At 35.0% G+C, this 72,089-nt stretch overlaps 1 protein-coding gene across 1 annotated transcript; it reads left to right on the top strand.

Moving 5' to 3' along the window:
• Nucleotides 1–20,146: 20,146 nt before the first annotated feature.
• LOC131054700 (nucleolin 2) lies at nucleotides 20,147–40,182 on the top strand. The gene is made up of 3 exons (XM_057989260.2): nucleotides 20,147–21,246; nucleotides 39,275–39,321; nucleotides 39,438–40,182. The coding sequence occupies exons 1-3, from the start codon at nucleotides 20,299–20,301 to the stop codon at nucleotides 39,787–39,789; spliced, it is 1,347 nt and encodes a 448-aa protein (XP_057845243.2). The 5' UTR covers nucleotides 20,147–20,298; the 3' UTR covers nucleotides 39,790–40,182.
• The last annotated feature ends 31,907 nt before the right edge of the window (nucleotides 40,183–72,089 follow it).

The following is a 72,089-nucleotide window of genomic DNA, read 5'->3' as shown; positions in this document are numbered from 1 at the left end:
GGGATCAGGCAAGGTGCTGGAAAAATACAGTTTTTGATGTCGTGGACAAGTTTTGGGGTCTCCATTCAGGTTCAGTGCTGCATCGCCATCGTGCAGACCCAAATGTAGTTGAAATTGCAAGTGTCACAATTTTAGGATGCTACATTTAGCCCCCACTTTAGTGGGAGTATTGGCGTACGCTCATACTTCCGGTAAAGTACAAGGAAACAACATTGAAAGGCTTTCACCACGTCAAGGAGGCAAGACACACCAAGCCCCCAGTGGACTAAGGATCTTACGACTTCGATTGACAAAGTAAAAGGGAAGATCACGAGGGAGAACCATGACTGTTAGTAGTAAGGTTCCCTCACTATGAGTCATGCAAGAGAAATACCAAAAATTTTCAAGGCAAAGCTAAGTTTGCCAAGAAATTTTCAAGTATCTTGAAGAGATAGACGGGGTGTATGCCCCCCTACGTTAAAGCGATCACACACGCCTCAACGGGGGTGATTGCCTTAATGTAGTGATACACATAAGAAATGAGAAGGGAAAGGAGCACGTTATCGCAAAGATTTAGCCCCCAAGTGTGAGATAAACCCAAGGATAATAGACACAAAACACAAAGCACAAGGTGACTTTGCTTTCCTCGGGGTCAGTATGTTGTATGATAATTCATGTATATATATCATATGTATGTATGCATAATTGTTCTTCATTCCCCAATCAAGGAAGGTCACCTAGAAGAAGGGAACACATGTGTCTTTTGAGTCAACATGAGAGAGACCAAAAGAGATCTCAATGCTTTGCATCGTCCTCAAGTAGACAACACTAAGGACAACAAATAGAAGAATGAGAATAACACATAGAGGAAGTAACAAAAGAAAGAGAGGAGGAGAGAATCTGCTATGCTAATGTAACTATTCTAGCACGTCATCTACCTCCCGATCTTGCTGATCAATGTTTCGGGAAGGCAGGGAACACGCTAGAGGAGGAACATCCAACACAGCAGATGGAGCTATCACAAGATCCAAACAAGGGCTATGTTCATGTCTAGGAGCTAGGATAAGTGCTTTAGAAAATTCGTTAGATAAATGGTTATCAACATCAACAAGTTCATATTCACTATCAGAAGCAAGAGAAGTAACATTTTCATCATGAATAACATTTTCATCTATAGCATCATCAAGATTTATAAAAATAGGATCTTTAACTCGCACAGGATCAAGACCATCATGCATCTTATGTTTAGGAGATTTTGGGGAAAATGGAATAATGCTTGTTGAAGGTGTTTTTGGAGATTGTAGAGTTTGAGAGGCAGCTGCCTGAGCTCTAAGACGACGCTTTCATCGGCGTTCACGTGCAGAACGATTTCGTCTAGTCTTAGTAGGAAGTGGAGAAGATTGAGGAGGAGGAATGTTCTCATCCTTATCACTTGGGTGTTTAGGTTGTGGTCTCTTAGGTTGGATAATAGGAGAAGAGGAAGGTCTCTTCTCTCTATAGAAGGACAGAGGAGGAACTGCTCCATATAAAGGAGGAATATTTGGTTTAGGAAGGAGACCAAGTCCATCATGACGAGGAGGTATAGGTCTACTTTTAGAAAGTTTATTAGACATAGACATAGTCACATCCATAGGAATGGGTTGGGAATCTTCTTGAGGAAAGACATTAGTTTTATCTTTCAAAGGAAGAACTTCCTTCTCAAGAATGATAGGAATGTCAAGTTTGGGTGTTCTAGGTTCACTTAGAGATAGGATCATATCTGTTTTCCACTTTTGATAAGATTTGAAAAGATGATCACTTCGCGGAGGAAGAGATTGGAATTGTTTAGGCCAAAAGTAATCAATAGGAACACTAGAAGTTCTTTCAGCTGGTTTAAAGAGACTATGATTGATAGTAACAACTTCACCATTATGGGGAAATTTCAAACATTTATGAATAGGAGAAGCGATAGCTTTCATGGAAGATAGTCAAGGATAGCCAAGCTTCACACGAAATTGTTCGGATGAAGGAATAATAGCAAAGTTCACATCAAGGGATTTGTTATGGACCTCAATAGGTAATGTAATAGAACCAATTGCAGGAGAAGAAAATGCATCAAATAATTTCACAATCACATATGTTTTGTCATAGATCACTTGATTCAATTGCAAAGTAAAAAGAAATTCTTTGGTAATAACATTAACCATGCACGAAGGATCAATAAGCACTCCACGACAAGGTGTATTCTTGACTTTTGCAACTATGTATAAAGGACCATCAGGTGCCCTGATGGTTTCACTAGAATCAAATGTGATGGAAGGTTCTTTAGGGTTTTCTTGCTGCTCTACAAAGTTGATCACATTCGGAGTCATAGACACAAGACCATCAGATGAGAAAGAGGAATCATTAGCCTCAATCGCATTAGAGGTATGAGAAGGTAATGGATCAGTAAAAATCTAAAGATTTTGGTTAGGAGGAGCTACAGATGTATTGCCTTTATCATTCACTCCAGAAACAGAGATAGTATTATTATCAATCAAATCTTGAATTTTACCCTTTAAAGCAAAACATTTTTTAGTAGCATGCCCAGGTTGACGATGAAATTGACAAAAAGATTTGTTATCAAAATATGGTGAATTAATCTTTGCGGGATCTATTTGCCTTATAGGAGGAAGAGTAAGCACATTTTGTTCCAATAACTTATTCATAATACTATGCAATGATTCATTCAAAGGAGTATACTTTCTTTCTTTCTTGAAAAACTTAGAAATAGGAGGCACACCTGATGCTGCATTCACATTGTTGTTGATGATGTTTTCATTGAATTTGATGGAATCTCTATTCGGTTTAAACTTTCCAAATGGTTGTTGACTGCTATCACCCTTATCACTCGGAGCCATAGGATGTGATTGTTCCATTTGACTCACAGTCAGTTGATAATTGTGAAGAGTTGCACACAACTGTTGGAAAGAAGTAAACTCAGAAAACAGAAGTTTATCTCAGATATCTTTTTGTAAATTAGAAATAAAGATTCTTTGAATATCATTGTCAGGCACTGGAAAAGAAATTTGAGCATACAAATGCTTATATCTACCAATGAAATCAGTCACTTTTTCTTTAACACCTTGTTTACAATGCATTAAATCAATCAAAGTAACTTTAGGACTTATATTGTTTTGAAATTATTGAATGAAAGCATTTGCAAGTTGTTCGAAAGAAGTAGTAGAATAAGAAGGCAACGAGCAATACCATTGTAGGGCTTTATCTCTTAATGTTCTAGTAAACAGTTTTGCAAGCAACCTTTGGTCATAAGCAAAATCAGTACATATTGTTTGAAAAGTCTTAACATGTGTTAGAGGATCACCTTTACCATTATAAAGCTCCAAATGCGGGATTTCAACATGTTTAGGAGGGATAGCTCGAACAATGTCAAGAGAAAGTGGGCTCGCAACATCAAATGTGGGCACACTAAACTTAGATTGATTCATAGAGGCAATTTGTTGCTGTAAAGAAGAGACAGTTTGTGCAAGATTGTTAATGGTCACTTCAGTCGAAGAATTCATATTAGATGTGTTAGATTGAGATGGAGGTGTTATGTTATTGAAAGAAGGTAAAGAGTAAGGTGGTGGGACACTATGATAGTTAATCATAGGAGAGGATTGGAAAGGAGGAACACTACAAGGAGGAATGGAATGGTTGAATGAATTGCCCCCTTGCGTCATGTTCATTTGTGGAGATGTAATAGGGACACTCATTGAAGGAATGAATGAAGAAGTTGGATTAAATGAAGGAAGAGGATTAATTGAAGAGGAAGGATTGCCCCCATGACTGGTGATCATAGGAGGAATGTCTTGTATAGAAGTAGTCATTATGTTTGATGTAAAGGTAGGTATGCTAGCAATAGAAGTTGTCAAAGGAATAGAATGATTGACTTGAGTGGGAGGTTGTGTATAACCTAAATTTTCAGCACAACTCTTCATAGGCATCACATTCGAATCCACAATGTGTGCAATACCACGCAAAATATCAATTCCATTCTTATCACTTTGAAGCATATGTTTTAGACCCTCAATTAAAGGAAGAGCTTGACTATCGGGGTATTCTTGAGACATCCATTGTCGAAAATCGTCAAATTGGTTATCCAATTTCGCAAGTTGTTCTACAGAAACCTCATGGAGAGCTTCTTCATCATTAGGAGGATTAGAGGAATTACCCATGTCCTCGTTAAAAAGGCTATTCAAATTAGGTTCCATCCCCTCGATAATTAAACCTTGGAAAGACTTAATTCTACGGCTTCGTCTAACGGGGATAATGTAAGTAGGGCTTATTGTTGTAAAACTCATGCACTAGAGAGGGAGAGAAGATTTTGAATTTTAGAGGTAGCAAATTTCAGTAAAATCAGCCAATCTTCTAGATTTAAGCTGTTAAATGCAATCACGACAATCTCCCGAAATTTCGAAAAAAACGTCAGGGACCGTGGCGCTCGGAGTGCACACGGTCCTCGCAACTTTTTTCGAAATTTGCAGGGATGAAAGTTATGATGATTTTAAGGCTAATCTGAAAAAATTGAGTGATTTTACGATTTGTAGATAGGCCAAATTAAAGTTGCAATCTCAAAATTGAACCCTACCCAGATTGTCGAAAAATGCAAAATTTGAATTTTGAAAAAGAGAGGGAAACTGAAATTTTGAATTTTATGATTTTAGAGGGAATACCAAAAGCAATGCAAGTTTTGAAATTTAAAAGTTGACTCAATTTCACGCAAAATTTCATTTTGAAAGCGGAAATCAAAGTTGTTGTAATTAAACACTTAATTTCAAAAGTCACAAATTGCAAGAATTTGAATAAAGTACTGAAATTTCGAACGAATGCAAACACACTTTTCAGATTTAGGACAGTAAGAACACAATTTTGACACAAAATTTCAATTTGAACAATTTTTGAATGATTAGGAGCCTTAATCCAAGCAATCACAAGACCAACTTTGACTTTAATTTTGAAAGTGTTGTAATTGATAAAATCAGCCAAAATTCTGGATTTTAGCAGAAAACTACAGTAAGATCTAGCTCCCGAAATTTCGGAAAAAATGTCGGGGACGATGGCGCTCGGAGTGCACACGGTCCTCGCAACTTTTTTCCAAATTTTCAGGGATGAAAGATATTGTGATTTTGTTGCGGAATCCAAAGTTACAGCTAATTTGGAGATGTTTTGATCAGTGAAATTGTTGGACAAAGGTTGAATCAAGAGGGTTTCAAAAATTAGGGTTTTGACACTTAACCACTTAATTTTCAGAATTAAAGCACAAATATGAATTGATAATTTGTAATAGAAGGGTAGATCTGAAACAAGCATTAACAATTAAACATTTCGCAAGCTTAATTACTAAAAAGAAAATTTAGGGTTTTCATGCAATTAACCTCTAAATTCTTGCAAAAGATCAAACATGGAAATGTAATCAAGGAATCCAATTTTCAAATCTAACCATGAATAATCAGAAAGGATGTTCACGTCGGGTTCACCAAAATGTAAAGCGGAAAATCGAACCCTAATCGCTCTCCCCTCTTCCAACTCCAAGGAGAGAGAAGGGAGGTTACTAGGATTGACGGTTTTCACTTAGGGGAGACTTTACATTCAAAAGAGGGGTTGAAACCCACAAGATCCAATCCCACGCAATGCAAGATTGGATTCTAAATGAGTTTCAAGGGTTAAGACAGCAAGGCTACCCTCTTTTGTAAAGAATGTAGATAGAAGGATCAAGCTAGGAATGCATAGAAAGTGAGAAAGATTCGCTTATAAACAGAGATAGGGATATAGGATGAAGCTGCGGACCTGGAATTAGCAGTAAAATGTCGAGACGGCGCTGTCCTGCAAATTTGAGCAAAAGTTGACGGGACGATGGCGCCCGGCGTGCACATGGTCCTCCGAAAAATCCGCGAAACGAAGGGGGATCTGTTCGTCTCTGCACAAGGATTCCAGATCTTCAATTTCAGCCGCGTACTTGCAACCTACACACAGAAAAGCGAAGACGATTGGGGGGTTAGGGATTAGGGGTTTGCCCTTAGGTCAAACCCCGGTTTTGGAATTAACCAAGAAATGAGAAATGCTGTAAATGTAAATGATTGTAATGTAAAACAAGTACTAGTACCTTGTTGTGAGAATGTTTGTATTCTTACATGCGAAGGTGTAGATGTTGTTGTATGTTGTAGTATGTGATCTCCTCTTCAATGGTTGAATCCTTGTCTTGAATGCAACACTTAGCCTTGAATGGAGACTTAGAATGATCAATTGCTTGAAGGAATGCTTGAATGCTTGAATGCTTGAATGCTTGAATGTTCGAATATTTGAGTATCGTTTCCACGCCCTTTTCTGTCTCCTTTAAAATGAGAGAGGAAAAGTAGTTTATATACTTGCCAATTAGGGTTGATAGACTGATTTTTCCGACCTTGGGCCGACAAGGAAAGAGTATTTTCCAATTTGCAAACAAAAAGACCCGAAGCCCCATAGGAGACCGGGCCCAAAATAGGACCAGGGACCAGGGCGCTGGGCGCTCTGGTCCCACCTCCCGAGACAACAGAGTGCAAGGAGGGATCAGGCAGGGTGCTAGAAAAATGCAGTTTTTGATGTCGTGGACAAGTTTCGGGGTCTCCATTCAGGTTCGGTGCTGCATCGCCATCGTGCAGACCCAAATGCGGTTGAAATTGCAAGTGTCGCAATTTTAGGACGCTACACTAAAGTATTCATAATATAAGCTTTCAGTATCATCATTTTTTACATGAGTCATCACAAAAAAAATATCACTAGGTTAAACATATTAACTTTAACAAAAAAATAGGTATATTATCCATATTGTTTTTCAAAATCACTTGTAAGAGTTTTAGTGGGTGTTGAAATGTTGGTAGGAGAGGATTCACTCTTACTTTCAACTAGGTTGAAGTCTAAATAGACCCAATCATCATCAAGACATCTGTTAGAAGAAGAATTTGTAATAAATTTAGAAGAATCTCGAACAAAGGAAACAATAGGGTCTTTTGAGGATTTACTCTTAAATTCAAAAACTTTATACTCTCCACAAAAGTTGGGCATAAAGTCTAAAGGACCCACATTACGAATAAGATATTGAGTTGTAGAAAGAACCACAATGTTAATAGAAGATATACATCCTACTCATTTTTCAGCATCACTATAAAATCTTGTATCACCTTTTAGTGTGTACATCTCATTGTTGTGAATGAACTTGAGTGATTCATGAAGAATAAAAGGGACCGCTTGCATAGCATGAAGCCATGGTCTACCTAGAAGAAGGTTATGTGTGAGAGCATCAAACATGACACAGATAGGTATGGTAAAATCACAAGACCTATTTTAATAAGCAATGCAATTGTACCTAATGATTGTTCAACAACATTACCAAAGCCACAAATACAAATAGAATTTAGTTGAATGAGGGAGGTATCCACTTTGATCTTATGTAATAAGTCAATCATACAAACATAAAGACGTAAGCCATTGTCAACTAAGGTATGCCTTATTGCATTACCATTTATGAGCATAATAATCATGAGGATATCGTATTGATTTTGAACTTCCACAGGAGGTAACTTGTGTTGCTTGAACATAATATTCGGCTTTATTTCGTGCATATGATCAAGCAAGGTTGCTACATCATTTTGTCTAGGAGAAGTTGAGACAACTATCTTCTGTAAGGATTCTTGGAGCATCTCATGATATATAGGTGAAGTTCGAATCAAATCATAAAGGGATATCTTAGCTGGAGTAGCATGAAGTTGCATGACAAGATCATACTCCTTACCAACATTTTGTGAAAGATGAGGTGGTGGAGGAATAAAAGGTTGATAAGTAGGAAGATCATTGGAATCTTTCTTGTTGTTTCAAGTGTTATATATGTGTGAGCTACTACATGGTAATCTGGTTGTTTGACATTTTTTAAAACAAGCACAATTTTGTTTTGAGGTAGAGGGGCATCATGACGAATAAGAACAACAATTTTAGGCTTCACATAACTAGGAATATGAATGGAATTGACTTCACTGACCTATTTTTTTCCAAGGATTTGTCTCTAAAGGGGATAAAAACAAGAAAAGTGCTAATGATATCATCCTCTTGTTCCAAGGTATCCTTATGAGTAAGACAAACTTTAGGAGAGGGGCTAGCAAATATCCATTGATGCTTCATCTATAGAATAAATATCATGTATGGAAGGTAAAGTGACATTAAGGAAGGTTTTTTATGATATCATCCTCTTGCAATAAAATATCCTCATGGGGAAGGTACATTTTAGGAGAAGGATCAACATCATTTTGTAAAGCTTCATCCCTAAGAGGGAGATTTTTGAAAGAAGTGTTAATAATATCTTGTTTCACCAAAATGTCCTTATGGGTGGGACCAATTTTGGGAGAGGGAAAAGCATAGCTATGGATGGAAGGAAGAGCTAAGTTATCATCATATGCATAAAATGGAATGTCATGATTGCATTGGATAAAACTTGAAATTGAACTATCATAAGAAGATAACAAATCCATTTATCAAATGCACTATGATTATACAATATACTCATATGTCATATTAATCAATAATGATGTAACCAAAGAAAAGTTCAACCAATGTACATATAATGAATTTTAAAAAATTTCATACAAAAAATTAGATGTGAAACTAAATATTAGAAGTTATACAAGTGTGAGATTAGGTGAGTTACCAAAATGTAATGTAGGAAAATAGGATCTAAGCCTAGAATTCAAACTAGAGACTTTTCCATTCACCATTTCCAATATTCATTGAGGAATAATTAACTAGGCACAACTTCATTCCTCTAGGAGAGATGAGAACTATGGTTAATTATTTCATTTTTTATTATTGATGATTGGATAATGATTTAGATATGAAAATGCAAGAACTAGGTTAAATCATTCAAATTTGGCAATAATTAACATAAATAGATATATATAGAACACAAAACTAACACATGAGTATTGATCTAGAAATGCGATATTGAAAGGAACCTGTTATTGAAATCTAAGCTTGAAAGTGACAAACGCTAGAGCCAAGTGCCATAATCCAACATGTGCAAAAATCATAGGAGATGTTAAGATCTAGTATCAAAAGCCTTCAATCAACTTTTCCTCTGAATTTCAAGTTAAACTAGTAGGACTACGGTTCTAATTAATATAGTCTAAGGTTTTTTCCTATTTTGAATCTAAAACTATGTATCCCTATATACAATTTTTGGACCTACAACTCTCTATCGTTGGATCTATCACCTATACACATAAAAAAGAGGAAAAGTGTTGAGTTGTATAGGGGCTTGCCTAAGTCAAACCCCAAGTAGGTTTTAAGATCCACTACAACAATGATGATTAGAAAGAGAGATTACCCTTAGCAGGGTAGAGGCTAAATTTGAAGGAAATGTTGAATTGAAGTGTTGAAATAACATGGTTATACCTTTGGTTGGCAATTTAATTCACTTTAGATAAGTCATCCAAATGTTGATGCAATAACATAATAAATAATAACAAAATCCATCATGCATTTATATACTCGAAGACAACTTGTTATAACTTGATGATCCTTGTATTCATATCTACTCTTGGTAGAAGAATGTTTGCTCTTGAATTGGAATGATAGCCCATGTAAGCATGAGGTTATTACAATTAATTACAAATGATGTCTTATATAGGGTTCTCAAGATATTTTTTCATTTAGGTTGACTTACATTGGTTATTTACACAAACTGACACCAGTGGCATTATTTCGTTGAGTTAACTAGTTGGTCCCATGCATGGGGAGTGGTTTTGAACTCTAAACACATTGAATATGTGTGGAAGTGGTTGTTCTTGAGCACTAATATTTTAAAAATAAAATAGAGTCGTCATAGCTTTGGGCCTAGCAACTTGCTACTCAATATGAAACTGTATTGGAAAGCATTAAAAAATGATCATGTAAAATAGAGGCTCAATTGATAAATAATAAAATTTGACAAAATAAAAAGAAGATTCACTTTTCCACATTACATGATCTAGGTGTTTAAATACTTTGTCAAGCCCATCTCTTGTATTATTCCATATGTGCCACATCATATGATTCTTGCAGTGACTAAGATAAAGATAAGAATACTCAATTTACTATGCATATATCACAATGTTTAAAGAGGGATTTTTATACTTTAAGATAAATGGAAAAACCATCAATTAAATCAAACTATATACTTTTAACCAATGTTCTAAGAATGGAGTAACTAAAAAGAATAGCTGAAATTTCTTTATGCTAAAAGACAACTTTGTAACTAAATAATAGGAGCAATGGAAATGAAAAACACTAAAATATGTCAGATTGGAGATAAATAAAAAATTAAAGAATACAATAATCGAAAGTATAGACAAAAAGGAACCTCAAACCAGATGTAGAGATCCTTGACTTCAAACACCAATTCGTAGCATGGACTATAACATGTCTATGTTGTCATCTTGACACATTTAGCCAGAAACTTCTTAGAATGCTCATTTCTAATATCTAAAGCATCTCACCTCGCACATAGAGAAAGGCAATAAAAATGTTTGGGGTTGTTTAGGGGCTTTCATTAGTCAAACCCCCATTTTGGTCTTTCGACCTCCATTAATAACCAAATTAGATTGAATAAAAGATAAAAGACAAACGATTTTTCTTAAGTCCTAGTGATATTAGGAACTAAAAAAATAATGATAGAAGATTAAACAAACATATGGAACAAACCTTTGTCTACATGGAAAGGCACCATTAGATTAGATACATTTTGATAAAAGATAAAATATATGACAATAATAAAAAATCAAATTCTACTATTGCAAAATAGTAAGCAAATAAAAGAAAGTGTGACCAAAACCTTGGCCATCCTCTCATAAGATGAATAATGGATTTGATAATGAAATCTAACCAGGGAAGCTTGGATGGCTGTCAACACTATTATATAGTGATATCTCGAGTTCTTTGTGTGAAAGAGCTTCAATAATTAAATGTGTTATGATAGATATTTCTTAACTAGAGAACCAACACTTTTTTCTTACTTGAGAGAGTGCAAATCTATTGCATGGAATGGGAAAGAGGAGTTTTTCTTGGCCAATTGGGTAGGAATAGTCATTACTTTTTCATATAGGTATTATGATAAACATCGTAAATAAGCCATGAGAAGTATGTACTTTTGAATCTAAAAAATTCTTGGGACACTAGCGTGTCGTATGCATGTTCACACATAGCATTGTACTCTAGAGGAATTTTTTTGATTTTCAAACCATGGGTTGATAACACTTTATCAATCATAGAATCAAAATTTTCAAAATCAAGATATAAGTGTTAGAAATAAATTTGAGGGATGTAGATTGGAGTTTTGTACCCTAAGTATTTCTAGTGTTGTGGTCTTTAAAACCTAGACTCAATTCTATTAAGGCAACAAAGAATTACATCTAGATAAAAGGTTAGTTCTTAATCAATATTAGAATATGAACAACATATACATATTAAGACTTAAAAATCATTTATATTTATTCCTATCAATAAATATCTCATTACATGTCCTTGCACATTCTTATATTTATATATACAATCCTTTACATATCATTATTCATTAATATCTTATTTCTATTCTTCACTGTTACATTCACTATTATATAGGTGAATGGATCTTACAATATACTTATATCCAATACTTGAGATGCAAACCTTTAATGTATCCCTGATCTACTTCCTACGTTCCAAGTCTTATCTTCTACATACATCATGTGATGAGATATGACGAGGTTTCTAGATCTATCTTTGCATCTATTTCCTTACCAACATTATCTTCTCTTAGAAACTTTGAGTTGTACTAAAGTCAAATTGGTTTGACCAAAATGATGTCTTTATAAATATCTTGGAGGGTCTCAAAATTGTCATCCCATTGTGTCTCCACCAACTACAACTAATTGATGTGGACCTAGAGTTGCACCATCTAATTCTCGGCTTCCAAAATGGTTGTTGGTATTTAAATATTTTGCGAAAACTATTGGGCTTCTTGTAGGACTTTGGTAAAGTGAGCTAATCTCAAATTGAATTTAAATTAATTGAGTTGATGGAACCTCTTTCGGATCTTTAGGTAAACTTATTAGACTTGCTTCATAAGATTCTATTTTTCCATATAATACCTCATATGGTAGTGGGGGTATACATGAAATTCAGGGCTCTATTGCATCCATGATTATGAAGTCCTTGTCTACTTGAAAAACAAATGTATCCAAATATTTTTGGACCATAGCATTTGAAATTCTCCATAGGTCCTTCATTTTCCTTTGAAAAGCTTCAAAGTACCTAACAAATACTTGTGTCTCAGCATTGGGGTCCAAGAAGTTCCTAACATACTTTTGTATCTGTGTTGCTATGGGTCTACTTATGTCCCACACCTCTCAAACAAGGTTAAGGTATTTCATTCATTAAATATAAAGCAAGGTGAATTAGTAGGATGTCATACCAAAAAATTGTAACTGGTTGTTTTTGTCCGAGCCACATTCTCTAATAAATTCTTTTTGAGAACTTCACATAGGTCAAAATATTTACCCTCAATGACCATCTAATATGTTGCATGTATTGCAATAGCTATGGTAGAACCTTCATGGTTGGTAAAATAAAATTTATAAGTGATCACCTTTGTTGCATATTGCACTACTAGGTTTGTAATGTTATTGATGCCTAAGCTCCTCCCATCAAAGGTGGCTCCAATCAACTTCACTGCTATATTTTTTATGCCCATCTTTGGAAAATTTGTCCCTTGTGTGAGTCATTTGGTAATGACCTAGATGGCCTCCTTTGTGATGTGTGGGGTTTTTCTATGTAAAAATATTCATCATACATCCCACTGAATACCAAAAAGATCAATTCCTCTTCAATGGTGAAATCCAAAAAAATATTTCCATGTACGTCTAGTTTCTTCTTTCGTCTAGTTTCCTCTTTCCAATCCAGGCATACTCAAGTGAGTAGAGGTTAGTACCCAATTGAAAAAGTGTTCTTCTCAACTCCTCAAATTTAGTATGTTCAATATCCACCATAGGTGAGTGGATGTGTTTCCTTACAACCTTTGTGTATATTATGTCAATTGGAACCCTTGAGAATGCGCCTACTAGATCTATGGCCATCACTTTGAAAGGAAATCATTTATATTTTGGTCAAGGCTTATCTATAACAACTACAAGAATAGGGACATCCATGGTGATGAGTTACGATAATAAACTAGGGTAGAAAAGATAGGTTTTTTGTAGAAAGCTAAGTTTATGAGAGCAAAATGGTCATGATAGCATGAGTGAACTAAGATAAGAAAGTGAGTGTTAGGATGCTGACAAGGAGTACTTGTAGCCTTGTCTAGGATGAATTCATTTATTGTTGTAGCCATTTTTAGTCTTTTCCCATCATTTGTTGCATATTATATTTTCTATGGCTGGCCTTTTCTAGCCTTTATTTCCATCTACCTACTTTATAATAGACTAGAATACAACTATTTGCATGGGAATATGCTTATGCCATGTATGGTTTATCATACTTTTCTCTATGCCATGTTAGTTATGTTTAGGGTTGGCAATCAATATTAGGGTTTTCCTGGTTTGGATTCCAGTTTCTTTAAGGAACAATTTTCTTATATTATCTTGTTGATATGTTGTATAAGAACCCTTATGGCCATCTTAGGGGTTATCCAAAATCTCCAAAAGATCTAGTTGGTATTTTCCTTAAAACTCTGTAGGTGTATTTAGATTTCAACTTATGTTGTTTTCAACTATTTTTATTTGAGTTAGTGTGCTTTACTTTGTGTTGTAGAGTTAAAGGGGTTTTATTGTGTATCAATAATGTTCTCTGAAATCTATAAACTCCCTAGAATGTTAATTTTGGTTCACCTTGCATCCAAATTTTCAAGAACATCATAACTATTAGTACTATCATTCTCACTATCTTGTTCAATTTCTCCATAACTATTAGGATTTTCTTCTTCTTCACTGCCTTGTGTTATTTCCTCCATGTATGATCTATCTTTTAATTCTCCAAGAATGATATGAATCACTATGTTATCATCTACAAATGATATTTCCTCCTTCCAGGAGTCAAAAATGCCATTAGAATTAATAAACCATCTCAAGCCTAGTGAGGCTCTAAAGTATTAAAGGGTTCCTTCATTCAAACAACTTCAAAACCAACAAACTACTTTATTCCCTTCACATTAACTTCCATATTCTTCCAAGTTCGAAGGATCTCCATTTTTTAACTATCTGCCAAATTGGTATTCATCGAAGCTTTCACTAGTTTTGGTTTTCCCAAATTTTTCCATGTGATTGATAGAATAATTTTCAAGTATTCTCTAAGTTCAACCATGACATACTTCATCTTCTAGTCATTTAGATGGATGTTGATCAATAAGGGATCATTCTTCCAATTCTAATCTTTTGATAGTTGATTTACTTACTTTTGCTTATTGGACAATATTTACCCCATTATTTTAATTTGACCACTAAATCCTTTTGTTGTGCTAGAGATGTTAGGTCTTTCAACATTTTGACTTCCTCTTATGTGAAACATGCAACCTCATCTTGTTATTTTTTGTATAATCTATTGTTTATCGTAGTCAACAACCTTTTCATGTTGGTTCTTGGTGGGCCAAAAATATTATAGTTTTGCTTCTTCTCATGAGCTATACTCCTCATCTTCTTCCACAATCTTCTTATTCTTACCAATGTCTATACCTTATCTTGTTAGTACATTAACTTTCCTCTTGCTTCCAATTTTATTTTATTTTTTATTTTCTATTATTAACTCCTCTTCAAAATTTTCTTTAGTAGAAGTGTTCAAAACCAAACATCCATTTTGTGGCAACCCCTTCTCCATTGTGAAGGTAATCTCCTTATTACTCATGCTCCTCTTTGCAATTCATCACTTTGGGATGGTTGGTTAGCATTTTGTAAAAAATGTTGAGCATTCTCATATTTGTAAATATTATGTGTTTCTTTTCCACAAAATCCACATTTCTTCTTCTTCTCAGTCCAACATTCAGTAGCATAATGTCCTACTTTCCCACAGTTAAAACAAGTTGCATCATTTTGTCTCCTAATGTTCCTTCCTCTTCCTTGTCCTCTTCCTCCTCTATAGTTTGAGTGTCTATCATAATCTAGGTACTCCTATTGTTGATTGTTATGCATTACACATGCATTCCAATTGTCTCCCCATGGTGGGTGGCAATAAATGACATCATTTCTCTCATTTGCACTACAAATATGACTATAGCAATTTTGATTGCATTGGTTCCCTCCACTCCAGATTGGAGATTTGTTATTTGGATAGCCCTCAATAAAATGAATATCCCATTCCTTACATATTGCATAGTACCTGAAATTTGGTTTCGCTACTTTAATTATGACAATTGTTATTTTTTATTGAGCTTTATGGTAATAATTTTGAATGTTGCCTTCTTTGGTCAAGTATGTACGCCAAATCTCCTTTGGCTTCTTAGGTTCTTTGACCAAAATTTCTTGCCAAACTACTAATTTATATACCTCTAATTATAGATCCTCAAGTGCTTCTGCATCGTTTTCCTTCTTTGGCCTTCTCTAAGGTTGTGCCTTTATCCAATAGGCCATAGTGATCGTCAATGTAGGAATCAAAAACTCGTCCACCTAAGTCGATTTTAATTTCTTTTTGTAGTCCAGATGTAAACCACTCTATCTTTTACTTTTTGAACAAGGGCTCCTCTAGTTTTCTACATACTTCCTTGAACCTTTTATCACAATTTTTCACGGAGGCATTCTTTTCTTGGACCAAATTTCTCATTTTATTCACACTCTTCTAGAGTGGCAGAATTGACTAAAAATTCCTTCTTGACTTTCTCCTAGGTACTTTCATGTTGCAGATAATGTTTCATGTACCAGTCAAGTTCCTCTTTCCTTAATGATGCTTAAAAATCTAATAATTCATCCCTATCTTCTTCTTTTCCTATTACTTTCTATAATTATTCCAAGAAGAATACAATATTTGGTGCTTCTATAGCATCTTGTCCAAATATAGTCACAACTTCCATCTTGCTTGATTTTTGTTATAGTTTTGGAATTTGTTCCGATTTAGGTTTATGTTCCAATTTCTACTCTGGTTTTGGTGTTGTTAGTTTTGTATCCTTCTTTGCCTTAACCTAGGGTTTTGTTTCTCTCCCTTTATCTCTTCCTAGTTTTATGTTAAAGTATTCTTTTCCCAATATCTCACTCCATGGTATATCCTGCTTTGTTTTCTCTTCTTTCTTTTCTTGCTTCTCTTGTTTCTCTTGTTTTCTTTTTTTTCTTTTTTTCTTTTTTTCTTTTTTTCTTTTTTGTTGTGGTAATGCTTCTACCAAAACTCATCTACTTTTAGATTGCAACGGGGATGGGTTATTGTTTGAGGGTTGTGACTCTTCCAAACATTGTTTCAATCTTTAATTTGTAAATAACATTTGATTTGTTAATGACTTGATTGCTTTGCTCATCTTTGAACTAACTTCTTCCTCTAAGTTATTTTCTTCTTCCTTGATTTGCTTAAATACATCTATTAATCACTTTTTTCTAGATAGGCATCACTTAGGGATATGACCTTATTTGAAGTATGTAGAAATCCTTTAAACCTACCATCTAACTTAATTGTGATATTAAATAGGTTCAATTTTTGTTTAAGGTTTGTAGAAGGTTCTGACAAGGTAGGAGCCTTTATGCTACTACTTTCCCTTGTTGGCAAGCTTTTGGGTTCTTGATTATTGATAATATTTTTGAAGCTACTTGATAATCTCCTCGTTCCTTTCAAAAAATAAACTCATCTTCTTTGGGGTCTTCTCCTTCTTCTTTCTACTTTCTTTTCCTCTTTTTCTGACAACACCCACGTTAGTGCGCTCACCAACACCCCCATTGGTGCACTTTAATCTCAATTTTGTTGCCATTTCCATCCTTTTTTATGTCTTTCTTCTATATTTTTACTTGTCTCTATCTTCTCTCTTCTTCATTTGGGCTAGCCATTCTTCCTTTTCTTTCTAGGTCAACTTGCTCTTTGATTTCTCTTGAATTCCTCTTGTCTCCTTTGGCCATGGATATTTTTTATTTTGGTTTGCATTACTCCTTTGTCATTCCCCATGGTTGTTATCTTGTAATTTTCTTAATAGTCACATCTTTCATGTCCCTTTGGACCTCTTCTCCCTTTCCATTCCCAATCCCCTTGGCACCTAACCCTCTCTCACAAAGTAGACATCAAGAGGACAAAATTATAGTTTATCATTTCACCTTCATCATCTCCTTTCCTTCTTGATCCGATATAAGTTTTTGAATTTAAAAATTTTCTTTGTAAACCTCAACAAAACCTATCTAGAGTCTCAACAATGGAACCAATATTAGAAACAAATCTACAGGATGTAGACCAAAGTTCTTTACCCTAATAATTTATAATGTTATAGTCTTTAAAACCAAAATTCAATCCTATTGAGGCAACAAGTAATTGTATCTTGATAAAAGGTTAGTTGTTAATCAAAATCAGAACATGCACAACATATACACATTAATACTTCAAAACTATTTATATTTATTATGCATTACATATCCTTATAACTCCTTATATTTACATATACAATCCCTTGCATATCATTCTTCATTAATATCTTATCTTTGTTCTTCATTTTTACATTCATAGTTACATTCTCTGTTATACTAGTGAATGGATCTTACAATATACTTATATCTAACACATGAGATGTGACCCTTAGATGGTATCCCTGGTCTACTTCCTACATTCCAAGTCTTGTTTTCCATGAACATCATGTGGTGAGAAGTGGCAAGCTTTTTGGATCTTGTGGAATTGCAATCATGTGCATTTTTTAACATTACACAATGCCTCTCTTTTACCAACTATCTAATGCATAGGTAATGCCCCACATTTATCATAAGCCATGTTTATCATATCAAAGTCCCCACACATAATCTGATTAGTGGTTGGCATTGAATTGGCAATCCATCTCTAAAGGGTAGAACTCTCAACAACATCAAAATGCACAAAACATTAATAATTCTATTGGAATGATTATTAATGTCAAAAAGAGACCACAATGATTGGTCAATGGGGTCATATCCTTGGTCAACTAAGTGTTGCTATTGATATGTAGGAGAGAGAAAGATGACAACACCACCCCATCCTATTTCATGATTGCTAAAAAAATGACTAAAAGACAAAATAAAATGGCAAGTTGAAAAAAGCAAGAAAGTAGAAATCTTAACCTCTTGTTGACATTGAATTAGCAACCTTGGAATATGGAGTTGAGTATCATGAATGAAGTACTTCCTTGGGAGGCCTATTAAACCTTAAACATTCTAGACATAAAATTTATAAATGATTATCTAGAGTTGCTTCCTTGACATCCAACTCATTAAGAGCATAACAACTATTATGAAGAATATTTTTGCTTAAATCAAAACTTTCTATCCAAAAGTGAAACTAGTTTAGATGATATTATTTAATAAAAATTCTCCCTCTTCAAGATGTCCTAGTGGGCTATGAGAACTTTGTTGTGCAACTAGAGGAGGGGAAGCAAATCAGGTAGAAGAGTTTGTCAAGTGAAACAATGAAGAAGCTCTAGTAAAACTCAAACATATGTCATCACCATATTACCTTGGTTCAAAAGGTTTTTAAACCGCCTTAGCACTGAACTAGAAGAAGGCTCGGGGGAAAAATTGTTATTTCTAGAGTTCTTGGTTGTAAAACTAGCAATTGCAGACCACCTTTGTCTTTTTTGCAAAAGGTGTTGACCTAGAAGTTAGCAACATGGAAGGTTTGGGACAAGGAGAAACCAGAGGGCAATCTCAAATCTTGCACTTAGAGGACTCACACCAATAACAATTATTTAGTAAATTTAGGTAAAGAATGTATGGAGCATATCTCATTTGTCCAATCTAAATAGTTTATTTAAGGTCTTTTAATAAGTCCACCTCAACATAGACACATTGTAGAGGATGAGCCAAATATAATTGTCCAGGTCCAACACAAACCATAATGCCTAAAGAGGAGACACTTTGGCTTCAAAAGTTCTAGTATGACATAGGTAACCTTAAAAACTCAACCTAAACTGGAACCTTAAGGGACTTTTTATCAAAGACAACAAAATCTTATGTCCAAGGTTTGAACACAAAAAATGAGTATTAGACAAGCCAAGGGCCACAATTAAAAAGACCAACAACATGATTGGATTCAACAAAACAAAAGAGGAAAAAGACCTTGGACAATATCTATGGGGATCCCATGCAAAGCCCAAGCCTTAGTGATCCAATCTTTGAGCATGCTTTTAAGGGGGACCCTACCCACAAAATATCCTATCAAAGAACAACATCCTATCAAAGAACAACATCCATGGGTGTTTAGGGGATGTACTTTGTGAAACACCTTGAGAACAAACTTCTAAAGTTGCTTGAGTAGGGGTGTCATTATTTATTGGTGATGATCTTCAACTCCAATAGTAACAACTACAAATGAACTGAAGACTGAGACTATTTAAAGGGGCAAAAATCATTTACATTTAGAGAAATTTCTAAACTCCATCTTAGAAAAATTTCAACTCCACCTTATTAGGAACAAAAGGATTCTATTTTTTCGTATAATCGAGAACTCGGACAACTACTTCTTCCCACTACTCTACTCCCCCTCACTCCCCAGGGATATAATTGGTGAGGTAATCTATATACGTGAATTTGTTCTATGATAGTTCAGAAGACTTGAGGCAAAACTATGTTTGTGCACTTGACTGGCTTATCTAGTTGACAACAAAGTTTAGACGCCAATTAGTGTGACCTTCGACATAGCCAAAACATTCTGGCTCCAAAACCGTAGTACAGAGTCAATAACACGAAGATTAATGCATGTTTTACACCATTGATTTTGCAAACAACTAATATGATTTTTTCACTTGTCAATAACATGATGTACAAAATGAACCGTTGATTTTGCAAACAACGAATACAATTTTTTTACTTGTCAATAACATGATGTACGAAATGACGGTTTTGGAGGCAGAATAGCTAAGTCTACCAAAACACTGGTTAATTTCTCACCCTCTAAACAAGTTTTTCTCCTAGATTTAAAAAAACAGTGAATTAGTGACATATAAATAGTCTTATAAACCTAGGGCAGGTTCGGAAGACTTTTATACGCAGGATTTAGTATTTATAGGCAGGCTTTAGGTTTCGAAAACTACGTTTTCTAGGGTTTATGTTTTCAATTATATAAATCCTGGGTTTAGGGTTTAAGTTCTATTCTGCGCCACAAGACCAAATTTTTGCAGCAGCGATCTGAATAATGGGCAAGCAAAATAAGCGAGTTAAAGTAGAAGCCGAGGATGATGTTATCCTCAGTCAGGAGCTAAAAAATAAGAAGCAGAAGAAAGAGAAACAAGCAGCTGTTGGAGATCCTTACGATAAAGTTAAAAATGAACGAATTGAAGTAAAAGTTGAAGGTGGTGTTACCCCCAATACGGAGCAGAAGAAGAAGCAGCAACAGCGAGTTGAAGGTGATGCTACCCCCAATACGGAGCAGAAGAAGAAGCAGCAGCAGCAGCGAGTTGAAGGTGATGCTACCCCCAATACGGAGCAGAAGAAGAAGCAGCAACAGCGAGTTGAAGGTGATGCTACCCCCAATACGGAGCAGAAGAAGCAGCAGCAGCAGCAGCGAGTTGAAGGTGATGCTACCCCCAATACGGAACAACAGAAGAAGAAGAAGAAGAAGCAGAAGAAGAAGAAGCAGCAGAAGAATGAGAAACAACAAGCTGTTGGAGGTATTCACAATGAAGTTAAAACTGAAGCGAACTCAACTGTTGCAAATGTCTCCAATGGCCCTGTAAGCGAATCAGATAATGCTTCCAAGGGGAGTCTGAAGAAGAAAAAAGAGAAGACGCAGGATAAAAAGAAAGAATTAGCTAAGGAAAATGTACAAGAACATGCTGTTGAACTTGCTTCCAATGGGGCTGGGAAGAAGAAAAGGAAGCATGAGAAATCGCAAGAAGTAGCTGATGAAAATGTTAAAACCAATGTTGTTGAAAATTTCTTAAGTGGGACTGGGGATAAAATAAGAGAAGGTTTCGAAGCTGCAACTGATAGTAAGACAATTGCTGTCAGTGGATTGCCCATTGATATGAAGGAAAAGACAATATTCGACCATTTCAGGAGTTGTGGTTTTATAACTCAGATCAGCGTGTCCACCTTGTCAGCGGAGGATAAATTCTCTGGGCTTGCTTTTATCGAATTTGAGGTTAGAACTCAACTTTTTTTTTAATCTTGTTTCATTTATTAGTAGTTTCAGGTAGATTTTTATGTCTGTCTCTATATCTGTTATTTACCAATATTGCGTTTTAATATTTTCGCTAAATCCTAGATTAAAAAATGGTATACAAATTATCCCATAACATTCAGATGGCATTCTATAGAATTGCCAATTTTCCATTTACCAGAAACACATTATAGTATATGTAAACCAATAAGGATTAAAGTTCAGGTTGACTGGGTCAAGACTAAAGGGGAACTTTCTAAAAAACAAGTAGGGCTTGTTGTGCCTTAAGTGATTGCAGGGCTGGGGTGATTCTACTTGTGATTTGGAGAAATCCCCAAGTTGCCAGCATCGGTTTGAATGGCCACCGCATTCTGCCTGCTACATATTTTTCTGGAAAGTGGGAACTTAGCTTCCATCTCTGGTAATAATTTTGGATGAGCTTATATCCTTGTGGTTTGCACTTCAGCTCCGAGTGCCACTAGATCCAATACAGAAATTCAGTTCTTAATTGCATAGGAACATATAAACTCAAGATTGAGATGAAATGTAGACCATAAAGTACAATAAGATATATTGAGATTGCTGTCCTTGAAATGCATCCCCTGCTGTCCCACCATCCCTGTCCCTGAAACACCATAGAACATATTATGATACTGCAACTCCTTCCTGCGCGAGGCCTACCTTTCTATTCTATGAGGAGCACTTAAGCTTGATTGCTCGTGCTTTTCAAGCATATGAAGTGGTAGACATAATTAGAATAAAATTGAATAAATAAATTTAATGTGAACTGATATAAACTAGATGAACCAAAACTGATAATCCCAGGCAGACAACTCTTCTCACATATCATTTCCAACCATCAAACATCAGCATATGAAGTTTTATTTCTGATACTACAAAGAGAGAAGCAGTGATTTTGAAATCTGTGGAGAGCGGAAAACAGATTTCAGCCAATCAAATGGAGCAAGACAGGCACCACTGATCTGACAGTTTCTGATTCTGCAGGAATTCCTTTCACTTTGCCTGTGCCAGAGAAAAAACCAAAAATAATTGAAGGGGTAAATGAAGGATGAGAGATTTAAAGAGGGAAGCCACCATCTATCAGATTAATCTTTCTGAAATATCAGATTAATCTTTCTGAAAAAGACAGAAGGCAGCAGATGGCATTACCCAGCATTCAGAGTTCATGGCTGCCATAGTTATCACAAATCTAACTCTGATATGTTAGAAAGAGGGAGGGAGGGGCAGGTCTATAGTCTCCATTTGATTATTAGTTCTGATCCCTATATGAAGATTTCAAGCCATAAAGGGATTCTCATTACTATCTTCAAAGATATCACCATCCCTAGCAGGTCTAGGATTTTCTTTAGCCACCCCATTAAAATTTAGTTTAATATTAGTTAGTGGTGGAGTTGCCAGATACTTTACTTTGATATCCAGATACACATATGTGCATATCTGGTATGAAATATGAATATGCAATTTAGTAAAATTTGATTGGATATGATACAATACCATATCCAGGTTTATCCAAAGATGAGCCCATATTTGAGTGCTTATCCATAGATGAGCCCAATATGTTTGGAGTTGGCACTACACTGTCTAGTGCTGAATCTGGTCTTTTCTTATTGAAAAGATACCAAAAAACTGCAACAAAGACCATTTAAAAAGTTTTTCATGTGGATAAACTCAGTTCCATGATATATGTGCATAAATATTTACGTAGGTATTCATGTAGATATTTAACTCTCTAAAGATATAAACATAATATAACAAAATAACATAGTGAACTAAAAATATGTGCATAAATATTTCTTTTCACTTTTTTTTTTGATTGGTAACCCTACCATTGCCAGTGCACAAGCTGGGGCCTGAACCCTGAGCACATCAATATGCACTTTTTCCATCCAGAGAGCAAGAGCATATTGATTAGGGCATGAACACCCTGGAGCTAATGCTTAGTGGTGCTTGATTTTTAATCTTGGGTCTTTTTTTTTGGTAATGCTCCATTTACCACTCAAGTACACTTGCTGGAATATAAAATTGAATATATGTATATTGATAATAGACATTGTATTTCCACTGCCCATATAAATGAATTTGAGTGCTTCTTGTTGAAATCTTGAGTGATTTTAGTCAGTGTTTTCGATCACACTCCATGATCCATTATCAGGAGAGCAAATTTGTTTACATGTATATTTTTATAATTACCCTATCCAGTCATATTTATAACAGGGGGTCATGAATTCAAGTGAATCTGTATCTGATACCATATCAATTTCTAAGAAATTATTTCCAGTGATCCCTTTCTTAGGGAAAGAGGACAATTTATTCTCCACCTCTTATGTGCCTCAAGCTCATAAATCATACTTGTTTTTATTTAATTGGCACACTTTCCCTAATTTCAAAATGAATACCTTGATTTTAACTCCATATTCCAAGCTCTTTACTAATTTATCTTTGGAATTTTTGCAATCCCTTTTCAATAAATATAATTATAACATTACAACTCAACCCTTGTAATTACACCAGATTTTCCTTATGAACCTTCACTAAAATCTTTTGGCAAGGGCAATGCAGAAGTAGATAATCAATGTGACAATATGATAAGCTAAGTCACCAAGTTTGAATTTGAATTCGAAGTTCGATAGTTTTGAAATTCGAATGAAGTTCGATGAGGAAAAAATTCGAATTGTATAAAATTCGAATTAAATTCGCCATATGTAATTTTTTTTTTTTATAATTAATATATGTAATATATCTATAAAATTGCCTAAATAGTTTAACATTGATAAATAGATTTGAAATCATTACAAAAGATGACACATTTATAAAATATAAACCATAGGAAACATATGCTTTCACGATTGGAAAGATGTTCTTTTGTCAAAAAGGTACAATAATAGTCAAAGACTTTAGAACTTTAAAATAACTCTAAGTCATCAAGAGCACTTGGCTGGGATGCCAAATCATCATCATCTGTATCACTACTCAGTTCATCATCTGCAAAGATGCAAGCTCATTTGCATTTGGCATTGCTATGCTTTCAAGAGTTTGTTCTAAAGAAGTGTTCTTTGCTGATTTGTTCATCAGCAATTTCAAATTGCTGCAAACAAAGACAAGATCTCCCAACTTTCTAGTCAACAATTTGTTCCTCTTTTTGGAATGGATGTGGTCAAAGCAACTCCAGTTCCTCTCACAAGCTGATGAACTTGCTCCCTGACTCAAAATTCGAATAGCAAACTCTTGCAGTTCAGGAGTTGATGATCCATAAGCAATCCATTATCTATATCCAAGCATACGTGGTGAGTCATATTTGGCTTCTGCACCTCCAAACATCCCTTCTCCTCTCTTGTATTGCCAACTGTGATCTCTGATTAGTGCTGTAATTTCTAGATCTGGTACATACCTACTAATGGCTTGATAAAGCCCTGCCATGATTTCATTATCACCCCTTCTATCAATAGCAAACAACTTAGGCTCCAAAAAGCAAGCTGCTGCATGTAAAGGTGTGTGCATCATTTTCCATCTACAATCAATTGTCTCCCATATCTGCATATATTTTGCTTCTTCATTATTTAGTGCTTTTTGAATAGATTCCTTACACCGGTCCATGCTTTCATAAAGCATGCCAAGGCAAGGAGTGTCACCATCAACCATACAAAGCACTTCAACAATTGGTTCACATACAAGCAAAATTTTTGCTGCACTTTCCCAGAAATTGCTGTTTAGGATGATTTGCTCTATATTCTTTAGGGCCTTTAGAAAGCACTGAACTTTCCCATTGATTGGAACAAATAACAGATCTCAAAGCTGCTTTTTCTTTAACCACTCTTTTCAAAGTGATATAATATGAAGCAAATCTTGTTTTACAAGGCCTCAACAATTCCTTTGATGCATGTTGCCTATAAATACTCAATGTGAGATTCCGTATGAAATTTGCAATTGCTCTCCCTCTATGAATAGCTTTATTTACCCATGGGAATTTAGCCAAGTCATGAAGCAACAAATCGAGACAATGGGTTGCACATGGGCTCCAATATATCTGTGGGTACTTCTCTACAATCAGCCTCCTAGCTCTGACACAATTTGCTGCACTATCAGTTACCACTTGAACCACTTTTTCCACCCCTACTTCAAGAATGGCTTCCATTAATATTTGAAAAATATACTCTGAAGTTTTCTTGTGGTTCATGGTGTTAATGACTTTAAAAAACACAACACCTTCAGGACAAGACACCAAAACATTAATCAATGGCCTTTGACACATATTTGACCATCCATCACTCAATATAGTGCAACCTGTTTCCTTCCAAGTGGCTTTGACATCAACTAATTTCTCACAAAAGAGTTGTCCTGATAGCCTTTGAACCTGGGGTGTGTACCCCTTGCCGAACTCTGCAATTTTGTGAACTGCATTAGGAAAATGTGGATTTCTTGCAACATTGACTGGATTAGCACTTGTGTAAAACAAATCAGCAATTGCATCATCCACCTGCTGTTTCTCTACTGGTTTCCAAAAGTTGTTTAATGTTCCACTCTCTTTTGATATGCTCACTGGTTTGGATTGCACAAAAGAGGAAAACATGATAGATGTGAATCTAGATATATCTCCTTCAATTCTTTGTTTCTTGTGCCTTCTTCATTTTGCCTACCATTGAAGCAGCCAACTCTTTCCCTAGAATAGCTTTAAGTTTTGGAGTCGCATCTTTACATGCTTGAACACGTCCACCTGGAGCCCCTCTATTAGCAAGGAAGTGGTCCCTAAGCCTTGTTAAAGTTCCAATTATAGTTCCCTCACATAGGTTACATTTGATGTGAGTTCCATTTTGGGTCACATGCTTCCATGCCTCAGAAGTTGATTTAGAAGGAGCCATTAAATGAAAATCTGCATGTTAGGAAAGAAAAATTAAAAAACAAAATAAACACTAAATTTATTTCAACCTTTCAAAATAGAAATACTTTTAAGTTTTAACAATTTCCAAATGACCTCTTAAAAACGAAGTATAAAATTTATTTGGCTTGAACCTTTCAAAAACAAAATAAATACTATTCTTGTTTAATAAACATAAAAACAAAATTTTTATACATTTTTAGTTTTAAATTAAAAAACAAAATAAACATTACATTTATTTCAAAAGTTCAAAATAAAAATACTAAAGTTTAATAAAACGTTTATTAATAATTTAATATATTCATTTTTTAACCAAAAAAAAAAAAATACTAGTTTTCATTTTTGGTTATTAAACTTTATAAAATTACTACACTACCATTTAAAAAAAATAAATATAAAAATGTTATTTTTTTTATAATTTTACCAAACAAATAAAAAACTAAAATCAAATAATATAATATCAAACAATATAATAAAAAACTATTAATATAAATTATATAATATTAAACAACATTATTTTACATTGTGTACTAAATTAAAAACTAAAAACTAAACATTATAAATACACGACAAGCCTATTTTGTGTATTAAATTACAAACTAAGAAATAAACATTATAAATACACGAGAAGCCTATTATGTGTATTTTAAACATTATAAATAAACATTGTGTATTATGTGTATTTTATAATATTATATTGTATAATAATATATTATGTAATATGAAACATTGAAACCTAAAAAAAAATAAAAAAAAATACACGAGATGCCTACCTGTGCAGGTCGGGAGGACGGACTGATGGCAGAGGCAGAGGCGACAATTCGAGCTTTTAATGGAAGCTTCCGGAGCTTCTGCAATGGCGGTCGAAGGTCGGTCCAAGTCTGCAATGGCGGTCCAAGGTTGGGCGACTAGAAGTTGGAACTGATGTGTCCGCGACTGATCAAGCAAATTGACCTAAAATTTGCTATGTTTGCTGCCGTGGCCCGTATTTATTAAAAAAACTCGATGAAACTCTAGAAAACACAAGGAAAAAAAACTTTTCGGCAAACACGTCATCCCTAATTTTTGGTACGAATTTGACCGAATTTTTGACGAATTTTATAAACTGTTAGAAGTTTGGCGAATTTCGAACTTCAAGGTTGAAATTCGGCCGAACCTGGTGACTTAGATGATAAGTATGTGGTCATATAGAAAGACCTTGAAAGCCACTTGTTTAAAAAAGTGTGGTATGTCAACAGTCTTTGGTATTCCAATGGTAGCTAGCCAAAGAATAGAATTTGCTTAAGCAGCTCCTTGTTTATCCTCATGTTGTTTGAGGGAAGCTGTGCCCCAGTTGTAATACTGCGCTCACAGGCCAATATATAATTTGTAAGCAGGGTTTAGTGATCTCCAGAGATCTCACATTTCAGGATGAATTCTCTTTTTGAGATGTTGTAAGTAGTGGGATAGGGGAAAGCTTTAGCTTGTGATCTCCTTGAATTATCCCCATCCAGGTCTCGAGGTAAGCCTAAACATTTCCACCTTCTTTGTTATATGTTGTCACTATTTTTTCTGGCCCAGCATCTAATTGCATGTTTCATGAAATTCATAAATTCTTTTGGCTAGCACAAGGACTTATTCATCAGGCACAAATTAGTCTTAAAATAACCTCTTCACACCTCATTTTCACACCCCTTTTTCAATATTATATTTCAGAAGTGGGGGATCAAGTTCAAGCAAATAGACATAATTTTCCAAGCTGCTGAGCTAGAAGAGAAGTCTACAAGACTGCACAGTTTGCACTTTATCATGCTTCACAATCTGCTAGTTTTATTTTAAACTCTACAACAGTTTTTACTTTAAGGCATAATTTATCATCTTGTGTTGGCATAAATGCAGTCTGCTGTAGATCACCTTTGGCTCTACGAGTACAGAGCTTGCTTCCAGCAACCAGGGGGGATCTTTTTCTTTTTCTCTGTCCTCTTCCATAGAAAGTCTTCTGGATCATAACAGTTGAATTTGTCTTTTTTGTTGGGGCTTAAAAAAGTGACATCAATTAAATCTGGATGGCTTGGAGGAACAAACTAAATAGTTGAATTCTTCGGGTTAGGGTAGGTCAAATCACTTTACAAATTGCCATTTTATTCTGTATGCTGTTTTCCGTTTTTTCAATCCATCTTTAAACAGAGGCTTGCCAAGATTGCTAGGTAGAACTTTTGAAATTTATTATACTGCGTAGATAATTCTGGGTTCTTCCTACAATATCTAGCAAATGCACCTTTAGTTTCAGTGTATTGATCTGTATCCTGCTATTTTTTCATAACATTCCCAAAAGATCATGAGAAGTTTGCAAAAAGACAGCAGACATTTCATTTACCATGGCTTAAAATGATGGTGGAATCTAAAGCATATCCTGACCCGTTGTTTCCAAGGTGCTGAGAAGCCAACTTTCCCTAGAATTTTATCCAAGGACCAATACATATGGACATAAGCTTTCTTCTCGTCTAGTTTTGTGCATTCATGCCTCTTTAGCCTGATGGACTGAATGATTCTATCCAGAATGTCTCCTATTTACAAAACCTCCATGCTTATCTGAAATAATTCATTTGTTTAACAGTGATTGCTTCTTTCTGGATTCTTTCAAAGCCTCAATCAAATCTCTACCCACCATGTGCCAATTTTTCTGAAAGAATTTCACCTGGAATACATCTGATCTGCAGGTTTATATGCCCCAAACTACATGTAGCTGATTTCACATCTTTAGTAGAAAATGGTGCCATTTATCTCTTGTTTCCTGTTTTAGTCGCAACAGTAGGGACCTATGTCACAGGGTTCGTCGAACTTTGTGTATGAAGTTCAAAGTTCGGCAAACTCTTGTAGAATTTAAAAAATTCGTTCAAATTCGTATGGTACAAGGTTCAGCCATTTTTTCATCTTTAGAATGGCTTAAGATCCATCACACATTGCATTTGAGAAGTATCCGAGCGCATTTGGTATACAGAAACTAGGGTAACAGTCTAAGTTTCTGGGAGAGCCACCTAGAGTGGACCCCATTCGGTATCCAGCAGGAGTGAAATTCAGCGGAAATGAATTTCATTGCGCTGTGAATCCAATCACCTGTGCCCTGAGTTCATTCATTTGTGCCCTGCGATGAAAATTAAGTCCATCGCACCTTGCAGAAATGAAATCCTCTACAAATAGTCGAAACATAATTGTTAATTGTTATATATTAACAAATTAAAACTAAAATTTTAGATATATCTTATAATTTTTTAAAATATTATAATGTATTCAAATTTAATGACACTGTTTTAATTTTAATATATTTTAATTTAATAAGATTAATATATTTATATTAATTTTTTAATAAATAGTACATTTGATTATTTTATTTTGTAATATAAATTAATTTCAAATTAATTTAGCATTGTTAAACTATTTAGACAACTTAATGGATATATTATTTTTGTCAAATTCAAATTTATATAAGGCGAATTTAATGCCAATTTTTTTTTCAAATTTTTTGCCCTTGCTGAACTTCATCTGAATTTTATCATTGCTGAACTCGAATTCAAATGTTGTGACTTAGGTAGGGACATTCATTAAAAATTGATCATGGAGTCGAGAACTATAAAAAATCCTGGAAAATGGTGACTGTCTCCTTTCATATTGTTTCATTAATGAGACCTTGAATCCAGACTGATTCCTTTCCTATTTCTTTTTATTACAATTTGTGTTGAACAACTCCATGTTTCTGCTTCTCTTTATACCATTGTACTTTTGATTTTTGCTTTTTAAAAATCCTATTGGCTTTGAGCTTTGTTTATTCTTTGAACCCCAATTTATGTGTGGAAAAGTTTATATTTCTGCTTTTCTTTTTACATTTTTGCTTTTGACTTCTTTTTGAAAGCCTCATTGAGCTGGAGCTTCTTTCATCCACCCTCAAACTAAATGTAGCCAATTTCTTATCTTAAGTAGGATATGCTATCATTTATCACTTGTTGCCTGTTTTGAGTTACAATAGTAATGATATTAGTTAAAAACTGATCCTGGAGTTGTGGTCTATCCATCTCATCCTCCAGTAACTAATCCAGGAAAAGGGATGACTGCCTTCTTTCTTGTTGTTTCATTATGCGAGACCTCAAATCCAGACCAATTGCTTTCCTTTTTTTTTCTGACCACAATTTATGTGTGGAAAAGTTTTATTTTTCTGCCCCCCTGTATCATTTTACTTTTGATTTCTGCTTTTAAAAACCTTGTCAGCCTTGAGCTTCTTTCATAGTTCTTCCATCAATGCCATATATTTGAACTTTGTTTACTCTCTCATCTCTTCTTTTTTAAATCATTCTTCTATATCTCCAAATCCATCATTATCCTTTATTTGTTTATGAGGAAGTTTCCAAAAGTTTCTTTGTTCCATCTTTTGGTTTCCTTTTTGACACTTTTTAGCTTTAGTTATAGAAGAATTTTTTGGGCCTGCAGGAGTAGTAGTTCACCAAGTCTTTAGATTATCTTCATGTTCTACGCTGCCCTCTTTTTGACAGAACAGTAAACGTAGGCACACAAGAAGGGGTAGCCTAGCCTCAAAATCATAGGGAAATGTGGATGATCCAGTGGAACAATGATAACAAATTAAGTGTTTTCTATTTTAGTCCAAAGCGTCAATTTCAAAAGTGTGCTTGAAGCTTTTATTTTTTTAATGGTTTTAAGCTTTGAATGTTTTTAAAACTTTAGTTCATTAATTATTATATTTCATTTTGCATTTTTGAGTCTGCTTTGGGGATGGGAAGGGCAATGTGTTGGGAACATCCCCAAAGCATTAATCTTGTGTGTCTCCTAGGAGACATGTTTTCTAAAGAATTGAATGCTGAGGACAAGTTCTCGTGTAGAGCACAGGATCATTGCGAAGAGTGGTCCAGAGTCGTGTAAGCTCAAATTTGAATGAAATTTCTTTTGGCCCAGACTTGTACTCTGTTGATAACAATAGTATGATTAGCCAATGGGATCACAGATCATAAATTAATTTTGATAAAAAATTTGGACCCATTTTGGGTGATTTATGGGCTTAGGGAAAATGGTAAAATTGATTTAAAAATTCTGCTATGCACTGGTTCTCAATGCAATGATTGGACTAGTTGAATCAACTTTTCTTTTGTTCCAAGTGAGCCATCTCTGACAGAATGGTCTTAAGTTCATCATTAGTTGAGGCTTTCTGGAAAAGATCCTAAGAGTTTACGATGGGTTCTAGTGTTGTTAAAGTCTTCTCTGAGCAGCCATTTGATATTGTTGTGCTGTTCTTTAAATCTTTGCAAATATTTATGCTAGTCTCCATCTGTCTTTTCTGGAAAAGATCCTAAGAGTTTACGATGGGTTCTAGTGTTGTTAAAGTCTTCTCTGAGCAGCCATTTGATATTGTTGTGCTGTTCTTTAAATCTTTGCAAATATTTATGCTAGTCTCCATCTGTCTAGGATTTGTAGATCTTCCTATAGTGTAGAGAACAAACATCTATTGCCCACTAAATCTCTTCAGAACAAGCAAATTATGTCTAGTTTAACTCATATTTTAAAAGTTTACCTTCAAGTTTCCTCCCATTCCACATGACTGTTCTGCCTCCATTCTCTTTTTTTGGCATACTGTTCACTATATTTTCATTGTCTCTGAGATAACCTGCCAATATTTTCCATTCCTACCTTCTCTTGGATCATTACAATCTTCTGGTTGACATGTTCTATCTGTTGTCAAAATATGTTGCATTTGTCAGGTGCTTTGAGTCACGTGACATTATAAATGAGTGCTATAATTGCTGTTTGGGGTCCTTGCCCCCAGATGTTGGAGATTTGTTTTATCCTTTTCTTCTGTCCATTGCCAATATTTAATTGCTTTTTTAAATACCTGTTTTCAGTGTTTCGTTTTCTCTCTGCCTTGTTTAATGCTTATATCAGGGAGGATTAATAGGCAGGAGATGCCTGAATCCGAGGCTTGCTCCTTAGGACCATTTGAAAGTCATGCCCTTGCCTTAAATCTTTATGGGGTCTCATTTTCCAGGACCGGAGACCTCGGTATGATTTCTTCCTCACATTTTTTCTTCCTGGTCTCCTCATCTTCAGAATCTGTTTGTAAGTCTTTTATTGCTTGTGCAAGATCTGCCTTTACATACTTTACGTTTTTTATAATATGAGATCATTCTGATTCCATGCAAAGAAATTCCTATGATTTCTCTCTTCTAGAGATTTCTTTTACTCAGGATTTACGATTTTAGCCTTCAACATCTTTTTATTTTGCCCCTCTGTTGTCCTCTTTTCTCCTTCACTGTTTTTCTTGGACAGTTTCTATCTAAACCTCCTATTTCATGACAGCCGTGATAGAGGTATGGTAGCTTGTAGTCCAGTGTCAGGCTTTATCTTAACTTTGATAGCCTTTTGATTTGTTGTTTTGAGGACAATGCACCCATGTAATTTTGTATAAGTTACTAAAGAGTTCTGTAATATTGCCCCAGTTTGCATATCAGCTTCCCTATTTCATTAATAATTTTGTTGGAATCTTCTGCCTCCACAGTTTGTAGGGAGGCTGCACTGCCGAACCCACATGGTTGTTTTTATTAACAGTTATTTAATATTTTTTGTGTTGGTATTAAAGTACCATGTCCATGAAGTCAAAAGCAAGTTTTCAAGAACCAAGGACCACCTACAAAATTCTGCTCTCCTTTCAATTAAAAAATTGCTACAAAAACCTTCTTGGCTAGAAATATTGTGTATGATTTCTGCCTGAAAGGCTTCTTCTGTTCAATCCACTGTCATAATGACTACATAGGTGGCCATAGCCTCATAAATTTGTTGGTAAGGGCATTAGATGAAGGGAAGTCAACTTTATTCTGTAAGTCCTTACCCACAATGTCCAGCTGGGTCTCTTGATGGGCGGCCTGCAGCCTGTAGATTTCATTGAATATCTCTCCATGAGAGACAGAGAATATGATCTCTATGAAGATATTATGGTTAGGGCTAACTGAGGTGGCAGCCCTGGGATTTGTCTGTTTCACATAACTTGCTACTATCTTCCTAATTTTTTGATCTTTTTTTTATAGTTTTAATCATAATTTGATTTTAGTGTTTGTTTTTTCAGTTTCTCAATTGGCTCTGGGGTATAGGATTGATAGTTTTGTTTAAATAATTGCAAGATTTTTTTAAATAAAATTTCTGGATCAAACTGCAGTAATGACAACTGTAATCACAGTATTTTTTGGTCTAGAGTCCCCTGGCAAACAGGGCTCTAGTTCAGTTACAATAAAAATAAAAATGTCAAGCATACAATAAATGCAGGTGCCCAGATCTCTAAAAACTAAATTCAGGCCTGCCAAAACCAAAATGTTCAATAATTCAGAAATGCATTGAATATTAAAGAAAATTTTCTTTCCATCATTCTCGACTGTTTGTGCTGTTTTCTTTTTGTGTGTGACGAGACTCTTACCATGCCGAAGCTGAATGATTTGCAACATCTTGTGTTGCATTATCATTTACCATGGGTTCCGTGGTTCATAAAAACCCATTCAGAATTTTGTAGATTAGCAGAATGGATAACTGAGCAAAAGCAATTGGCAGTAGCAAAGCCAAACTCAGCAAGCTTTGTTAACATTGTCTTTGCATGTAAAAATATGGTAACTTTAAATTTACTTGTGAATACATGAGCAAATAATAGAGACCTTCATTTTTATTAGAGTTATAATATGTTTGCTGAGATAGATGCATATGCTAAATATGGAATCATGAAGGTCTGCAAATTGTTTGACAAAATGCCTCAACAAAATGTTTTGTATACTTGAATCATATAGTGCAAAAATTCGGCTGTTTAGAAAGCCTGGAATATTTTTAAGCAGATGAAATTGGTGATTATAAAGCCAAAGTCACCAGTCTTTTCCAACATCTTCCCAGCAAATGCAAAAGTTACAAATTCATTATAGAGTATGGAGTTCCATTAAAATCTATTTTAATAGCATATTTTGACCAGATCTATTAATTTTGACTGCTCCTAGTATCTGAAAAGTAGAAGCATGCAGCAGGCACACGTATTGTTTGACAAATTACTTTAACACAGTGTGTAATGTGAACTGTAATCATTATCATATATGAACTAAATGGACTTATTGAAATTTAAAAAGTATTGGACAGTATTAAAGGAATGCAATTCACACGTGCAATGCTGAACTCGGAACTTTGAAGTTTGAATCAGTTTTTGGTTGTCAATCGACAGATCAGCAGCATGTTTTTTCTTAGATGTTAGAAATGTGACCTATGTCATAGGATTCACCACATATCAACCATTAAATTCAAAATACAGCAAATATCATCACAATTTCAAAAATTCATTTAATTTGGTTGCTTTGCATAATATTTATCTGTACAAAGGCATTTGGGGACCTGGAGTAAGTTCCATTGCTGCTCCCAACCATAAACCCTTGATATATGTGCTTTTCCAAGCCACTGTCATCAGCTGGCATTTACTTGAACATTGTCATTGGTTGACCATTGTCCTGGCAGCACCTGAGCAGTGGCACCACTATAATTTATAATATTATTAATTTATTTCCAATATAAATTTTTCTTTCCCTTGTTTTTAGAAACTCATTTTACGGCCACTGCAAATGCTTTGTGAACAGATACAAAGCTAGCACACTATCAGTGCTTTATAAATTAAGTAACTATTGCTGTAAGTATTATTACTTTATATTTTTATTATAATATTATCGTAAATTATAATATAACAGTTTCTAACATATTATTAGAATATTAGTTATTTATTCCAGTTTTACTATTTTAAGTTTTAAAATTTTATATTCAAATAAAAATTATCATCATTTCTTTTTTCGAATTTTCAGTCAACAAGTTTGATCTGATTTTCTTTTTTGTTAAATTTAAACACAAATACAAACCTTGTGACACAGAATGTGACTGCCCAGATACGTGCAGTTGCCATCTAGGGAAGCATATAGAAGACCCACAAGTTTGTTTGATAATTGCCTCATTGTAAGCAATTCACAGACTGCAATTGTTGGCGGATATGGATACAGAAGCTTGTGACATTGTCTTGTAGATTATTAAGCAGATGCAGTTGGCATTTTTAAAGCCAAAGAATGCAGTCACTGTCAACATCATCGCACCAAATAATCTGATTTTCTAGTTATGGGTGGCTCTACAGTCATGTATGCTAATAGTTGAAGTATACTGAAGGCTCATAAGTTACATGACATCATGCCTCAACACAGCTTGCTCTGATGGAATACAAAAATCACTAGATATGAATTTAACAGCCTTGGACATTTTTGAAAGGAATAATATTACAAATTCTTAATCTATGAGAAGAACAATGCAAGTAAACAGCTCTATGACAAGTTTGGCAGATTGATGGTACACTATTTAAAACAAAAAGGCAAAAAGAAAAAGAACTCCGTAACTGAAAACACAGAATATACCCTTGGAAAACCTTTGTAAGGGAAAAACCCAGCCTTTAAAGCAGACACCCAATGTATAATTTCTCAAAACAGTTACAATACATTTGTAGAGCATCAATGCTTAACAAGAGATTAATACTCTGAATTTGGAGAACTTCTGGCAACGTAATCACAATCTAGAGACCTGTAAAAACCCACTTACAAACTCCATATTAAGCCTTTAAGTTCCAGGAAACCATCAATGATTTACCTCTCAAAACCATGAGCCAGTACTTAGACTAATCCGTTTGTCTCTCTTCAAAAGTAACTCGTCCAGGAATAGAATGGAACTCCTGATTTGAGCCTAATGGTCAAGGTGGTCCTGTGTAACTCCCAAGTGTTCCAATATGAGTCAATAATTAAACTTACGCAATGCTAATAATAGCCGGTTGAAGTTGCCAATCATAGTTCACCTAGTAACCCCACTCTTACATGGTCATACACTCATCATCATTGATTATCTTACACACCCTGCACATTATAGATGGTCTTGGACATCTGATGTGACATAGAGGCTCATACAAGATTCCATCCGACTGGGGTGCCCTTTTCAATGTACACATATTATTTACAATATTATACAAATATTAAATAATTCATCTAAACCTACAGATTGTACAATACTTAAAGTCCCTAAATTCTAACATTATTTTTGGTAAATGCAATTTTTTAGGTGTAAAACTGAGCTTAGCGAGTCTTTGCCAGGATCTTTCAAGTATGTGCCCGAAAGGGATCCACAGAATAGAGTACGCAGATTCCTTAAAAAATGAAAATAATTTGTAAAATTGAAATCAAGCAACTGTCACCATGATTTCATGATAAATATGCATGCGGACTGTGTAACCCAGTTTCTTACATGTTTCTGCATATTTACTCTCCTCGCTGGCTAGACAGTCAACATAAGAGCTTATGTAGAATGTAGGGCAGAGAATGCCCTTTTGCATACAGACTCCCTCAAGTCTCGCCAGAGCGCTAAACATCTGTACGGAAAGGTAATTCTTTAATATGCAAGTGCATATTGCCTCAAGAACAACGGAATGAGAAACAAAACCAAGGGAACAGCACTAATTATGCGCTTTGCTTCTTTCAAGTAATGCATAAATATCTTTTCAATCCTGCACATAAAGACTTTTCATGTGATTGACACAGGAAGTTAATAATAGTATCTCTTTAACTCCATGGGTGCATGTCATGTCCCCTTAAAGAAGCAATTATTATTATAAATTAATATAATCAACAAATGATTATTTGAAATTATTAATATTTATTTATTAAATATTATTATTAATATTTATTAATAAATAATATTTTTGAAATATCCAAATAAAATAAAATAACATTATATTATAAACATTTAGAAATATTATAAACAAATATAATAATAAATAAATTCAGAAAATATATGTAACAAATATAATATAAAAGTTGCCTTCATCCTCATCAATAACCTGCAGAATAAATAAAGACTAAGGGGACTGCAAGTGTCAGAGTTGTCCCCTAAGCTGTAGACAATGATAATTAGTCAGCATCAATAATAAATTTGTTAAGTAAGTCTAATGTTAATCATCAGCAATAATAGGCAGTGGTTTACTAAGTTTCGATGGGAGACAATTACACAAGCAAACTAATCACCGATGCCTCCTAAATAACCCAAAAGACACGATCTGAATAGCAAACCAATTATTATGAAGAAGGTTAGATGTGTCCTATCAACATATTAATGTTAACAACTGATACGTGGTTGTTATTCAGATAACAAATCTCATCGAGTATATTATGAAAAGGCATTTGGTCTATTATGAAAAGGCACTTGGTCTACCGGTGAAGTTGAATGGTTCCAAATGAGCCCATCAGGGATCAAGTCTTGCTGAGTGCAAGGCTCCGACATCATAAGGGATGAGGCTGGGATCGTGCCCCGGGCGAATTTGGCGGAATGGATACCCCTCAGTCCTTGGCTCTTAGCCGAAGAGGTTCAGCCTATTGGTTCATGCCCCCGCATCGGGTGGCAAAAATTACTTCGTGAAGGGCCTCGCTGGGCTGGCAGCTCGTGGGCTTCATGCCCTTGCTGGACTGTCGTGCTCACAGGTCTGGACCTCCATCGAAAAAAAAAAAAGCACTTTAGATTAAAAGCAGCGATTCCTAAAAGAAGCGAACATGTCTTTTTGATTCCTCTCCCACAATATAAAGAGTTCGTGGGAATTAATTGAAAGGGAGGGAAGAAAAATATGGGAAGGTCTTACGGGCCATCTTTCATTATCAACATCCATGAAGGGAAAAATAAGGCATGGCAACGAACAATCGGGAATATAGATCAGATTAGAACTGTCATTAAGTTTCAGGCGGTAACATCCTTGTTCTTGGTGGTATGCATAGGATCGTGCTTAATATTGATGATCTTATACAGAATTTAATAATTATATATATATATATATATATATATATATAAAATAATATTTTGTAATCAGACAAATAAAAATATTAGATTGTAAATCAGAAAGAACTAATAAGATAATAAACAGTAAGAAGAATATGTTTGGGTATAATCCTCGGTTCTGCTGTCAGTATTCACAAGGTTGGGAATTGAGATGTTCCAAAGAGGGGCGGTCTAAATCCAATTAATAGGATTAATCCCAAGACAAGTAGGGATCAGTGACCCATAAACCTTGAGGGCATGGTCCCAAGATAGGTAAGGGCTTGGATCTGTAAACTTATTATGGATGTGTGATAGATGAACAATTTACTTATTAATAAATTAATTGATTTAAATTAATTGATTAGACTATGGAATATCACTGATTTGATTCTTGTGAGGATAGATTTGACTCCTAACCAATTTAGTTGAAGTCATAAATATATGGAAATAGATTAATTATGGTCAAAACAGACTTAAACCAAGTAGGGGACATTACAGTGCAAGGCAGAAATAATTCCCAGTTGGAGGTCCTGCCCATACTGTATTGCATGTGATACTCGTGCAAACAAATGAGATCGATTCTAGCTGATGTACAATTTGCACCCCTTCCTCTAGCATATAATGTCTAACAAGCTTTACAGCCTCATATTTTCATTGCATTCATAAGATTCAAAGCTTCTTCAACAATGATGCTTTTCCAGCCTCTCAGCAATTGACAGACTCTTAAATAGAGCCAATGCTTAAGCTTTATTGTTGATATCAATTCCCATATTGCTAACATAATTTGGAGCTGTTTGTCTGTTCTATCATCTTTAAAAATACCCCCACATACTAGGCCTGAGTTTTGTTCTGCTGCCAAATCAAAGATAAATTTTATGATTCTTAATGGTGGAGGTCTCAAACGTTGTGTAGGTAGAGTATTTAAGGGCAATTTCTGGTTGTCGATTGTAATGGGTGTAGCAGAGATTTAGTCATTTTCATGCTTCAGCTTCCATGAACCATGAAACAATTTTTACAAATTAAGTCTTATCAAGTTACCTTGTTTATGCTTACCAAACACCAACTCTGCAATATTTACTTTAGCCTCTATTTGTCAAATCCAATGTAATTAACCTTTTGTTACATTCTCATAGTAACAAATTCAGATTTTGGTGTTTTTTGATGCCTAGTGTAATAATACGACTTCCGTTGCATTTGCTTAAGGATGCAGTAGTCGATATTGATCTTCTGTTTTTGATTCAGGCGGAGGATGCTGCAAAACGTGCTCTTGGCCTTAATGGAACAAAATTGTAAGGTTTTTGCTTTGAGTTTAATAGAACCATTGTTGGTTTGATCTAGTTTGAAAGTTTTTCTTTCACTAAATGAATACTATATGAATTTGATTTGTTTCTACTTTTGTATCCAGGGGGGCCAGATCGTTGAAAGTTGAGCCGTCCAGGGTTCGTCCAAAGAAAAAAGGTCCACCAGCCAAAATTAGTGGATGCAAAATTGCGTACATTGGTAACCTTCCTCGAGTTGTTACGGAAGATGATATCAAGCAGTTCTTTAAGGACTCTAAGATAGAGTCAATAGATTTAGCATTATATAAAACAGGGAAATGCCGTTGCCGTGGTTTTGGACATGTATTCTTTGCTGATGATGAATCACTGGAAAATGCCATAAAAAAAAATAATGTGAAATTAAATGACAAGCCAGTCAAGGTTGCTTATCCAGTCGAGAAGTATACTGTACCAAGCAAAAAGAAAAAGGTCGTCTAAGGTGTTTAAGAGATGACAGGAGTTAAAAACTATACATGGAGGAAGCATGAGTTATTGATCTGAGCTATATTCAGATGAATAACATTTTTGTGCTCTGCGAGGACTCACAATGATAATAGACAAAGCAATAGATGCAGGATTGCTAGCATCATCCAAGTGCTTAGGAATATCAGGAATTGAAAACATTTGTACGAGATTAAACGTATTTGACATGGGCTGTAGGTTTTAAGGCTGCAAGTATTTCTAAATACGTAAGCATTTCACATGTAAAATATTTTACCGTCTCACTCTGGTTTTTTTTGCAAGTGGCCGTTAAAAGATGCGAGATGTATTGGGGATGATGATCAATAATTTGTTTTGGCATTTTAATAAGATGATAAGTAGTTTTGCTAAGCTTTGAAATATTTCACTTGTATTTTAATAAGATGATTAGGCTTGTGTGCAAGTAATCCCAAGATGACCTTCGTTGCATGACTACGTACATGAATGATTTCATTTCGTCCTTAATATCGAATGATATTATTTCAAGTAGATTCCTGTGATATTTTAATACTGGATGTAAGTTATTTGTGCTTACAAGGAAGTTTCCTTGTGTTGTGAGAAGACTCGAAAGAAATGTGACATTTAGTTTCTGTTGCAAGTTTTGTACATTCTGATACTGGCTGTTTGAATCCTTGATGAAAAGCCCAACATCGTTTTGCTTGAGTGGATTTTCTGTGCCCTTTTTGAAATCAGGAGGGGAACTGTTTCCTTCTAGTAACACCTATTTATTAGTACCAAGAAATAGCATATTATAACTCTTAGAGTTGCAACAATCAATAGCTCTTTGAACTTGCATGTGCACCAATTACCAAGATAACTCTCTTATGCAACAAGTTTTGCTACATCTGCTTCTAAGATTCATGCGAAGGAGGTATATTCTTTTGACTTGTACTTTTAAGTTGCGTGCAAATGGTCAACATGCTTTTTGCTATGGAAATAAGGACCCATATGAACTTACAAGCAAAATACATTTAAACTGAGTAAACTTGATTTATATTTTGAAAAATATGCACTTACCTAAGTTTAGAAGACCACCTGGATGCAACTAAACAAAATTTGGATGTGGGCTGCAGCAGGCCTGGAATTTGACAGGCTAGATGACCGTTTTTCCATTTTTGGACTGTATGTATTGACATGCTTTATTTTTCTAATCAAATAATTAATTTGATTAATAAATCGTAAAAAAATATAATAGATTATATATTACATAGTATTATAATTCATAATATTGATATATATTATTTTAGAATTTTTTTATAAAAATATAAAAATTTATTTAGAATATTTTAAAATGGTAAGATATTATTGTTTGTAATTTTAAAAAGTATTTGAATATTTTTTTTAGAATAGTTTCTATTTTCTTACATGAATTTGGAAACTTGTCATAATTGAATCAATTTTCAAAAAATTTTAATATGATATTAAATTTAAGATTGTCATAAATTAATTTTTTTTGACTAGGCTAGGTGAAGCATTGTTGCAATGATTTTATTATAAATTTCAAGCTCTTGATAAAAGCATGGATAAGTTAATGGCCAAGTGGAGCAAATGCAAGAAGTCAAATACAATTGTTGCATGAGGTGATTTCCTCTTGACATGACATTTCATACCTATAGTGGTAGAGGCTAATTTTGTGCTTCTCAAAATCTTATGTGGATATTTCAAATCTCTCTCAATTTTGTGCAACAATTTACTTGTTAAGTCCCCTACTTCAAAAACTTGTTTTCAAGTATACATGGTCAAATATGACATCACGTCATACTTTTTTGTGAAGTGCCCAAAATGGTAAAAAAAAAGAAAAAAGTAAGATCAATAGGTGTGCACTAAGTCATCTTTATTGCTATACTAATGTGGCATCACATAATTAGTTGCTTTTCAAAATTTAGAAATTTTTTTTTTGAGAATAAGCATTGACATAACACTTTAAATGTATCGGAATAACATGCATTTGAATCCCTCACCACTTTAGGTTCCTTTCACCTATCACGTGATGTTTCTTGGTTCCTGATGTATTAGGAGCTATAATTGTGATTTGTCTAAAGGTTTAGTACCAAAAAACCTTATAGATGTGATTAGGAGTTACAATTGCGATATTTGGAGTAGGGAAGATATTTATCGATATTACCGCAAATCTTTTTGCAGTGGCTTCAACCCAAACTATTTAACTACAATTTTTTTATCTAGGCAAAAAAAATGTCAAGCCCTTTCAAATGTTGAAACAATCAACTTTTGATATTAGAAGACAATGTGAAAATTTCACTCAAAGAGAGTTTATTCACTATATATACTTAAATATATTGTATATTTGATTGTGATACAAAACTTTTTCAATAAGCATGCTTAAAAATCAAAGTTTACAAAGCCTTCGTTTGTAATGATGGCTTTATTGTGAATCCTACAAAAAAATGTGTGCTTAGAAGCTTATCTCTAGACCATCAAGTTCTATAATCAACAAAGGAAGTGGCAAATTCATACTTAAAGTCGGGGACTTGTAATTGGAGATCTATCATGTTGTTTCACGAGATGACAACCAAAGCCTTAACCATGCAAATCAAGCATCTCCTTTCAATTTTGATTTGACTTCAACAAACTAGGTTTATCCAAATCAGCTATATTTTGGACAATGTCATTATTCTTCAAGAAAGCATGAAATGGGCAATGCAAATCAAACCAACAAGTTCTCTTCGTAAAAGGTTTTTTTAAGGTCTTTGACACAATTGAATGGCGTTTTATTCTTGCTATATGCTCAAAGTACATGACTTTGAATCCAACTTCATCAAATTGCCCCAAGTGCTCTTTGTTGATGCATTTGTTTGCTCGCCTCAACATTATGGAATCCAATTTGAGTAGTTCAGATTGTTTATGAGGTAGGGTTGCTCTCTTACACCCTTGCTCTTGTGTTAGTTGTTGAGGGTTTTGGTTGTCTTCTTGCTAACTTCATCTCACAAGAAGTTAAAGGGACATCTCTCCTTGAAAAACCTTCTCAATAGTTATTCAAACGTCACCTTGCAAATGATTCCTTCCTCATGCTACTTGAAGAAGAATATAACATTGTCCAATCTTTTAAACAACTTGACACTTTTTGCTTGACTTCAGGCTTCAACATTCAGTGGAATAAAACACAATTTTTTAGATAGCCTTCGATTCATCAAGTTGGGTTAAGTCATTTGGCTAGAAGTCAATCAATTATGGGAAATTTTAAGTTTCTAGGCATTCCCTTTGTGTTCCAAGCATATTAGTCCATTTTGTAGCAATATGCTATTAATAGAATTGAGAAAAAGCTAGCGTACTTTCTTACCAAATTATTTTTTGTGGTACAAGGATTTTGAATTTGCACCATAGTTCTTTTGGTTGTGGATGCTTATTTCTCCTCATGTTGGACACTTTCTATGATATCATATCACAAGCTTATCAAGATGTTGTAAGTTTTCTTCATGAGACTTGTATTGCTTGCCAAGATTCTAGTGGTCTAGATCTTATTAATGCCAATAAAAAGGTATGTATTGCTTCATGCATTAACAAAGCATGGAATCTAGAGACAATATTCAGCTCCTAGGAATCCTCAACAAAATGGAGTGGTAGAAAGGAAGAACCGGGCTGTTCTAGAGATGGCAAGAACCATGTTGAAGCAAGCTCAGTTACCAAATATGTATTGGAGAGAAGCCTATCTAACAACAATATACATTTTGAACATAACTCGGATCAGACCAAGGACTACAAAGACACCCTATGAATTGTGGAAAGGAAGAGTGACATAAATTAGGCACCGCAAAATTTTGGAAGCAAACTACATCAAAAAGACGTTTTTAAAAAAAGGTTTGATTCTAGATCGGATGAAGGTATTTTTCTTGGCTATTTTATGACAATCAAAGCATACATATGCTATAGCAAAAGATTAAAGATCTAGTTGTCCAAAGTGTCAGTGTGACTATTGATGAAACAATACAATCAATTGAGATTCTGGATGAAAATGACAAGGATTAACCAATCTGTAGAAGTGATGAAGCTTCAAGAAGTGAATAAAAAATTATAAGTACTAAGACTTAGGCAAAGTATGTGCAGAAGAATTATTTCAAAAATTTGATCACAGAAGGTTAAAGCTGTGGTGTTCAGACCCGAAGAAGAACATAGAAAGCAACTGAACGGGTGCATTTTTTCTTATTATAAAAAATTGAACCAAAATCTTTTTCAAAGGTGAGCAAAGAGAAAGGTTGGCTAGATGCTATGGAGGAAGAGCTATCTCATATTAAGAAGAATGAAACATGGGAATTGGTTGCAAGACCTAAAGACAAGAATGCTATGTACCAAATGGGTCTTTATAAATAAGTTGAATGAAGAAGGAAAAGTGATCCGAAATAAGGCCAAACTAGTATGCAAAGGATATGCTCAAGTTCAAGGAGTGGATTTTGAGGAGATATTTGCTCCTGTGTCAAAATTAGAGGCTATAATATTGTTTTTGGCATTATCAACATTCAATAATTTCAAGGTGTATTAGATGGATGTTGAATGGAGAGTTAGAGGAAGAGGTCTACATTGAACAACATGAGGGTTTCAATGTTCAGACAAACTAGACTTTGTGTGTAGATTGAAGAAGTCTTTTTAAGGATGCAAGCTCCAAGAGCATGATATTCTAGATTGGATAATTATTTGCACTAGCAAGGCTTCAAGAGAGGTAGTGTTGGCAACAATATATATATAATCAAAAGGTGACATTATGCTCATGAAATTATCTTTGGAGGAAGCAATAATGTCATGTGTAAGGATTTCTAGGATGCAATGCAGGATTTTGAAATGTCAATGCTTAGCGAGCTATCATTCTTTCTTGGTTTATAGGTTTCTCAGTAAGAAAAAGGTATATTCATTTCTCAAACCAAGTACATAAAGGAAACATTCAATAAGTTCAAAATGGAAGAGTACAAACTGGTAAGTACACCTATGATTATTGGGTTTAAGTTGAGAAAAGATGATGATTTTGATTCGGCAAATCCAACCATGTACATGTTAATGATTGGTAGTTTGTTATATGTGATTGTACTGAGACTGGATATCATGCAGGTAGTTGGTATGTTTGCTAGGTTTCAAGTAGCACCTAAGGAAACTCATGTCAAGGCAGTAATAAAGATTTTTTTATACCTAAAAGCAATAATAGATTTTGGTTTGTGGTATCCCAAGAGTGAGAAGTTCAATTTGACTGCATACACTAATGTAGATTGAGTTGAATGCATAGATAACCAGAAAAGAACAAGTGGTGGAGCATTCTTTCTTGGTGATAGTCTTGTATCATAGTTGAGAAAAAAACAGGACTCAATGTCCCTGCCTACAATAGAAGCATAATATATTGTAGTAGTTTCCCATTGCACCCAAGTATAATGCATGAAGCAAAATTTGAAGGAGATGAAGGTAGAATTTGATGAGCCTTTTCCAATTCTTTGTGACAACACCAATAAACATTTCAAAGAATAATGTGATGCATTCAAGGACAAAACATATTGCAATTAATTATGATTTTCTGAGAGAGAAGGTTGTAGACAAAGACGTGAAGCTAGAGTATGTTGAAAACAAGGAGCGGATTGAAGACATTTTCACAAAATCGCTTCCTAAGGAGACTTTTGACTATCTCTAGAAGAAGTTGGGCGTGGCTTATCATTGCTCTTTAATCAAGAGGAAGTACAAGTTGAAGGGGAGTGTTGACTCCCTATCACAAGTAGATTTGGTGGCCCTCCAGAGTGTTTCAATACATGTTGGCCATGAATAGAGAGATTAGACAAGTTGATTAAGTGAGGAATCAAGGGGGGTCTATCGAGATGAAAGGGATCTAGATTGTGCAGTGAGAATTTGATCTTTGTCATTGATGTCAAAGGGGGAGAATGGAACTCAAAATGATAAGGGAGAATAGCTAGATAGGGGAGAACCCGATCCTAACATATTAGATTTGTGTTGGTGTGACAACAACATTTTGTTGTTAGCCATCAATGAAAAATGGGGAGATTGTTGGACATATGTTGTCATTGATGTCAAAGGAGTGTTGTCTATAATGTCAAAAGAGTGTCAGATATATTAGTCAGTTCTATAATTGATGCAATGGCATTTGAAAGAATGAAGAATGCAAAATTATGTCATGTCATCTCGAAACATCTTGAGTTGTAGGCGTACATTGGCTAGCTATGTTAGTGGAATCAGTTATGGTTTATTTATAATATCATCTTCCATCTATTCCCGTCAATACAGGTGATTCGAAAGCTTGACCCAAAATGTACGTGCTAAGTTATTTAGATAGTGAGCTTGTTTTCGTAACTTGTTATATTTTGCATTCCTTCACAGTTGCAAGTTATGACACACGGTTTAAAATAAGAGCATTCCTTCACATATTACATCATATTTTAGAGTTTTCGGAGTTGACATTTAGCATACAAAGTTTTTGTAGTGATAAAAGGGTCACTATGCTAGTTAATCAGGTATGTCGCTATTCTAGTTTGATGCGACAAAGTTTTGTAGCACTTGTGTGTTCACCAGAGGTTGCGTGGATGACCATTGGGACTATATAAGGTTACGTTGAGAATCGTATAACATATTTTTTCTTGTGAAGTAGAATATGGGCTTTTGGATCTGGCCTATTACACGTTTTGACACATTTTTAAAGGAATATTCTTGGCTGATTTGCAGATGGATTAATCCTGTTGTAGCCTAGCATAAGAATGTAATTGCAAATGTAATGCATATATATAGTGATATAATATTTGTCTTGAGTTGTAGTCGTAGTTGAAAAGTAATACAGTTAGGGCTTCAATGAAATTATTTGATATGTTTAATGGGCAAAGTTGAGGATGATGTAATGTGGGTTGCATTCGAATCAATTTACAGTTTCATCATAATATTATATGCAGTGTGGGAGTGATCTGATTTATGAAAACCAGATTACAATACCTGGTGTGATACCTGCGGTATTGTAGATTTCAACACAAAAATTGACAACAAGAAGATTGCAAACCAAAAACTGTCTCCATTCTATTCAAAATTGGAGTTTATACAAGTCGAATGTATCCCAAGGGTCACACAAATCCCTTGGAATTGAAACGAAGAGTCACCATAATGTTTATTACAATTAAACTACTAAAACTATCAAAATTATCAAAAAAAAACTAAATATAAAATTTCAGTCCACTTTGAGGAGGCATAACTTTCTCATCCTAGCTCCGAATTACAAACCGTTTGATGCGTTGGAAAGGTATTCAAATAATCTAGAACCAAATTTTGGAAACATCAATGATGAGACACCATATTTGTCCAAAAATGCACCGAAGACCCTCAAAATTGCAATTTACTAAAACATAGAAAATTTTGAAAAAATTAGATTTCAATATTTTCCCAATTTAATCCTGATCAGGGAGAGTGTCTTAGGGTTGATCATTTGAAGCACGAGGTTTTTAGTTTTGAAGGTTCGCATATCATATCTTTGTATTTCAGTAGGACTAGTGTCTTACCTATCGAGTTGGTGCTTAGATCTTTGTGTTAGGGATTGGTGTCACTAGTAGATTGGTGCTTGCAAACATAATTAGGGATTAGTGTCTTTGGTAGGTTGGTTCCTACTTAATGTTGTAAGTGATTAATTATTTTTTTGAGGTTGGATTTGGGTAGTAGATCCAAGCAACTATTCTCATCATGGTTTTTCCCATCTTGGGTTTCCACATATATTTGGTGTTCTTTGTATGGATGTGTCTTATGTGTTGCCTAATTGCTACATCATTAAGAAGATTTGTATGATCTACGTTGATATTTTAAGGTTCATGTTTGGAGATTTTATTAATGACACTTAGTGTTTATTTAAAATTGAAATTTGGATATACTGATTCATCCCTCCCTCTTATTATATTGCACCCTTGAATAAAATTCTAGTAAATCCATGTCATTTGTAATACAATGCTATCTCAATTCATGAAGTTCATAAATTTTTTGAAACAATCACATTCTTTTAGAATACATTCATCTACTGTATATTTCTTTTCACTATAGTCACATTAAATTTTTCATTGATTTGAAAACATGATTAAAACGAGCAAAAAATAATGCATAATAGATAAATTAAAATCAAGCCCAGCCAAAAGATAACCCCTTTAGGTGACAACCTGTTTTAGTTATCAATTAGAATGTTTGAAACCGATAAATTAATGAAGGATAGATAAAGTTGAATCTAAAAAAAAAAGCTTGGATGACTTAGACAAGTTTAATACCTTTCCAACATTACAAGATTTGTGAAAATTGGATAAATTAACAAAAAGATGAGTTTGATCACCAAAATAGATAATCAAGATTCAACCAGTAATAAAATTAACCAACAACAAAATTTGGAAAAATGATTAACACCATTAGATAGTGTTTAAAACCAAAATTTTCATACCTATTAGTTTGCAAACTTTGGATAATATATGGACAAGTTATGCTAAAAGAAAATGCTTCTCCCTTATATCAAGAAAATGAACTATAGGTGGCCCCTTGGTTGTTGGGTGGCAGTTCCTAGATTATTGGTGTTGAGCATATTATTGTCATTAATGTCAAAGGTACAACCAATGTTGTTATTGGTGTTGAGGCATCTGGTAGATTGTTGAAGGTTTAATTCTTCTACCATGACATGCAAAACATACGAAGCATAAACATATTTTTCTCTTGTCTGACCTTGTTTGATTCGAGACTTGCTCCCTTCGTGGTCGTGGTTAATTATTTTTTGGATAGTCTTTGGCTATGTAAAGGTTCGGCGCCCTAGTTAATGCTGCTTATTTAATAAAAAGCACACGAAGGATATAATCAAGCATGTTTGATATCTCTTTTGATACTATCATTATGCTTCAATATTAGTAGTTTCTATTTGGCTAGCACATGTTTTTTTGTCTAGAAATGTTTGTAGTAGGTCTTTTAGTTCTATGACTTAAAAACAAAATGTACATCTAGTTGCACTATCATGTTTGGCTCCACATTTTGTTGCAATTGAGAGTTATAGGTTGCAGTTTGAAAGTAAAGTTTTATATGAAGGTTGATATTTCAAAATTTCACAAGATGAGCTTCAGTGGACAAAAAGTTAGATGTGACAGTGTGTTTGATGTGCTAGTTGGCTGATAATGTTGATGTACTAGATGGATGTGCTAGAAAAGGATAATTGGAATAACTAGGGGTAGTTGTGAAGGTTTTTTGGGACTTGTTGAGTCAATGTTGGGTAACACATAATATCTTCTCATTCTTAGTGTAATATGTGGTCTTTTGGACCTAGAAAGTTACATATTTGGTTTAAATTTTAATCTTGCGATTGACTCAAGGGTTAACTTGTGAATGCAATTAATGTAGGAATGCATACATATTAGTTATTGGAGTCATTCTAATTAGTTTGTTGAAGTGAGTAGAATCAATATCTGATGGCAAAATTTGTGCAAGTTGTTTACTCAATTTGTGTGTAAGCGTGTGGCTTGAAAATGTAGATCTCATGTGCACAATAAGAGTTTTTGAAGGCACATGAAATTAGAGAAATGTTAATGGTTTAATCTTAAAAATCTGCATGGTATATCTTTCATATACTTTGTTTTAACTTAGGTTGTTTCCTTCTCAGTTCTTGGATTTGGGGATTGGTGTCTCCTATAGGTTGATGCATACAAAATGTTGTAAGTTCTGTTGGAAAGATCAAGAAGCCATCATGAAGCTACAGGCTTCAAGGATTAACCAATAAATAAGCCAACCACAAGAGGATGTTGCGACATGAGCTTCAATGAACAATGAGATCTAAAATGCTATGATTGAGATGAAATTGATATGATACAATCTACAAATGAACTTTACTTATATAGATAAGGTGATTTGGTATAGTCACAACTACTCTTGATATAAACATTAAATGCATGGCGTGTGATGATTAATGCCTAAAGAAAATATTAAATAGTGAGCTTTGACTCATATATTCTAGAATACCAACAAGGATAACTAACATGATCCTATGAAAAATATTAAATGACAAGTTACATAAAGCAACTTCGTGACAACTAACTTAAATGAAAGCTAGTCTAAGTAAACTTGACATGCAAATAGGTTCTAACTATTAACTAATTAGAATATAACCACATTCACACCAAAACCTATCTTAAGTGCAACTTAGGGAGATAAATAATTATGCAAATAATGCAAGACTAATATGAAGATGCACTATATGGGTGTCGTAAACTAGGACATGTTAGGTACCCATGTACAACTAATCATGTAACTAATATCTCACAAACAAAGAAAAGGAGAAAACCATGTGGGTAAAAAATCCTCTCCCAAAAAGAGATATGCAAATCATGTACAAGTGATAGATCATGTGATGTATGAAGTTCTCAACATCAATACCCCCCAAAAACTTCATCCATCACAAGAATACAATACAATCATCCCTCCAATGAAGGAAAATATGGAGACAACATTGCTCCCCCATAATGAAGTGTCATTAAAACGACAAAATAAAGTCTAAAAGCAAAAGAGAATCCAATGACAACAAACAACATGTCTCTTCCCTTGGGAAGAAAGAAATCCAATGGTGCATGTAGAAGAATTTTTTTATCCATGATGAAATGAGAAGGAAGAAGTCTCACCAATGAAAGCTCTAAAAAAGAGTCAAGTGCCTTCAAAAGTGTCTCATCATGACTAGGAAGAATCCCAATCAAAGAAGAAACAATCGATGAAGGAGACTGGAAAACATCCTCCAATGTGAAATCTGCAAAGATAAGTGATACCTCCTCAAGCATGTCCTCAAAATATGTAGTAGAATAATGAGAATTCAAGTCAGATAGACTGAAATGAAACCATCTTGGAACCAAAAATATGAAAAACCGAAGAAGCCTTGTTGTGTCATAGTCTTGAAATCCATGTCAATTGTCAACTATGATGTAGCAGGTAATGGGGGAATCATGATTAGATCCACAAATCCATTAAGAGGAATTGAATTACTCCCAACACTATATGAAAGAGTCAAAGGAACATAAGGATCATCGTCATCATCAATAAAGTGGTCAAAAGTGAACACCTTATACTGATGGTCATCCCTACCCACTGCAAAAACCTCTCCCACCAAGAAATGAATGAACACTAAATCTAGAGTGAACTCAACCATTTTGCCTTGTTGTCTAATCTAATATATTGAAATGTCAAGATTCCAATGAACATTACCTACTGAACCAACACTCAAAATATATTGAAATGTCAAGATTCTAATGAACATTTCCACTTATGGAGTGAACTCAACTTTGTTGCCATGTTGTGTAATCTAATATATTGAAATGTCAATATTGCAATGAACATTACTGTAGCGTCCTAAAATTGCGACACTTGCAATTTCGACTGCATTTGGGTCTTCACAATGGCGATGCAACACTGAACCTGAATGGAGACCCCGAAACTTGTTCATGACATCAAAAACTGCATTTTCCAGCACCCTGGCCTAGTCCTCCTTGCACCCTGCTGTCCCTGGAGGTGGGACCATGGCGCCCAGCGCCCTGGTCCTTGGCCCTATTTTTGGGCCCGGTCTTTTTTGGGTCTCGGGTCTTTATGTTTGCAAATTGGAAAATAATGTTTCCTGGTCGGCCTAAGGTCGGAAAAATTAGTCTTTTAACCCTAATTGACAAGTATATAAACTACATTTCCTCTCCCATTTTGATAAGATGGAAAAAAGGTGGAAACGATATTCAAGCATTCAAGCATTCAAGCATTCAAGCATTCCTTCAAGCAATTGATCATTCCAAGTCTCCATTCAAGGCTAAGTGTTGCATTCAAGACAAGGATTCAACCATTGAAGAGGAGATCGCATACCACATACAACATACAACATACAACATACAACAACATCTACACCTTCGCATGTAAGAATACAAACATTCTTACAACAAGGTACTAGTACTTGTTTTACATTACAATCATTTACATTTACAACATTCTCATTTCTTGGTTAATTCCAAAACCGGGGTTTGACCTAAGGGAAAACCCCTAATCCCTAACCCCCCAATCGTCCTCTCTTTTCTGTGTGTAGGTTGCAGGTACGCGATTGTAATTGAAGATCTGGAATCCTTGTGCAGAGACGAACAGATCCCCCTTCGTTTCGTGGATTTTTTGGAGGACCGTGTGCACGCCGGGTGCCATCGTCCCGTCAACTTTCGCTCAAATTTGCAGGACAGCGTCGTCTCGACATTTTACTGCTAATTCCAAGTGCGCAGCTTCATCCCATATTCCTATCTCTGTTTATAAGTGAATCTTTCTCACTTTTCATGCATTCCTAGTTCAATCCTTCTATCTACATTCTTTACAAAAGAGGGTATCCTTGCTGTCATAACCCTTGAAACTCATTTAGAATCCAATCTTGCGTTGTGTGGGATTGGATCTTATGGGTTTCAACCCCTCTTTTGAATGTAAAGTCTCCCCTAAGTGAAAACCGTCAACCCTAGTGACCTCCTTTCCCTCTCCTTGGAGTGGTGGGGGGAACACTTAGGGTTCGCTCGCGATTTTCCGCTTTACATTTTGGTGAACCCGACGTGAACATCCTTTCTGATTATTCATGGCTAGATCTGAAAATTGGATGCCTTGATTACATTTCCATGTTTGTTCTTTCGCAAAATTTTAGAGGTTAATTGCATGAAAACCCTAAATTTTCTTTTTAGTAATTGAGCTTGTGAAATGTTTAATTGTTAATGCTTGTTTCAGATCTACCCTTCTATTGCAAATTATTAATTCATATTTGTGCTTTAATTCTGAAAATTAAGTGGTTAAGTGTCAAAACCCTAATTTTTAAAACCCTCTTGATTCAACCTTTGACTGATAATTTCACTGATCAAAACATCTCCAAATCGGCTGTAACTTTGGATTCCGCAACAAAATCATAATATCTTTCATCCCTGAAAATTTGGAAAAAAGTTGCGAGGACCGTGTGCACCCCGAGCGCCATCGTCCCCGACATTTTTTCTGAAATTTCGGGAGTTAGATCTTACTGTATTTTTCTGCTAAAATCCAGAATTTTGGCTGATTTTATCAATTACAACACTTTCAAAATTAAAGTCAAAATTGGTCTAGGGATTGCTTGGATTAAGGCTTCTAATCATTCAAAAATTGTTGAAATTGAAATTTGTGTCAAAATTGTGCTTCTTACTATTCTAAATCTGAAAAGTGTGTTGGCATTCATTCGAAATTTCAGTGCTTTATTCAAATTCTTGCAATTTGTGACTTTTGAAATTAAGTGTTTAATTACACCAACTTTGATTTCCGCTTGCAAAATTGAATTTTGCGTGAAATTGAGTCAACTTTTAAATTTCAAAACTTGCATTGCTTTTGGTATTCCCTCTAAAATCATAAAATTCAAAATTTCAGTTTCCCTCTCTTTTTCAAAATTCAAATTTTGCATTTTTCGACAATCTGAGTAGGGTTCAATTTTGAGATTGCAACTTTAATTTGGCCTATCTACAGATCGTAAAATCACTCAATTTTTTCAGATTAGCTTTAAAATCATCATAACTTTCATCCTTGAAAATTTTGAAAAAAGTTGCGAGGATCGTGTGCACTCCATTCGCCACGGTCCCAGACATTTTTTCTGAAATTTCGGGAGATTGTCGTGATTGCATTTAACAGCCTAAATCTAGGAGATTGGCTGATTTTACTGAAATTTGCTACCTCTAAGATTCAAAATTTTCTCTCTCTCCCTAGTGCATGAGTTTTACAACAATAAGCCCTACTTACACTATTCCCGTTAGACGAAGCCTTAGAATTAAGTCTTTCCAAGGTTTAATTGCCGAGGAGATGGAACCTAATTTGAATGGCCTTTTTAACGAGGACACGGGTAATTCCTCTAATCCTCTTAATGATGAAGAAGCTCTCCATGAGGTTTCTGTAGAACAACTTTCGAAATTGGATAACCAATTTGACGATTTTCAGCAATGGATGTCTCAAGAGTATCCCGATAGTCAAGCTCTTTCATTAATTGAGGGTCTAAAATGTATGGTTCAAAGTGATAAGAATGGAATTGATATTTTGCGTGGTATTGCACACATTGTGGATTCGAATGTGATGCCTATAAAGAGTTGTGCTGAAACTTTAGGTTATACACAACCTCCCACTCAAATCAATCATTCTATTCCGTTGACAACTTCTATTGCTAGCATATCTACTTTTACATCAAACATAATGACTACTTCTATACAAGACATTCCCCCTATGATCACCAGTCATGGGGGCAATCCTTCCTCTTCAATCAACCCTCTTCCTTCATTCAATCCGACTTCTTCATTCATTCCTTCAATGAGTGTTCCTATTACATCTCCACAAATGAACATGACGCAAGGGGGCAATTCATTTAACCATTCCATTCCTCCTTGTAGTGTTCCTCTTTTCCAATCATCTCCTATGACTAACTATCATAGTGTCCTGCCACCTTACTCTCAATCAATACCTTCTTTCAATAAAATAATACCTCCATCTCAATCTAACACGTCTAATATGAACTCCTCTACTGAAGCGACCATTAATAATCTTGCACAAACTGTCTCTTCTTTACAGCAACAAATTGCCTCTATGAATCAATCTAAGTTTAGTGTGCCCACATTTGATGTTGCGAGCCCACTTTCTCTTGACATTGTTCGAGCTATCCCTCCTAAACATGTTGAAATCCCGCATTTGGAGTTTTATAATGGTAAAGGTGATCCTCTAACACATGTTAAGACTTTTCAAACAATATGTACTGATTTTGCTCACGACCAAAGATTGCTTGCAAAACTGTTTACTAGAACATTAAGAGACAAGGCTCTACAATGGTATTGCTTGTTGCCTTCCTATTCTATTACTTCTTTCCAACAACTTGCAAATGCTTTTATTCAACAATTTCAAAACAATATAAGTCCTAAAGTTACTTTGATTGATTTAATGCATTGTAAACAAGGTGTTAAAGAAAAAGTGACTGATTTCATTGGTAGATATAAGCATTTGTATGCTCAAATTTCTTTTCCAGTACCTGACAATGATATTCAAAGAATCTTTATTTCTAATTTACAAAAAGATATTAGAGAAAAACTTCTGTTTTCTGAGTTTACTTCTTTCCAACAGTTGTGTGCAACTCTTCACAATTATCAACTGACTGTGAGTCAAATGGAACAAGCAAATCCTATGGCTCCGAGTGATAAGGGTGATAGTAGTCAACAACCATTTGGGAAGTTTAAACCGAACAGAGAGTCCATTAAATTCAATGAAAACATCATCAACAACAATGTGAATGCAGCATCAAGTGTGCCTCCTATTTCTAAGTTTTTCAAGAAAGAAAGAAAGTTTACTCCTTTGAATGAATCATTGCATAGTATTATGAATAAGTTATTGGAACAAAATGTGCTTACTCTCCCTCCTATAAAGCAAATCGATCCTACAAAGATTAATTCACCCTATTTTGATAACAAATCTTTTTGTCAATTTCATCGTCAACCTGGGCATGATACTGAAAAATGTTTTGCTTTAAAGGGTAAAATTCAAGATTTGATTGATAATAATACTATCTTTGTTTCAAGAGTGAATGATAAAGGCAATACATCTGTAGCTCCTCCTAACCAAAATCTTCAGATTTTTACTGATCCATTACCTTCTCATACCTCTAATGCGATTGAGACTAATGATTCCTCTTTCTCATCTGATGGTCTTGTGTCTATGACTCCGAATGTGATTAACTTTGTAGAGCAGCAAGAAAACCCTAAAGAACCTTCCATCACATTTGATTCTAGTGAAACTATTAGGGCACCTGATGGTCCTTTATATATAGTTACAAAAGTCAAGAATACACCTTGCCGTGGAGTGCTTATTGATCCTTCGTGCATGGTTAATGTTATTACTGAAGAATTTCTCTTTACTTTGCAATTGAATCAAGTGATCTATGACAAAACAGATGTGATTGTGAAATTATTTGATGCATTTTCTTCTCCTGCAATTGGTTCTATTACATTACCTATTGAAGTCCATAACAGATCCCTTGATGTGAACTTTGCTATTATTCCTTCATCTGAACAATTTCGTGTGAAGCTAGGCTATCCTTGGCTATCTTCCATGAAAGCTATTGCTTCTCCTATTCATAAATGTTTGAAATTTCCCCATAATGGTGAAGTTGTTACTGTCAATCATAGTCTCTTTAAACCAGCTGAAAGAACTTCTAGCGTTCCTATTGATTATTTTTGGCCTAAACAATTCCAATCTCTTCCACCGCGAAGTGATCATCTTTTCAAATCTGATCAAAAGTGGAAAACAGATATGATCCCATCTCTAAGTGAACCTAGAACACCCAAACTTGATATTCCTATCATTCTTAAGAAGGAAGTTCTTCCTTTGAAAGATAAAACTAATGTCTTTCCTCAAGAAGATTCCCAACCCATTCCTATGGATGTGACTATGTCTATGTCTAATAAACTTTCTAAAAGCAGACCTATACCTCCTTGTCATGATGGACTTGGTCTCCTTCCTAAACCAAATATTCCTCCTTTATATGGAGCAGTTCCTCCTCCTTCCTCTTATGGAGAGAAGAGACCTTCCTCTTCTCCTATTATTCAGCCTAAGAGACCACAACCTAAACACCCAAGTGATAAGGATGAGAACATTCCTCCTCCTCAATCTTCTCAACTCCCTACTAAGACTAGACGAAATTGTTCTGCACGTGAACGCTGACGAAAGCGGCGTCTTAGAGCTCAGGTAGCTGCTTCTCAAACTTTGCAATCCCCCAAAACACCTTCAACAAGCATTATTCCATCTTCTCCAAAATCTCCTAAACATAAGATGCATGATGGTTTTGATCCTGTGCGAGTTAAAGATCCTATTTCTATAAATCTTGATGATGATATAGATGAAAATATTATTCATGATGAAAATGTTTCTTCTCTTCATTCTGATAGTGAATATGAATATGTTGATGTTGATAACCATTTATCTAACGAATTTTCTAAAGCACTTATCCTAGCTCCTAGACAAGAACAACGTGGCTTGGAAAATGAACATAGCCCTTGTTTGGATCTTGTGATAGCTCCATCTACTGTGTTGGATGTTCCTCCTCTAGCGTGTTCCCTACCTTCCCGAAACATTGATTAGCAAGATCGGGGGGTAGATGACATGCTAGACTAGTTTCATTAGCATAGGAGACTCTCTCCTCCTCTCTTTTGTTACTTCTTCTATGTGTTATTCTCATTCTTCTATTTGTTGTCCTTAGTATTGTCTACTTGAGGACGATGCAAAGCATTGAGATCTCTTTTGGTCTCTCTCATGTTGACTCAAAAGACACATGTGTTCCCTTCTTCTAGGTGACCTTCCTTGATTGGGGAATGAAGAACAATTATGCATACATACATATGATATACATGAATTATCATACAGCATACTGACCCCGAGGAAAGCGAAGTCACCTCGTGCTTTGTGTTTTGTGTCTATTATCCTTGGGTTTATCTCACACTTGGGGGCTAAATCTTTGTGATAACGTGCTCCTTTCCCTTCTCATTTCTTATGTGTATCACTACCTTACAGCAATCACCCCCGTTGAGGCGTGTGCGATCGCTTTAACGTAGGGGGGCATACATCCCGTTCATATCTCTTCAAGATACTTGAAAATTTCTTGGCGAACTTAGCTTTGCCTTGAAAATTTTTGGTATTTCTCTTGCATGACTCATAGTGAGGGAACCTTACTACTAACAGTCATGGTTCTCCCTCGTGATCTTCCCTTTTACTTTGTCAATCGAAGTCGTAAGATCCTTAGTCCACTGGGGGCTTGGTGTGTCTTGCCTCCTTGACGTGGTGAAAGTCTTTCAATGTTGTTTCCTTGTACTTTACCGGAAGTATGAGCATACGCTTATACTCCCGCTAAAGTTGGGGCTAAATGTAGCGTCCTAAAATTGTGACACTTGCAATTTCGACTGCATTTGGGTCTTCACGATGGCGACGCAACACTGAACCTGAATGGAGACCCCGAAACTTGTTCATGACATCAAAAACTGCATTTTCCAGCACCCTGGCCTGATCCTCCTTGCACCCTGCTGTCCCTGGAGGTGGGACCATGGCGCCCAGTGCCCTGGTCCCTGGCCCTATTTTTGGGCCCAGTCTCTTTTGGGTCTTGGGTCTTTATGTTTGCAAATTGGAAAATAATGTTTCCTGGTCGGCCTAAGGTCGGAAAAATCAGCCTTTTAACCCTAATTGACAAGTATATAAACTACATTTCCTCTCCCATTTTGGTAAGATGGAAAAAAGGTGGAAATGATATTCAAGCATTCCTTCAAGCAATTGATCATTCTAAGTCTCCATTCAAGGCTAAGTGTTGCATTCAAGACAAGGATTCAACCATTGAAGAGGAGATCACATATCACATACAACATACAACATACAACAACATCTACACCTTCGCATGTAAGAATACAAACATTCTTACAACAAGGTACTAGTACTTGTTTTACATTACAATCATTTACATTTACAACATTCTCATTTCTTGGTTAATTCCAAAACCGGGGTTTGACCTAAGGGCAAACCCCTAATCCCTAACCCCCCAATCGTCCTCTCTTTTCTATGTGTAGGTTGCAGGTACGCCGTTGTAATTGAAGAACTGGAATCCTTGTGCAGAGACGAACAGATCCCCCTTCGTTTCGCGGATTTTTCGGAGGACCGTGTGCACGCCGGGCGCCATCGTCCCGTCAACTTTCACTCAAATTTGCAGGATAGCGCTGTCTTGACATTTTACTACTAATTCCAGGTCCACAACTTCATCCCATATTCCTATCTCTGTTTATAAGTGAATCTTTCTCACTTTTCATGCATTCCTAGTTCAATCCTTCTATCTACATTCTTTACAAAAGAGGGTATCCTTGCTGTCATAGCCCTTGAAACTCATTTAGAATCCAATCTTGCGTTGTGTGGGATTGGATCTTGTGGGTTTCAACCCCTCTTTTGAATTTAAAGTCTCCCCTAAGTGAAAACCGTCAACCCTAGTGACCTCCTTTCCCTCTCCTTGGAGTGGTGGGGGGAACACTTAGGGTTCGCTCGTGATTTTCCGCTTTACAATTACCTACTGAATTGACACCCAAAATAGTATCACTTATGCTATCAACATGAACATACTGATCATTTGCAATCAAGAGTCTATCTTGAAGTGGTGCTCTAAGAGAACCTGGAATCAAGTGAATGAGAAATATGAATTGAAGCTCCTAAATCAATAATCCATCCAATTTCCATAGGTGCATGAGTGGTAATCATTGCATGAACCTTTCCTTTGTAACTAGAGGAAGTGACCTCATTTTTAGTAGAAGGAGAAGAAGGTGAAATAAATGAAGAAGGAATGTAAATATGATTCTCCTTGAGTAATTGTTTTAGCTCATAAATTTCTTTCTTGCAGCAATTTTGGTCACTATGCCCATCTTTCTTCCAAAATCCACATTTGGGTCTCTCCTTAGGATTAGCCTCTTTAGAAGAGGTGGTGGAAGTCTCACTAGATTTTGTCTTGGGCTTTTTCTTTTTCTTCCCCTTTCCCTTAGGTGGAATATCAATCAATGCATGAGACTTAGTGACATCATGTTGACGAAGTTTTGATTGTTCCCTAGTCAATCTCTCACAAAATGTCTCAAATGATAGCATGACAAATTGAATACCTAACCCATCCATAGTGGAATAAAAGGAAGTGGCAAAATATGAAAAGACACGTCAATTTAGGAAAAATCAATAAAATGCATTCCTTATCAGTTTTCTCTTTCCCACATCCTGCTAATTCAAAACACAAAGACTTGAAGTTAGCCAAATAGTCCTCAACTGTAGGAAATGTATCAATAGAAAGAGATTCCAATTATGTCTCTAGTTTCATAGCTCCAACTTCACTAACTAAACAAACAAGACTCTAATATTCATTTCCTACCCCTCTATGTGTAGTGCACTCCTCAATGTAGAAGAAAAAGGAATCTAAAACATGCATAACAATCAAGCCCATCGCCTCATCACATTTGTTTATATGTGCAAATATTTCACACTCCTTGGTGAAGGTAGGTTGTACTCATTCAACATAGACCATAATCCCTTAGACCAAAGAAATCTTGACATCCCCACCTTTCATATGTGATAGTTATGAGGAGTGAGAACCTCAAATCCTGAATCAACCATTGTGAGCCACAATACACAAATCTATAAAAATAGAAAAATATCTGAAAGAAACTAATTTCAAACTTTCTACATATGATATGCAACTTAAAATGAAGCTCAATAAAAAAAGAGGGGGCTAGATTGAGCCCTAGGAGGATTAACCTTGGTCATTGATAAGACTGTCTAGAAACAAAGGGCGAAAATAAAAATAGCCTATGGGGCAATAATGAGAAAATAACTTAATTGGTTGACCAAGCTGGTGGTGCGGCCCACTAATTAGATAGGTGGACAATAAGAGAAGCCCGGTGTTGGGCGGATGGCTTAAATCACACACTACATTTTGACTTCTAAATTTAAAGTGTTAAACATTTAGAATTGACTAATATTCTCTAAACTTAATATGCTACTTAGTGTGTAGTTTAGGACTAACCGATGTTGGGAGGTGCCAATAATGAGTGCTCAAACCAATGCACACTAACAAATCATATACAAATCAAACATAGCCAACTTTTGAAGAATTCGTACTATGCACTAATTATGCAGTAAAAAACTCTCCAATTTGGTATCGCCATTAATACATAAGCCTCAGTAAAAACAATCAAAAGCCATTCAACAATAGTCTTGGTTCACAATAAGTACGAATTGAAGACTAGTCAGTCTATATCAAATCAACCCACATTTCCTTGCTGTCATAATATCACAACTCGATAAATATATGGCTTCACTCAAATAAACTATGTCATTATCAACCACAATCTCCTCGCACCCAATGATATCGTAGCCAAAACAAATAATGATAGTCACACGATGATACATATATACTTCACAACAACAACAAAAAACTTCAGATGAAAATAGAACCGCCTCGGTCAATTTAGGAGATATACGACTTACTTGAAATAGAGTGGATGACTTAAATCACACACACTAAATTTTAATTTTTAGACTTAAAAGTGTTAAACATTCAGAATTGACATTCTCTAGACTTAATATGTTGCTTAATGTATGTGATTTAAAGCTGACCAAAATAGCCTTGTAATCACATGCCTCGAACTACCAAATGCCTCAATAAGAATTGAAGTCAATGTCAAATGTATATAGATCAAATCCAATGTATCACCTCAGCCAATGCAATAATAATTAGCACCAATGGACAACCATGGACTGAAACTTTATGAAAAGAGACCACAGTATGATGTCTATGATGATATCGCTTCACACAAAAATACATCGTATGCAAGATGAGATTGTAGCAATTGTGATATCGTAACAAATAAACAACTCAAAAATAACTTGCCAATGGAAAATGAAGAAACCAATCGGGAAAATATGATGTCCACGACTTAAATGTGATGTAAAGTGTAATAAACTCAATAAAAAATAGTCACCGTACACAATGAGGTTGGGTCGGCCTAAATAGACAATTCAAGAAAAAAATTAAAAATTTGAAACGCTAGAATAATTATATTGACCACCCTGAACTGATGCACTGATGCAGGTGAAGACACAAATTAATGCCTCGTTTGATAATAGATTGCCACCCTAATAAATATGCTTGAAAAGAGATTAATTTTTGCAAAAAAATAAAGGGGTCAAATTAAGCCTTTTTTTTTGCAAACTAGCCTAATGGAGAAAATACAAATTAATAATTATATGCAGATATAGACACAAAAGATGAAGAAAAATGCATAACACAAATAACACAGAGATTTAACGCGGTTCACCCAAGATGGGATACATCCACAAAACACAACCGTCCAATCTTTTCTTATTATCCAATAAATTAGTACAACACCATTACCACCCCCTTTTACATTCCAAACGCTTATAACAAGCAATTTTTAGGGCAACACTCAAAGTTGGTTATTTTTAGGGTTTTTTTTTAATGTCATTTTTTCAACAAAAAATGGCAAAAACAAAATTCCTTGGGGGTTGCACCCTTGAACCCCTGCACTCGAGGGTTTCTATGGATAGTACTTGCATGATCAGTCACCACATATCAACAATCTCCCACTTGGAGACCAATCAAGATCTAAACCAAACAATCTCCAACTTGGAGACTGATCAAGCTCCACACTAAACAATCTCCCACTTGGAGATTGATCTTGGACAACACTATTGAACTTGCAGCTCCCACTGGATAAAACTTCTAGACTCAGTTGTTCCTTAATTCCATGATGTTCAGTCAAGAATGCCAAGAGAAACTAAGGAGGAAATCAACTTCTCCTGTGGGACTACCTTCGCGAACATATCTGTAGGATTGTCACTTGTGTGAATCTTCTCAAGCTGTAACTGGCCATACTCCAAAACAGACCGTATGACGTGGTATCTAAGTTGAATGTGTTTTTTCTGTGAATGAAGAGCATAATTCTTTGCAAGATGAATGACACTTTGGTTATCAGTATACAATGGGCTATCCTCCGACATCTGGCCCAATTCCTCCAGAAAATGTTGTAACCAAATCATCCCCTTGCTATCTTCAGTAGTAGCTACATACTTAGCTTCGGTGGTTGAAAGCGCAACAACCTTTTGCAGTCTAGAAATCCAACTAACTGCATTCCCCCCTACAATAAAAACATACCCTGTAGTACTCCTCCTTGTATCAATATCACCTGCCAAATCAGAGTCAACATATCCTTGTAGTGTAGCATTTGATCCTTTGAAACCTAATGCCTTGCTAGTAGTACCTCTCAAATGCCTGAGAATCTATTTGATAACATTCCAATGTTCCATTCCCGGATTGCTCATATACCTGCTCACAACTCCCACTACATGTGCAATATCTGGACATGTGCATACCATTGCATACATCAGACTCCCAATAACTGATGAATATGGGATGCTAGACATTTTATTTAGCTCATCCTGTGTCTTTGGACACATCTCCTTAGTCACAATTGAAATGACTAGCCAAAGGTGTACCAACTATTTTTGCATTCTGCATGTTAAATCTTTTCAACACCTTCTTTATATATTCACTTTGGGACAAAGTTAATGTTCTATTTTACCTGTCCCTTGAAATCCTCATACCAAGGATTTGCTTAGTTGCACCCAAGTCCTTCATAGAAAATGACTTTGCTAATTTATGTTTAAGTTCATTTATATGCTGCATGTTAGACCCAACAAAAAACATGTGATCAACGTAAAGTAACGGGATAATATATCTACCATTATCCAATCTCTTAAAATAAACACAATGATCAGAATGACATATGTTGTAACCTTGTTCAACCATGAGACTATCAAATTTTATAAACCATTGTCAAGGTGCTTTCTTTAGGCCATACAGACTCTTCTTCAACCTGCACACTAACTCCTCCTTACCTTTGACCTCATATCCATATGGTTGTTGCATGTAGATTTATTTCTCCATATCCCTATGGAGAAAAGTTGTTTTAACATCTGTTTGTTCAAGATGCAAGTCTTGTGTAGCCACAAGACTTAGAACAGTTCTAATTGAAGTCATTTTTACAACTGGAGAAAATATTTCATCAAAATCTATACCCTTTTTCTGAGCAAAACCTTTAACCACGAGTCTGGCCTTATATCTTTTATGTCCTCAATCCTCCTCCTTTGGCCTATAAACCCATTTATTTGGCAAGGATTTTTTTCCTACAGGTAATGGGACTAAGTCCCAAGTCTGATTTTTCATCAAGGACTCCATTTCCTCTTTCATGCCTAGCTCCCACTGTTGTTTGTCATCCACTTGCATTGCTTCTTCATATCTTTCTTGTTCACTAGAATCAGTTAATAAAATAAAATATAAAGGAGGAGAAAATCTTTCAGGAGGCCTACTTAACCTCATAGAACATCTAACACTTGCAGGAGTTTGTGCGATATTTTGTTGTTGTTGAGCATGAGGTACCAATGGCATTTTATTTTCAGGAAACTCATCCAACACCACATATTATGTTTTGACCTGTTCATGCTTCTTTTCCTGCATCTGTTCTTTATACATGACCTTCTCATTGAATATAACATCTCTACTTCTAATTATTTTCTTATTTTCAAAATCCCATAACCGATAACCAAAGTCGTCCATTCCATATCCAATTGATGCAGGAGCACTAAAGTAGTTCAAACGGGCATTTGGATTTGATTTTGGTGAGATATTGATCCTAGTATTGGTCTATTAATGGTATGTTCTTATCGGTTGGTCTTGCAGTGTATGGAGCGAAGATGAATCAAGTTGCGGGTGGCTCCCATAACTTGCATATCATTGAGCGATATTGTTTTGGGCCTTGATCGATGTTTCCATAGGACCACGTGAAGTTCTATGCATTTTGAAGACGTTCTTGGTGATTTGGGCCTATATGTTATCGTTTACACGTTTCATCATGAAGCGGTTGGTCTTTGGCCGACTTGATTGAGTTGTTATTGCTTACAGATGATATAAAGGGAATTTTTTTAGATTCATTTAGGAAGACAGAGGTCCGAGGAAGAAGAGATCGAGAGCAGATGTAGTTTTCAGAGAGATTCTGGTCTAAGGGGACTGAAGTCTGGAAGGACTGAGGTTCGGATCAGTGCAGAACAATGAAGACTGTTACCGACGACCGACTTGCTGAGCAGAAGATCTGCGGATCTTAGATTTGTGTTGTAAGGATTATTTTGTAATCCTGGGATGCGGTCCAACATGTGTAGCCCCTGAATTCATATGTAATTCATTATTGTAATGATTGATTTATTTGGTTACCGGTTATATCATGTGTTACTTCTACTGGTTAGGGTTGCTCTTTATCTGTTTACCGGTTAGATCTTGTGTTGTGTTACCGGTTGCCGATATCTTGCATGGTGTTTTGTGTTATAGGATGCAAGGTGGGGATGTCCTTCATTGGATCTCCCTACCTTGACTGCGTCACCAATGAACATATATTTTTTAGATTTAGCAACAAGCTTGGTTTTGTTTTCTTTATCAACATAGACAAAAGCTTCACAACCAAATGTTTTTTAGAAAATAATAGTTTACCTTTTTACTAGTCCATGCGTCCTCTGGAATGCCACCACCTAAAGGATTGGAAGGTCCTCTATTTATCAAATAAACAACAATATGTACATCATCTGCCCAGAATTATAGTGACAGTCTAGCATGCAATCTCATGCTCCTTGAACGCTCCATGATGGTCCTATTCATTCTCTCAGACACACTATTTTCTTGTGGGGTTCCTAGAACTGTCTTCTGCCTTTGGATTCCATTGAAGGATTGATAATCTCCAATGCTTTGCTTCAATACTCACCTCCATTATCAGATTTGAGACACTTCAACTTTTGTCCTGTCTCATTCTCAACCAAAGCTTTCCATTTCTTAAAAGTTTAGAGAAAATTTGATTTCTGTTTTAGGAAATATACCCATGTTTTTCAGGTTGCATCATCTATGAAAATAACATAATAACAAGAGCCACCAAGAGATGATACCCGACTCAGTCCCCATACATCTGAATGCACAATCTCTAATTTCTCACTCTTCTTCTCTTTCCCAACCTTGAGAAATCTAACTCTTTTCTATTTACCGTAAACACAATTTTCACATAATTCTAAATCAATTTGCTTCAATCATGGCAACAAATTTTTAGAGTGAAGGATTTTCATCCCTTTCTCACTCATGTTCCTGAGTCTATGTGCGACAATTTTGAATATGTCCTTGCAACATCTATTATAGCTGTCTCCCTACAACAAATTTTTATGTAGCAGCTAAGGTAGAATAAGTATTACCAGTACACAAATACATGTGCCTACCTTTGCACGTTTAGCTACTACTAATGCACATTTAGCTACTACTAATGCACCTTTAGTGACCTTCCAAACATTGTCCATGAAGGTAACTATGCAACCTTCACTGCCCAGTTGCCCTGCAAAAATTAAATTTCTTCTTAAATTAGGAACATGCCTTACCTCCTGCAACAACCAATCATTTCCATTCTGCAACTTGATCTTTATCTTGCCTTTTCCAACAATCTGGTAGGGCTCATCATCACCCAAATATACCTGTCCAAAATCACCTTGAACATAATCTAGAAAATATTTTTATAGGGTGTGGCATGAAATGAATCCCTTGAATCTATTACCCAAGAATCATTAACATTATCTAAACACAAAATCAAGGCATCTTGTAAAGTATTACTTGCAACATTAGCTTCCTTACTGTCATCTTTATTTTCATCTCCTTGTTTGTTTTTTCGAGACCAACAATCTTTGTTTAAATGTCTTGGCTTTCTACAATATTAGCAATCCTTTCTTCCTTTGGATTGAGAGTGTCCTTTCTTTGACTTCCCTCGTGACTTCTCATGCCTGGGGCCTTTTCCTTTTTCCTTTGATCTTCCCTTGTTCTCTACATTCAAAATAGTACCTGATGATGTTGAAGTCTCACCTGTGCTTTTCCATCACATTTTATCACTTAGGATAACACCAACAACATCATCAAATTTCAAAGTATTTGAACCAAACATAGAGTTACTTACAGCCATAACCAAGCTATTTCAACTTTCTAGCAAATAACATAAAATTAAGAGAGCCCTAACCTCTTCATCAAAGTTAAATTTTATAGAAGACAATTGGGTGGTATCTGTATTAAATTCATTTAAATTATCTTCTACAAATCCTCCCTCACTCATTTTCATATTAAACAAATGCTTCATAAGAAATACCTTATTCGAAGTTGAGGGTTTCTCATACAGTTTAGCCAATGCCGACATCAAATCTATAATCGTTGTTGCTTTTGATATATTGAATGTTATAGACAATTCAAGGCACAACCAAATGGTTCCCAGTGCCTTTCTATCCATAATATCCCAATCTTCATCCAACATCGCAGTCGGTTTCTTTGTCTTTCCTTCCAATGGCCGCCACTGATCCTTTTGATACAGATAATCTTCCATTTGCATTTTCCATAACTGATAATTCTGGTTGTTGAACTTCTCGAACTTGAATTTGGTTTCTTCCATTGCTCCCACTCAAATCTAAAAGTCCGTACCAATTTACATAAATACACGACTTTGATACCAATTGTTATGGTTTAGGCAGATCCAGAGCAAATACAAATTAACAATTATATATAGATACGAACACAAAAGAAGAAGAAAAATGCATAAGGGTGAACTCACAAAGCTAGTTCCCACTTTCACCAATGAAGGAAATTGGCGAAAGTGGAAAATTTTGTTTATAGGGGGTTCGAGCGAAGTGAGGGTGTTCGAACGGAATACCCTTTGGGGTTCGAGCGAAGACCCCACTTCGCTCGAACCCCCTCTTTCGAGCGAAGCACCTTTAATGCTTGTTTATGTCATTTTTCAATTATAGCGCGGGGGTTCGATTGAACCCTCCTAAAAATGGGGGGTTCGCTCGAACCTCCCTTCGTTCAAACCCCTTTTTTAACACTTCTCTGAAGATTTCTACATTTTTTTGAAGATTTTTGGCCTTGAAACCTCTGGTTGAAGGCTCAAATGGAATGATCTTGACAACCCAAAATGTATAATTGTAGTCCTCGAAGCAAGCTTTCCAATGACTATAATTTTATTACATACTAAGTTTATTATGAACTTGTTTTTTTAATTTGACCAAACATAGGTTTTTCACTGAACATGAACTTCTTTGTTCAACGCATTGGGAAAAATAGGAAACTAATTCAAAAAAATTCTGAAAAATATCTAAGCCCTGGGTATTGATGTCTTCTTTCTAACCAAAAAAAATTTGAATTTCGATATATATAGAACAAGTTATGTGTTCAAACTTAAACCTATGTCTGAATTATGACTAGTCGGACTTCAAAACTTAATAAAATGAAAAATATTGAACATATCACTATCGAACTGACTGCAAGCCTTGGATATTGATGTTACAAACCAAAATTCGAAAGAATTGAGTTTTTATCATTTATAGAAAAAAATTTATACGTTTCGGGAGGCACATCACTCTTTAAAAATGTAGTTTGTTGTAAAAAACTACTTTTCGAGGGAGATGGAAAAATTAAAAAAAAAACCTTCAAAAAAATTTGAAAAAAATATATATAGAATCTACAGACAAAATTCTACAAATCACTAATTTACATCATCTTCAAATTCTTAATAGTTTAAAAGTAATAGTTGTCGGAAGTTGAAGATTATTTTAAAATTGTTCATCTCAGTGTCAAAAGTGGCAAAAAAGTGGGAACCATTATTGTGAGTTCACCCATAACACAGATAACACAAAGATTTAATGTGGTTCACCCAAGATGGGATACATCCACGGAACACAACCTCACTTGATAATAGATTGCCACCCTAATAAATATGCCTAAAACGAGACTAATTTTTGCAAAAAATAAAGGGTTCAAATTAAGCCATTTTTTTTTGAAACTATCCTAATGGGGGGACGATTTTTTTAATCTACAATGAATGTCTATCTAAAATCTCAATTATCTAATATGGGATGGAACTTAGTTGGCCAAAGTTTTGATACCATGTTGGAAAGATTAAGAACTCATCAAGAAGCTACAAAATTTATGGGATGGAACTTACTTGGCCAAAGTTTTGCTACCATGTTGGAAAGATTGAGAACTCATCATGAAGCTACAGACTTTAAGGTCAACTAAGAAATAAACCAACCACAATAGAATGTTGCAACATGAGCTTGAATAAACAATGAGATAAAAAATGATGTGATTCAGATAGAATTGATATGATACAATGTGCACATGAGCCTTGCTTATATAGGCAAGGTGATGAGGTAGAATCACATCTATCCTTGATACAAATATTAAATGCATGATGTATAATGATTAATGCCTAAAGAAAATGTTAAATAATGAGCTATGACTCGTATCTTCTAGAATGCCACCTAGTATAACTAACATTGATCCTATGTGCAATATTAAATGACAAGTCATGTAAAGCAACTTTGTGACAACTAACTTCAATGCAATCTAGCCTAAGTAAACATGTGAATAGTTTCTAATAGTGAACTAGTTAGGATATAACCACATTCACACAAACAAGTTATTCATTTACTTTGTGAGGCTAGATTTGGGTAGTGTATCCAAGCAACTATTCTCAATATGGGTTTTCCCTTCCAATTTTCCATGTAAATTTGGTTTTTATGTTGATGTGAGTTTATCTCTTTCTTAGTAATTTCTATGATGATTTGAGAAGTTATTGATGATAATTAATATTAAATTAAAGTAAATTGGCATATATTAATTCAACCCTTCCTCGGTATATCTATGTGTCTAACAATTGGGACATCAATGCTTGCATTAAGTATCCCTCTAATGAAGAAAAATACTATATTTATTTATTAGACCATGGTGTTTTTCTAATTTTCTCGTTAACTGTCAAATAACCTACAAAGATTGTCAAACTAATAACCATTCACTTGTTGGATAATGTTGAACCCGCTATTTGATTGCAATAATGGTGAATAGAGTAAGTACAAAGGTATAATGTACAAATTATGTACAATGTACCAAAAATTCAATAATAAAAATCAAAACCAAAAAACTGCTTAAAATTTTTTGAGCTTCAATTTTGAGGTTTGGACATACAATATTAAGGATTTGATGTCTTCTAAACTCATTTTTGAAATCCATTTTTCTTTAAGATGCACCAATTGCAACTTCATACCTAAAAGTTCTAAAAATCTAGGACAAACTTGTAGATTTGAAACTCCAATAACCATGTTTTTATTAGATACAAAGGAAACATAGGTCCCAATTCTATTGCATAGAAAACTCATAAACATAAACAAAGAAAATACAACCTCCTACTAAAGGGGGGTAATACACAACTACACTAAAATTGCCAAACACAAACCCATGCAACAAAGAACCAAAAAATGAAACAAGGGTACTCAAGGATCTAACTCTTAAACAATGTCAAATTGAACCCTATTCAATCACACACACTTTGCTCAATCATGAAAGCAAGACACAAGTTTAGAAAGACCCTTATAAATTTGTATAATTGTCCAAGAAACATTATTTTATAAGTGGGAGAAGTGGAGTGGATTCCCACTAAAGGGCTTGTCCATGGATGCAACAAGAACAAAGAAATGTCAAGTGGACATAGTCAAATATTGAACAACTGTCTTAAGAACAATTCAAGGCAAAGCTAAAGTCAATGGAATAGAAAATTGTGCAACCAAATTTAAAGATGGTTGGAACTAAAAAATAGGTGTTGATGAAGAAAAATGAGTGAAACAGACCAGTCACACCAATCGCATAATAAAACCCCTCTAAAACAATAGGAGGAATGAGAAGAGAATATCCAACATCCTAAGAAGGCATGTCATCCTAAGAGGAATCATCAACCAAAGAGCCAAAATCATAAATAGTCAAGTGATGTTTATAGGCATTCCTCCATCAAATTGCCACACCCTTGCACCAAAATAGTGACAATCAAAGGCTAAGTGGTCAATGATAAAGCATTGTCTACATCTAAAGGGGAGACCCTAATAGTTTAAGGGTTAATTGCAGAGATCATTCCCTACCATCAAAACAATATATCTATGAAATGGCTTGAAGATATCAATATCTATCAAAATATGAACAAACATAAAGTGACTCATTTAAGTGATAATACAGTCAACCTTCAAGAAATGACCAAGAGCATTTCCAATTTCCTCACAACAATTTGAATCTTCTCAAAAATTGAAGAAAAAGAATCACAAGTCAAATCCACATATAGGGGTCTAACATTGGGAGATTTAGAAAGAGGGTTGAAGGAGATAGATTAAGGCTTGACCAAGAAAGAATGATCACCTCACATTTATAACATGTCATCAAACACCAAATCCTTGGATCCATTGAAGAGGCAAATAGCAGAATGCAGAAACCCTTATCACATGAGAAAGGCTTGATCTTGCCCTCGATGAGAGATTTCCTTATATCCAAACCAATTGTACAAATATAAAAGAGAAGGCCAAAAAATATTGAATCTACAAACCAAGCCCCTATATAGAAAAAAATCTTTATTTTCAAGCACATCATGTCCACAAACCACCACACAAGAAGATTTTTCATTGAGGATTGGCCATAAAATATCTCTCAAAAGGCATACGATATTCCTAAAACTTGTAATGGTTGCATAAGACCACTAATGACTTGTAGACGTATAAATTTGAGCACTTTCTTAAATAAATATTTAATATTTATTTTAACCCCATTCCCCTTATTAATTAAATTCTATTTAATTAATTTCTTCGTTTTCATCTATTTGATTAATTACTCAATTTATTTAATTAAATCACCTAAACCTTTTTCTAGCCTTTAATTAAATAAATCACTTTATTTAATTAATTCCCCTTTCCCCCTTTTTAATTAAATTGATCCTTGCAAACAAATAAATCTAATTTATTTATTAAATCCTCCACTTGTATTTATGCAAGTTGAATCTATTTTTAGTTGAAATAAAACATTTTATTTTAATTAAAATCCTTTCCCCTCATCCACTTGCATTTACCTACATCTCCCACTTGCCTCCTAAACCCCTTCTAGATTCTTCTAAACTATCTTAATTGGCCTAATCAACACCTAATCATGTCATTTCCCTAAATTTGAGGAGGTCACTTCTCAAATTTGGAAGAAAGTCTTCTAAATGCATTTAAGGCTATATTTCTTCAACAAGCTAACTTGTTGAGTTCCCCCAAATTTGGAAGGACTCTTACAAATTTATCCCCAAAGTCTTCCAAACCATTAATGGTTAATTCAACCTTCTTCTCATGGTTAGAGACTTTCTCTCTAACTTAACCCTCATCTAACCCAAGGGTCTTATCAAGCACTTATGGCTTTGACCATAGTTATTCATTTAAAACTTGCACATGAGTTTACCACTTGGGTAAAAGCTTTATCCATTGGATAACCCTAACCTAACCTTTGTAATACCCTAAAAATGGTCACCTAAACCATGGGCCCCTAATCTCGACAACATCACCAAGGTCCCAACCAAAGGCAATTAAATCAACCTTGAGCAGTTAATTAATTAATTTCTTAAATCATCAATGTCACATGGCAAATTAATCACTCTGAATTAATTAAATAATTATTTAATTAATTGATCATTTCAAGTAAATCATTTTTAAACAATTATCCTATTTATTTTATTAAATAACCTAGTATATTTAATTAAATAAATCAATTTGCCATTAAATCATCAAAAAAGGAATTGATTGAAAATTAAGAA

Source organism: Cryptomeria japonica, chromosome 5 (assembly GCF_030272615.1).
Source record: "Cryptomeria japonica chromosome 5, Sugi_1.0, whole genome shotgun sequence".
NCBI classification, from domain to species: domain Eukaryota; kingdom Viridiplantae; phylum Streptophyta; class Pinopsida; order Cupressales; family Cupressaceae; genus Cryptomeria; species Cryptomeria japonica.
Note: the sequence above shows the minus strand (reverse complement) of the source record. Positions and strands in the feature narration are given on the sequence as shown.

Coding starts and splice junctions, on each gene's coding strand:
- LOC131054700 (XM_057989260.2), top strand. CDS start 20,299: ATGGGCAAGCAAAATAAGCGAGTTAAAGTAGAAGCCGAGGATGATGTT. Junction 21,247..39,274: donor TTGCTTTTATCGAATTTGAG/GTTAGAACTCAA, acceptor TTTTTGATTCAG/GCGGAGGATGCTGCAAAACG. Junction 39,322..39,437: donor GGCCTTAATGGAACAAAATT/GTAAGGTTTTTG, acceptor TTTTGTATCCAG/GGGGGCCAGATCGTTGAAAG.